Raw genomic sequence first — 72,089 nt, 5'->3', positions numbered from 1 at the left:
TTATAGTAAGGATGACATGAAATGATCTTAACATGACCTCAAACCCAAAGTTTATAATATGACCTAAAACTGCTTTACAATGACCCTCTGTGTTTTTGTTTAATTATTGACCATTGGATTGTCAAATCTCATGGTCAGGATTTGGTCTGGATTTTGTATTGAGATCAAGTTTTGTATTGATCATTTTCCTATATATATACATATATATATATATATATATATATATATATATATATATATATATATGGTTTTGATCTATGCAAAACTAGATTTAAATACAGAAACGCAGAACAATATCATATGTAGGGCATTTTTAGGTCATGCTAACACAGCATGACCTAAAATGATCTTAGCATGACATTAAACCCAAATATTATAATATGACCTAAAATTGCTTAATTATGACCTTCCGTGTTTTTGGTTAATTATTGACCATTAGATCATCTAAGCCAAGATTTGAGATGCATTTCTGGATTTAAATGCATTTTTATTTTGATCTAGGCATGCACAAGGGTCGTAAACCGCCGGTTCCGGGCCCGAACCGGCGGTTCAAGGGTCGAGAAATTGCCGAACCTGAACCGGCCCGCCTAGCTCCCGGCGGTTCCGGTTCCGGTTCAAAAAACCGGCGGGTTACGCGGCGGTTCAAAACCGCCGGTTCCGGGCCGGTTCGGAGGTTCGACGATTTTTTTTTTTTTTTTTTTTTTGCATTTTTCAACTTTTCAATTTTGCATAGTAACCTCAAGCAACCCACTTTGCATAGTAACCTCAAAACTTTTGTCATCAAAAACATTAAAGGGCATATGCTTCATAGCCGCCCATCTAGTCATTGTATCATCAAAATTCTTTTTATCATATTTAAATAGAGGCGCACCTGACGAACCCGAGCCGGCGGGTTGGAAGTTTAGTTGGCTTTGGGTAGAGGCAGTGCCGCATTCTACCGGATGCTTTGCCACTAAATGGCGACGGAGGGTGCCATATCCACCACCGGCGAACCATTTGTACACTTTATCGCAATAGTTGCAGTAAACATGAAAGTCCGAAGTGTCTTCTTGAGAGTTCGGATCCTGAGAACTTGGAATCACCACTACCACCTTCTTGTAGTGTTTGATAAAAATGTCCGATTTCAAAGCTTTTGCCGTGTTAGTGGGTGCAGGGGGAGGCATCTCCTCATTTCCGCCGGTGCTAGAAGGAATACGAGAATGCGATCTATCCTCGTTGTTGTCCGAGTCCGACGATATAGTAACGTCGAACTCCTCATCTTGTTGGGAACGACCTCCCCTACCCCCACCTTGTTGCATTTCAGCAAGTAGCATGGCGGTCCTATGATCTTCTTCCATCTACAAATATTATGTACGTAGAAGTTAAAAGTATGAACGCAAAAAAAAAATTAATGAAATTTTGTGCATGTGAATTGGAAAACAAATTTTTCATTACTTACTTGCATGCGTTCGGCTGCCAATCGGGAAACCTCTTCCATAACATCTCGACGACTAGGTCGTCGAGATTTTGAGGGACGCGTAGTGCTTTGATCTTGGGCTATTCCCTTGCCCCGATCACCACGTCCCGATCCACCACGAGAAGAAGACATATTGAATATATTGATAAATGAAAAGTAATACTGACTTGGAATGAAATATGTATAAAGTATAAAAGAAGTGGTAAATTATGAGCACAACAAATATAGTAGTGAGCAGAAAGTGTAGAATTAAACTTGCGCAATTAGAGAGAATGAGGAGAGAATAGAGAAATGGAGATTGAGAATGAAATCCTTGTTAACACAAGAATGTGGTAAGGAAATATAAAGGAGAAGTGGGGTATTTATAGGAGTAAAATTTGAAGAAATAAAAAAAAAATTCAAATTTCAAATTTTTAAATTTTCGGCCGAACCGCCGGTTTACCGCCTGAACCGGCGGTTCAACCACAAAACCGGCGGTTTTTCCACAAAACCGGCGGGTTGGTCCACGGTTTTCCGACACAAACCGCCGGTTTCTGACCTCACCTAGCCCCTACGCCTGAAAAGCTTCCGGAACCGGCGGAAACCGGTCGGAACCGCCGGTTCAAACCGGCGGTTTTCGTCCAAAACCGGCGGTTTTCGCCCAAAACCGGCGAACCGCCGGTTCATACCAATCCCTACTTTGAACCCCTACGAACCCTATGCCGTTCGACCCTTTGAACCGGCGGTTCGAACCGCCGAACCGCCGGTTCACGGTTCAAGATCTTGCCGAACCTGAACCGGCCCTTATGACCCTGCGACCCTTCTGCCGGTTCAACCCGCCGGTTCCGGGCCCGGTTCCGGTTCATGAACCGCCGGTTAACCGCCGGGCCGGGTCGGTTTGTGCATGCCTATTTTGATCATCTCCCTATATATATACTATTTTCTCTCTCCACTTAATACACAAAATAATATATCCTAAAATCTCATGTCATTTATCAAGTGCACCACCTATTATGCAAAGAGGGAGTATGACAAATTGCCCGCACGGGCTTAACTCAGTTGGTTCCTGGGTGGTAGATTGTCCCTAAGCAGACAGGATCGAATGCTGGCAGCCGCAGTGTGGGAGTTTCACCACTGTGGTGGCTCCTTGTGTGCTGGTTACCAGTGTAAGTTCCTCCCACCTAATGGGCCGCTGAGGTACCGTGTTTGAACCCCTCCATAGCGATGTCGGGCCGGGTTATGGGGGCGCCTGGGGTGAGCGAATCACCTTTTTTGTCCCTAAGGGAGTATGACAAATCATTTATTTCATGTGATTTAATCATAATTTGGCCACTTTCCTAAATTAAGGGTAAGTCCAGTTGTGACAAAACTCCACAACCAATAGACTTTTGCTTTCCCCTTGAAGTTGGTGGGTCACTCTCATGCTCAGAATAGTAGGTGTACACTCATTAATGACTCTCCAAATCAAATCATTTCACTCCTCACCATTTTCACACTCTCACCAAAATATCCTCTCAATCCTGATCCACAAAATGCCCAAACCTCAGCTGTGCGCCCTTCTCTTCCTGCATTTCCTAATCTGCGGAGGGGTCTCACTTTCCGATCTAAATTCCGGCGAATTAGCTGGGAATATCAGCGATTGCGCGGCCGAGGAGGAGCTGGTGGATTCGGAGAGCGATCGGAGGGCGCTGCTGATGCGGCGGAGATACATCAGCTACGACACGCTGAGAAGAGACTTGGTGCCGTGCGATCGCCCCGGAGCTTCGTATTACAACTGCAAGGCCGCCGGCGTCGCCAATTCCTATAGCAGAGGTTGCGAGATGATCACGAGATGCGCCAGGGGAGACTGATGGAACTGTGCCTATGGTAATTTTTTGACCTTCAATTTTTTATTTTATTTTTATATATTGGTGACTCTTTGTATATTTGTTGTAATGCATAATCTTGCTCATTTATGATGGATTTAGTTGTTGAATATCCCCATATGAAATGTAATTTGACGTCATTATTTTGTCCAATGCAAAAATGAGGATTTTGCAATTGTGTCACACTTTTTCCAACTCTGGCGGTTTGGAAGAATCCTTGGATATGTAGAAATTAGAATTGAAGGTGAGGGTAATAATTTTCTAGTTAGATTTCGGGCTGTTGTTTAGAATGATCGTAGAATTTGAAAGAATTCTGGAGAAAATTTGGGGAGATAAGATCAGAGACGATGAGATGCGGGAAATGAAGTGAGAAAGTTGGACAGTTATTTACTAATGAGGAAACATCATTTTTGGTCCACGAACTTTGCCAAAGTATTATTTTAGGTCCGTGAACTTTGAAAATATCATTTTAGGTCCGTGAACTTTGAGTTAGTATCATTTGAAGTACTTTTTACTATTTTCAAGTTTTTTTGGATGAAAATACCCTCAATACCTTATATTGTATATATTTTTAATAAATTTATCATATATTCATATTTTTTTATAAATATCTTTACAATATATTTTTGACAAATTTTCTAAATATAATTTGACCTTAAATATTATCACTTAATTTTGTGACATGCAAGTAAAATTGCTTCTTCAATTTTTTATATTATTTTTTTTAAAAATTGAATAATGAACTTTCTTTAATAATAAAAAATTGAATAAAGATCTTTTTATAAACATCTTTACAATATATTTTTGACAAACTTTCTAAATATAATTTGACCTTCAATATTATCATTTAATTTTGTGACATGCAAGAAAATATCTTTATTCAATTTTTTATTATTAAAGAAAAGTTTTTTATTCAATTTTAAAAAAATTAATATAAAAAATTGAAGAAGCAATTTTACTTGCATGTCACAAAATTAAGTGATAATGTTTAAGGTCAAATTATATTTAGAAAATTTGTCAAAAATATATTGTAAAGATATTTATAAAAAATTATGAGTATATGATAAATTTATTAAAAATATATACACTCTAAGGTATTGAGGGTATTTTCGTCCAAAAAACTTGGAAATAGTAAAAAGTACATCAAATGATACTAACTCAAAGTTCATGGACCTAAAATGATATTCTCAAAGTTCGTGGACCTAAAATGATACTTTGGCAAAGTTCGTGGACCAAAAATGATGTTCTCTCTTTACTAAAAGATACTCCATTTGGCCTCTCATTCGAGAGTCCTGGTAATTCGACATTAATTTTAAGAAATACTCCATCCGTCGTCTACCATTTAACAATCATTTTGACACGACACGAGTTTTAATAAATTGTTTAACTTTGTGAAGAAAAGTAAAGTGAGAAATGAAGTGGAATGTAGAATCTATTTTTTATATTAGTTTTATAATGATCTGAGTGTAAAAAATTGTATACCAAAAGTGGAAAAAAGCAAATTGCTCTTTAAATCGTGGACAACCGAAAATGGCAAAATACTCCAGAGGGAGTACTAAAAAGAAAAATAGGTAAAAAAAATAGTGGAATATGAGTTTTATTTTTACTTCCTATGTCCATTAAATTTTGGCACATTTTGATCGGGCACGGGTTTTAGGAAGTGTAATGGAAAGTGGTTGAAAAAGTTAATGGAATATGAGTCATAATTTTAAATATTAGTTATATAATAAAATGAGAGTAAGAATGAATTAGTAGAATGTATGGTCCACTATCAAATACTCCCTCCGTCCCGCTTTAGGAGTCCCAATTACTTTTGAGCATTTGTTTTGTAAAAATAATAATAAATAGTTAAAGTGGAGAAATGGTAAAGTAAGAGAGAATAATGTAGATAAGACTGACGTGGTGTGTCAATTTATATTGGGGTGGAAAGATAATTCCTGGAGCAGTTATTTCATATGATCCTCCTTTCTCAAAAGGATACATTATGTTGGATGAAAGTGTTTCTTACGATAAGCTGGTGGGTACAATTTGTGAAAGGATGGGTATAAGCATATTTGAACACAAAGTTCAAATAATATGGAAACGTACTATATCCGTTGGATCCAGAGTCACGTTTATAGGTACTCTACTAGAAGAAGTATGCATGCCACTAATGTTCAGTGAGAGTATGACTACATAAGGTCAAATTGAATTATTTCTTGAGTATTCGGTGATTACTCAACAAAATAGTCATCAAGTCATAAGTTATGATGTTGGTACGTCTACGAGAGCCCAAGAACCAAGTTTAGCTGGAACATATAGACGTGCAACACAAGAGTTTGATGTTGGAGCCGTGCGTTTAGGGGACAATGACAATTGTCACGTGGTTGATGACATTATAGACCCTGATAAAGCCGACTTTCTTGATCCACAATCACCTTATGATTCAGAAGATGTAAACATTGTTAGTATAACTGAGATGGTGATCCGTCTGATGATGAACAATTTGTTGATTCAAGGTCATCCATTCCAGTTGAGAAATAACAGTTGAAGAAACAGTGATTGGAGAAACAACAGTCGGAGGAAGAGCAGTTGGAGGAGTTGGAGGAAGAGTAGTTCCACACTTCCCACAGCGTGGGATAACCTATTTTCGCACCTTACCAGGTACATATGATAGTTTCGATTCAAAGAACTTTGAGGCTGCTGATCCTAGTGTGCATTATTGGACTGAAAAAGATCCTAGCAATGTCAGATTGCATACTAAATTTAGAACGAAGTTGGAATTGAATACGACCGTGACTTTTTGACATTTGGAAAAAATCCGACAATATACGGTTGCTGAAAGTAAAGGAAATAGATGGCATGCGGTTTGTAAGTGGCCACAAGGAAATATGAAGAATACTTCAGCACCGAAGTGTTTGTGGGAGTGTCGAGCAACATTTGAGAAAACATGATGAACATTGACAATATACGAATAATATTGTTATCAATGACATGTCTTATTCTACATGGTTTGGCACAACATAATATTTTGCATACATAAAAAGTTACAAAATCCCAAATCAAAGAATAAAATGAAAAATTCCACATGATGGGATCATCAGTGAATCAATATACTACTATGTATCTAAATTTGAGAAACAAGAAATTTAGTTATTGCTCATATTATTGCTCAAAATGTAATCATATCCCATAAATCCCAATATTAGATCAAAATCTTACAAAAAAAACTAATAAAAATAAAAGCAGCGGCATGTATTTAACTGTACAACTCTCCTTCATGTATGATGTAGCAAAGGAGAAATGGTGAGTGTGTTTATTAAAATTTTGGAAAATAACCGTATTAACTTCTTCCACATTAAAAGCCCCCTGTAGAAAATAGTAATACTAAGCTCATAAATTTAGAAATTTAGCCATCTAAGATGAAATATTGACTTATTCCATATATTTGTTAAGAATGCAACCTAAAGTATATATTCCTTAAAAAAAGCAAGCAATGGACAAAATTCTAACAAATGCAGTGGATTTAATACTTGGCTTCCTACACAAAAGCGGCCAAGTTACATATTAAGATTAACATAGTTGTCTAAATAGAGAGGGATGAGCGCAAGATTATTTTGGAGTGGATCAATGGCTGAAAAGAATTGTTTACTGACTGTTCAGTGTTCGTCTTCTTCTTCAAGAAAAAAACATTGAAAAATGTAGAGCTTTGATGTGTACCTCGATCAGTTTAAAAGCATGACCAGCATTGAATGTAGGAGAACTCCACTGGAGTGTGTATGAGATTTTGACTTCGACTTCGCGCAGCTGGAGAAGATTCAGTCTCTTCTCGGATTCGCGCAGGAGAAACGGAGGTAGGGTTCGCGAAATGAATGTTTCCGATTTGAGGTTCGCGAATAGGGGAAAATACTCTGCTGATTCTGTGAAGAGGGAAAAACGCCAAACATATTAGCGTGTATTATAATTTTTTAAAAATAATTAATAGAAAACGCCATTAGTTTTGGCGTTTTGGCTAATTTTTCATAAATTAAAATAGTAAACGCCTATAACATTGGCGTTTTTAATATAAACGCGCCAACAATGTTGACGTTTTTGTCTCGAATATGTTTTTAAAAAATAATTTAGAAACACCAAGTTGAATTGTGTTTTTACTTAAAAAAAGCCAACGAGGTTGACGTTTTTCCCATTGATGAAAGAAATAACAAAGTGAGTACATTTTTATTATTATAGTAGTAAAGTATCCCACGCATCCGATTTTCTCACTCCTATGAGTAGGTCTGTTTGCCTTGGGCACAACAGAACATTCAATTATTTGCAAAATAATTAAAAATGTTAAGAACATGTATTATTAGCATCAGACCCAACTATTTTAAAATCTTGGAACAGCAAGAGTTTAACTACTTAAAAGACAAATAAAGAAATCATGGTAAACACAATGTAACTAGATAACCATCTGTTAAGGATCCGAATCCTCAACGTGGATTCCTCGCACACGATCAAGAAACGGGTGACGTCAAGGTCAAGCGCCCAACGCTTGGTTCGGCGACGTAGACGTCAAAAGGGCGGCTGAGCGCGAGAAGTCTCTCGTCGGCAGCCTGAAGGGATTGTTTCTTGTTGTAAAAGCAATTGAGCCAAAGTATATTATTTCATAGATGATCGACCAATTACATAAGGGCTCTATTTATACTACTAAAAACCTAACTTACCAAGCAAGAAAATAATATATGGAAAGATATTCAAATATATGGAAAGATATTCAAATCCCTAATATATCTAACTAGATGAAGGCTCGTATCAACTCCGCCACGGTTAAAATTCACCTTGTCCTCAAGGTGGGAACCACGAAGCAACAAGAGTCGAACGCAGAAGCTTTGGCGAGGTATCTCCTCCTGGATCAAACGGACACGATCGTTGTTTCAATCTCCAATAACCTACTATTGCATATTCGATGTAAACATCCTTAGCGAATTTCCTCATGATCGCAACATGAAATGGTTTGTTATCACGTTCCCCCATCGTCTTTACACCCATACGAGAGTATATTGATAACCCATTAACCGTATCTTCGCGATCATCATGTAGCTCATCTTTATACCGATTATGGAGCTTCTCTGGTATTGAAGGAGACACGAGGGACCACGTATCTGCATTCATTCCCTTCACAGATGTCTTTGGGAGACAACCATCGAAATTAAATGCTACAATTTTACTTGAATCATGAAGATCATCATCCTCATCAACTTTATCCACCTCGATAGCTCGTACGTCTTCATCTACTAATTTGTTCTCATTGAGCCGCAAGTCAACTTGATTCAACACTTTTGAATCACCCTCATCAAGAAAACTACACACACCATTCAAGGAATTATTTTTTTCCATTTTGTGATGAGCATCCAGTTCTTGATCAAGACTTGAAGAATGGTGGATGAGAATCAATTCGGTTTCATAACACAATTCTTCATCCACCCTCTTCTCTTCGCCACAACAATCCTTATCCTCAACAATTGTTCCACTCAACGGATGTTGGCACGAGGACGGACGTTGGAACAGATGCTGCTGCTCATCATCGGGTTGTTCAAGGCGGGCAACAGCTTGACGGAGCTGAGTCGTCGGATGGCAGCAAGATGTTGATCGTGGCAGCAATGGACAGTCCTTATGCCAAGGGTGTCCATTTGAGTGTGTGGTACGCCGATGATTATAAAGGTTCGAACTTTGCGTCTGCACGTAAGAATCCCGGGTAAAATAGGGCGGGCGTTGTGGCATCATCGAATGCAGCTGGTGGTAGGGCTCTCTCGAATAGCCAACATCGTAGTCCTCATCATATCCAATAGAGTCAGATGCGCTCTCTTCATAGTCATCAGTCGGGTGGCGGTACCCCCAAAAACTCGTGTCGGCATCCCCCAGATATCGGTTCCGCGGGCTGTCCCAGCACGTGCGGTGCAGAGGCTCGGGGCGATCACGGTACGGCGCCCGATGAATGTTCTGCTGCGGAAGACGGTCGTCGAGCCTATGTAATGCACGGGCAGCGCCCCGTCGACGACGGATATCCCCACCACGATCAAGTTGACCGTGGATGAAAGGCCGGTGGACATCGTCGTCTAGCGCCCAAGCGTCGTGCGGGGAGCGATACCCCTCGGCATCCAGTTCGTCCGAGAAATAGGGGGGATCAGGTTAGGGAACGCGCGGCGATGCCAACTTCTCCAGCCTGCGTTCTATTCTGTCAAATCGCGCCAAGATCTTCTCAAGCCCTACGGAGGAAATATCGCCCGCCCCCGTGATGTTGCGCGCAGAATTGCTCGATTCCTGTGGCCTCGAGCCCCTTAGCGGGGGCATCACTTCACCGTTGGAGTGGCGACCGCGGCGGCTCTCATTCGGTGAACGCCCCTCGGGGTCACTCATACGATAGGGAAGTCCTGGATCGAGTGGGCGTAACTCCCTGAATTGTCGTTGCCATCGTGCTCGCTCCGATTGCACCAGCGGGGGTTCGCGAGTGTAGATGTTAGGCAATCTCGACATTATATCAATTGAGGCAGAATCTATTGATCAATGATAAAATCCCTTTACAGTGAATGATCACCTTTTCTGCTTAAATTCCTTTCACACGCCTTATGTCCAATGTATGACGTGATGTGGGTGATTTATTTGGGAATTATGGATGAAGAAGACGGAGGATGCTGAGCTCTGGATGAAAGCACCAGTTGTCAAGGATCCGAATCCTCAACGTGGATTCCTCGCACACGATGAAGAAACGGGTGACGTCAAAGTCGAGCGCCCAACGCTTGGGTCGGCGACGTAGACGTCAAAAGGGCGGCTGAGCGCGAGAAGTCTCTCGTCGGCAGCCTGAAGGGATTGTTTCTTGTTGTAAAAGCAATTGAGCCAAAGTATATTATTTCATAGATGATCGACCAATTACATAAGGGCTCTATTTATACTACTAAAAACCTAACTTACCAAGCAAGAAAATAATATATGGAAAGATATTCAAATATATGGAAAGATATTCAAATCCCTAATATATCTAACTAGATGAAGGCTCGTATTACCATCACAAAGAATTTTTTGGATATTTGTCTTCCTTTAATCATTGCCTTGCTTGATCGATCCTAGAGCTCTCAGATTGTGTAAAGTATGCTATGTATATGAAAATCTGATAAAGGATGTGTAGGAACCGAACCCTAGGTTTCTATTTAGAATGGGGAAAGATCGAGCTTCAAAACGTAAGAAATCTAAAAAGATTCGTGTTTCCCAAATAAAATCAGTGGACTATTGGGTTAGTAGGTATCACGCCAGCCCTTTCCAAGGATAAAAAGAACGGTTTATCGCGACGGAAGATGGAGATAAGAAGCGGGTAAGAAAGGGGAATTGAAGCAATATCACACTTGGATAGAAATAGACCGAACAACAATTTATTTAATCATCCAAAAGATGTATCAGAGTAATAAAGTTTGAAGTATCTTGGCGCAAAGCGCATTATTCAAAAGATAAATGAAGACACGACTCATTCTGTACAAATAACTAGTAGACTTCAGAGGTTCCACACAACACCCACCACGACTTGTCATAGCTCAACCTGCACATAGGGAAAGCATATGCAGGGCTGAGTACTTGAAAAGATACTCAGTGGACAGTTGCCGAAAATATTTGCATAAAAATAATTATCAAGCCACCGTGAGTGCTCTAGGTTATTTTCATACTTTTCAAAAGTCAGAGACACCAAAATATTGGCATTTTCATCAAAATCGTCTGCAGACATTTTCCGTTGTCCATACACTATCTGAAATATCCTCGTGAACCGGGAATGTGGCCACATTACACGACGGTCACTGAGCCGGCCAAATGCGCAACAAATGGCTCACGATCCCCACATGGTGTACACTAGTCTAAGCGGGGTTTGCGACCCACACTTAAACTGAATTTAATTTAACATCTGGCAGAGCCAGGCAACCGGCAAAAAGCCAGGATAGATAGGTATTCCACAAAATTTAAAACACGGCATGGCAATCATTCATTTCACGTCAAAGTATTTATCATCATTGGAAACAAAGCCCAAAATATTTCATGAACGGTACTTAAAAGAAAACCCACCTCGTTCGCTTAACAGATATCTGTCACGACCACATTTTGCTAAGGATAGCGAAAGCGGGTAATCCGTGACTAATAAGAGGGATTAACAAAACGGGGAAAGAAAAGAGGGTAGAACTCAAGAAACTTGCCGAAAAGGCCAAATCGATTAATACCATAAGATAGAAGCCAAGTATTCAATTACATGGTCTCAAAATAGAATAATCATTTCATCAACTAAATTAGAGTTCGAATGTGAGACTTGAAATTCTCACTTAACAAAATACAATGGAATGAGTCCTTACTAAACGGTTTTGTGTATGAAGACACGAATCGTCGAGAAATCCACTTGAATACTTAATAACATCGACTCCGATCAATATTCCGGATCGCCTAGCGCACCGCCTAGCATGAATTTTTTTTTTCGAAACACTATATATACGCGGCTTGCACGTCATTTTCATTCGCACCACTTGTTTTAACGAGTACTCTCTCTATCTAAATTTCTGTACAAGATCAACACCTAGAAATGAGTAACGCCGGTGGTAGTAGTGGTGAGGATGCGGAGGAGTACGAGCGTATAATGAACGAAGCGCTAGAGGCCTATACGAACCGTGAGATTGATCAATGGATGCAGAGGGCCCTGCAGCCGGCGGTACCTCGACCTCGCCCAGTGGTACACCGCCGAGCGGTGATTGATCGTGATCACGTAGCTGCACATCAGCGCCTGTACGAAGACTACTTCGCACAGGAGCCGCAGTTCAACGCCAAACTTTTCAGGCGCCGTTTTAGGATGAGCAGGTCCCTGTTTATGAGTATTGTTAATGCGTTGGAGCAACGATATCTGTATTTCCGCTTCAGGCACGATGCGTCTGGCAGACCCGGCCACACACCTATTCAAAAGTGCACTGCGGCAATCCGGCAGTTTGCCTACGGAGGCGCGGCAGACATGTGGGACGAGTACCTCCACATCGGTGAGACGACTGCCCTGGAATGTATGAAGTATTTCTGTCAGGGCGTGATTGAAATATTCAGTGATCAGTACCTTCGAAGCCCTACCCCCGAAGACTGCCGGGATCTTTTGCGGATGCACGGGGAACAGCATGGGTTCCCGGGGATGTTAGGCAGCATAGATTGTATGCATTGTGAGTGGAAGAACTATCCCGCTTCCTGGAAGGGGTTCTGCACTACCGGCTACAAGGGAAAGAATCCCACGATGATCCTCGAGGCCGTAGCTGATTATCGGCTGTGGATTTGGCATGGGAATTTTGGGATAGCCGGTTTGAACAACGACCTCAACGTCCTCAACTCGTCGCCACTTTTCAACGAGCAGTGTCAGGGTGTCGGTCCGGCCATCAGTTTTGTCGCCAACGGCAACCGGCATGATATGGGCTACTACTTGGCGGATGGGATATACCCTAGGTGGCCCGTCTTTGTGAAGACGATCCGATGCGCATCTGATGAGAGGAAGGCCTACTTTGCGGCACGGCAGGAGTCGGCGCGCAAGGACGTGGAGCGCGCATTTGGTGTGCTCCAGTCTCGATGGGCGGCAGTTAAGGGGCCAACGCGTTTGTGGCATGTCGACTGCATTGCTGATATAATGTACGCCTGTATTATCATGCACAACATGATTGTCGAAGATGAAGGTCTACAACTGACTGATTGGGCCAACGATGATAATGAAGTCGGTCCAAGCCACGGCGTGGCCGCCCCCAACGTACGGAGTGGGGTACCTCACGATGAAGACGGCCGCCTCCAAGCACATGCCGACATGCGCCAAACGGAGGCTCATATTCGACTCCAAAAGGATTTAATTGAAGAGTTATGGGCGCGGAGGACTGCACGACATTAGTTTTTTTTGTTAATTATGTAATTTTTTTTAATTAATGTACTTTTAAAATTTTAATAATATTATTGAATTTTCTCGTATATGTCTCGTAAATTAAATTGCGTATTTTGTGTGATTATTAATTATTTGTTTTATATAATTTTGAGTGATGTGGCTATTGATGTGGCTGGGCTATTTATGATGTGGCTAGGCTATGGCTGAGCTATTTATGATGTGAGAGAATGATTTTTAGTGTTGATGATGTGGCAGGAGGAGTTTATGGTTAGGCTATGGCTGGGCTATTGCTGGGTTATTGCTATTGTGGATGACCTAATTATTTTCTTTGCCCACCTTATTTCTCCAATTTTATTTGATGAGTCCAACCCCAAATAAAATAGGTGGCCCAAATTAATTAAAAGAGGGAGCCCAAAACTTATACTCCCAAATGAGGAAAACCCCCAAATTGCAGAAACCCCCAATTCGTCGCCTTCTCAAAATCACTTCACGTCGCCGGCCATTCCGACACCACCGCTGTCGGCTCCTTATCATATGCACACCGGTCACCGTCTTCACCTCCTTCGGACACCACCGTTGCTGTCCTTCGGGAGAAATCGGCGTTCAACCGCTGCTGCCGTCGCCGCCTCTGTTCGCCCCTCCGTCGCACGCTGCTGTACCATCGGCGGTAGCGCCGATTCGCCGCCGTGGAGTCACCGCAGCCGAACAGCAGCGCCGAGTCAGGCGCCTGCTGTCGCTGCTCCGTATTGTCGCTGTCCAGTTCGAGGAGCAGTCGACCGTCCATACCCATGCCCGTCGTGTCCGGTTGCTGTCAGGCAGAGACTCGATTCACCCCGCTACAGCCCAGAAGCACCCCGAAACCAACCCGAACAGCCCCGATTAACACCGAAAAGATAAGTTCTCTACTCCAAGTTATGTGTTTTCGTATTTTCAATTTAGTTACAGCGGGGTTCAGTTCGTGATTGTTCAATTGATGGTGTTCGATTTATGTTGATTGTTTGATTGTTGAATTTCTTGTGGGGAGATTGGGGTGTGATACTATGTTGTGATGACAAGATGATAAAACTCATAACTTGTGATTGAAAGGAAGGTCTATACCTTCTGTCGGAATTGAAATGTTGTGATCACTGTGGGAGGACAAAGAGATCCTGATGATTTCTGTCAAAAGAATTTGTAGTATGCTTGAAAATTCGAAAGAAATGGTGGAGATATCTGTATGAGTTTTGAATGGAAACAAATTACCGAATGTTGGATTTGAGATTGGTCGTGCTCCTCTGTTTCTCTTCCCTTGCATTTGCAATTGGTATGACAAATTTTTGGTAGAGAAAAAAAAGTGGTATGAACTGTGGCGTTGCCGATTGTGGAATGGAGAGTGTTTGTGAGATTGTGGGGAAAGATGAGAAACCGTGTAGTGCAATGAGGATGTAGTGAATTGATGGTGCGACATTAATCTCCATTAAGTGGATCATAATTTGGTTTAACGGCTAATAAATGCGATTAAAGTGTGAGATTAAATCGTAATTATTCCCAATTAATTTGGGATTTAATTACTGATTTAATCCTTGCATGTAACGGTTAAGGAGCTGAAGAGATTTCTTGAGGAAAGACAATTCACGTTGGAAACAGATTTGTAGAATCTGCCATGAAGAAAGAAAAGGATTGGGCTCAAGAGATCTCCCATTTATTTAATTGTTTGGACTAATTTAATTGTGAAGCCCAAGTTATGTAATTTGTTTCTTTGTTGGACTCTTTTATTCCCCATGGCCCAAAGCCAATTTGTGTACCAACATTGGACTCTAATTAATCATTTGAGAAGCCCAAGAGGTATTATTTTGTTTACATTGCATTCTTGTTCATTAATTAAAGTTCACACAAAACTTTAATTAATTTCGTCGTCCCATTCCCAACAAAGATTTAAAATTACCCAACGGAACAATTAATATTTGTGTTGTTCCAAATATAAATTCCTCCACCGATCCTTGATTTAAACACGCCTAGTACTACGTTTAGTACTTCAAATAAATTCCACGAAGATTGAAGATATTCCTCTCCACCAAAAAAAAAATCCACACTCTGCAAGTATGAATATTAAATCACAGTATGCACTCCCCTTCGCGCAATCCAACAAAATTAAATAGTCCCTTGGTGTTATGCCAAGTACTATAGTAATTCCTCGATATCCATTTGATTAATAAATCAAGATTTCGTATTTTACAAAGTTCACAAAGAACTAAAAGAATTCACCGCTTCAAAGAATATTATTTTTTTAGAAATTCCATTTTAATCACCATATCGCATTCAATAGGGAAAATTTTATTATCCGAAAATCGCGGGTGTTACATTAAGATACGAAAGATAGATCCATTATATTGCTTCCTTTTTTGTTCAATTTGCTCGGGTTATTCGAAGAAATTGATGTAATTGCACTAGAAGGAGCAATTTTGTTGTTTTTGCATGCAATCATGCTCTACAAGAGATGAGTGAAAAAAGCGTGTAAAAACAAGAAGTTTTGAAGGGAAAATGTGATTGTGTTGTTTGGCCACTCATTGGTCCTGTAGTCGAGTTAGTCTCCTGCCTAAGCCGCCTCTACGTTGGGATGTGAAAGAGGCGGATATGCCAAATCCAAGCCAGCTTCCCATATAAATAAATAAACATGCTCGTATTGTTACTAGTTGCGCTACCACTCTAATTATCTCACATACCAAAGCCTGCTTCCAGATCCAGTCATCAGCCCTATCGGAAGATCCGAATTTTACCACATCCAAATATTCTGTTGTCATACTTGTATTTTGTATCATCGAAGTTATGGTTCCCTCAAACAATTTACATTTAGTGTTTTAATATTCATTTTGAAGTGTTCTCTTTGTCCCTCAATATGTGTCTCACTTTGGCCGACACGGGTTATAAGAGATATAAAGGAAAATGAGTTAGAAAAGTTAGGGAAAGGTGGGTCCTACCTTTATATATTAGTCATATAATTAAATAATAGTAAAAATAGTAAAAATGAAGTGAGATAATTAATAACAGATAGAACAAAATGGGAAACTGAGACACATAATAGGGGATGAAGGGAGTACTGTATTTTGTTAGCAACTCTAGTTCCACCTTGAATCTCCTGTAGTTTCATACTCCATCCGTTCCGCGGTAGTTGGGTCATTTCATTTTCTGATGCATTATTTTAGAAAAATGATTATAAATAGTTAGAGTAAAGAAAGAGTGCAAAAAATGAAATGACCCAACTATCGTGGAACGGAGGGAGTATAATCTTATTCTATTTATTTGCTTGTGGTATTTCATTTACAATGATAAAATTTTACTAAAAGCTAGGAGAAACTAGCCACTCATGGTGCAACAATAATAATATCGATACCAGTGAATACCATGGTGTAACAATAATAATACCGATAGCAGTGAATACCATGGTGGACAATTCCTCGTTAGATGAAACTTCAATCTCTCTCCTAAGTATCAGCTCTTAATCTCTTATGTTTTTGCTGTCTAGTGTTGTAGTCCCCTCTTCTATAGGTGAAAGAGTAGGTTTATGCAGGGTCCTGAAATCAACTGATCGGGGGAAAGCCCAGACCTAGTCGTGTCGCTGGCACGGGGATCTAAAACCTGCTATCAAAAACTCAACCCACTGCTACTAGCGTATAATGGACTAAAGGATCGGTTTGAGATGAGTGCGTAATACTAAAGAGATGGATGGGTGCGTAATACGATTGAGATGACATTTTGGAGGGTTGGTTTGCTACCTCATATCGGAATGAAGTGGTGTACGTGAAATGTGGGATTAAACTGCTTGAGTGCATGTGAAAAGTGAAAAGTTACTAAAAATGGACAAACAACGACTGAACTGAATATCCGACCGAACTGGCTGACGAACTGCCAGATCTGCAGAAAAGCTGGTAAAAGCAGAAGGACAGAAGGCAAAGTTGGCTGATAGTGTAAAAGTGGTCCCCAAATCAGATCTAGATGTTATCTTCCCCAACAAGTATGCAGAAATTGCAGATAAACACAAACTCCATGAAGAACATCTTAATTTAACACTTTCTACAAGTAAGATATGAAATTAAAAATCTAAATCGAGATGATTGAAGGTGGTAATCCTAGATCATGCAAACTGACTAACATGCAAAGTGACAGAAACTACGTAATTACAGATTTCATGCACTGCCATTTAAATAAAAATTAAGAGATTACTCGTTGTAAAAAAGATTTATTTGTTTTGTGGAATTAACCATTTACTTTCTTTTGGAAAGAAATTATGTTCAAACAAGCAAATAGCCCTAGAGCCCTATAAAAAAAATGAATAAAATTCATATTTTCATTTGAAATAAAAAATTGTATAATTTTGATTTCTTCAATCTTGTTCGTTGCTTGTAACTGACCGGTTGGTTCATCGAAACCAAAGCCGACAATCAAGGGGTTAAGCCAGTGATACTCCTTTCCTTTGGTATACCTTACCAATACCCGGCGAAGCAGACCAAAACAAAAAAGGGGGGTGGTCCTCTTTTTCTGTATTCAATCAAGAGAAAACCCCACCCAGATCTAATAAACGGAATATACCCAAGATGAATCTTCCTCTCCAGGACTTCGAAAAGGCATTCTTTATTGTTACTGTGGGGTCCTGAAGCACAAGGAGATTTTACTCGTTGGTGTCAATTAGGTGGTCTGTGGACTTTTGTTGCTCTGCATCTTCTTCAAATTAAACGATCAAACACTTGGAATTTTACTCGGTAGAACCAGATCTAAACTATTCAAATGAGTCCATGCTCAAAACAGTTGGAATTTAACGCTAAACTACATAGCGATCAGGTCCCTTCGGGGACATCCGATAAAATTAGAACGATATAGAGAATATAAGCATGGCCCATGCGCAAGGATGATACGCATAAATCGAGAAATAACTTCATAGCGATCAGATCCAAAACATAACATACCAAATCCAAGTATCAGATGACGATCAACAAAAGAGGTTCAAATAACACAAGTAATACTAGAGTAAAAACTACGGAAAGCAATAAAGATTGTTTGGCCCAGCGGGCGATGAAATAGCTAAATTTCTCCGACTACAACGACAGTGAACTCCCTCCGGCAGAGTACCGAAGTCATCAAGTGATTATGGACTAAAGGCGAGGAACGGAAGTGTCGGAGCTAGCTTCCGCGATTGGAACTTGGTATTTCCGAGAGTCTCTTGTTTCTTCATGTAATCTTCTATTTATAGGGTGACTTGCCCTAATTTTTAGGGCTGCTTCTTCATGTGATATGTCGCTTTTTCCCTATTTAATAGTTGGTATTTCCTAGCAATTCTTCCTTCTCCATCTCGAGCCTTGTGGCATGCATCTTGACCAGTATTGCACCCATCTGGCGTCCTTTCCACTTGAATCCTCTGATGCATCTCCTCCTGACTTGTATCTTTTTTCCTGCACACTTTAGCAACTTTCTTGCAAAGAATACACGTTAAGCTCATCATACTGACCAGTAACCGAGACCTAGACTGTGACTTATCAATAGGTTTTTGGTCCAATTTATACTTTGGAGGATGAAGTATAGCACATTAAATAAAATGGATTCGATTTTCGAGACGATGTGATTTCACTCGGCTAGGTAGTCAACTCTGGTACATTATGCATGACAATAACTGACCGGCGTGACTACGTGGCACAACTTCTACCCGGCTGGGTATAAGTTCATATCCTTCTCCAGCAATATCACCTGACCGGGTAGCATTATGACACCGATTTCTTCTAGTCAAATCTTGCTCCTAGGAATGCACATGATATCACTCGCTGATACGCTCAGATTTTACATTGTTTTAAGGCCATTATTTGGTTCATTTTAAGTGTCAAAGTTGCATTACATGTCCATTATTTGTATATTTTATCCATTTTGGTATTTTGACGTGTTTGTGAGAAATGTGCAAAATAGAGCAGAAAAAGGGCATAAAAACTTCAAATTCTGGAAGCTGGAACTAAAACGCAACCTAGCGGCACGCTGGACCCAATGCAGCAGTCGTTGGGATCATTCCTGAGAGTTCTGGAGCTATCCAGCGGCCCGCTAGGCCTTGTCACGCATGATAACCTATTTTTAAACTCAATTTACCGGTGATTCTGAAGTCCAATCAGTGAGTTCTACATGTCATTCTCTATTTCTTTTAAAGAGCTTCACGTTGGTACTAAGATCATCTCAATCGGAGTTCTGTGGAGAAAGTTATGATCTTTCTATGAAAGTCGTGCAAAGTTGTCAAGTGAAGAATTTAGACGGAAATTCAAAGAAGGAAATAAGACATTACCTTGTGAAGCCAAATCTTTTCCTTAACCTATGGGGCACAAAATTTCCAACTTTGAGGACACTTTTTTACCAAGTTTAAATCTTTTTCAAACCTATATATACCCCATAACCTGATTCATAACATTCACCCAACCATAGCCCCCCAAAAGGGGAACCTCCAAGGCTACACCCTCATTACTCCATAACCTAATTCTTTCGTCATTTTTGGAGACTGAAGCAAGGAAAGAGGAGCATGAAGACTTCAAGATTCAACCTTGGGTTTTGTTTGTTTATTTCATGTCTCGTACTTTAATTATTGTTTTAGTTCATCTGTCTATGGGTTACTAAACAATAGAATTTTGAGGTTTGATAGTAATTAATTTTTATGTAGTTCTTTTTATGTTTAATGTTCAGAACTCGTTCCACTTGATTTTTCTTTAACTTTTGTTCGACTAATTGGCCGTTACCTTGATTATTGTCAATCTTTGATCGGTGATAGCTTTGATTGGTTTATCTTATATGTTCATACAATAATTGTGACATGAGTATTGATGCATGATAGGGAGAAATCATGGTAAAACTTGAGTCGGATGAACGTAGAACTAATTAGAATAACTAAAGAGTTAGTGAAATCATTATCCTTGAAATTCCTCTATTTGCCTAATTCTATCTTATTTGCTTTGTTTCTTATGTTTTATTTATTTTTGTTTAGTTTAAAACCCAAAACTTTATTTCTCTAGATAGCATATGAAGCTTAGTATATGATAGCCAGTTGCAATTATATTCTCTGAGTTCGATATCCCGGTCTTAGTATATGATAGCCAGTTGCAATTATATTCCCTGAGTTCGATATCCCGGTACTGACCTTTAGCTATACTATTTCTGCCTTGTATACTTGCAAGCTTAGTAATTCTGTCAAGTATAATAGTTCTTTTGATTTTGGTAATCATCCTCATTTTTCATGTTACAATTCTAACAATGCTTTGCAACCATGTCTAGGATTTCCAGGTGAACACCAGAACTTAAGCCCAAAAAGCAAATCACTAATGACCTATTGGCATCTTTTATGGAGAACACCAAACAGATCAGCAGATTGGAGGCCACAGTTGCTACCATGAGCTCCATTGTCATGTCCATGAACACCTAACTTTCCAACATGGAAAGCATGCAGTTTCAACAAAAGGGAGAACCCACAACCTTAAGTGTTGAACAAAATAAAGAAGAGTGCATGAAAGCTACCCTAATCTTGGCTCCTCTTCAACCACAAATTCCATTATTTTCACAGAAAAAGTCAAAGTTGAATAAGTGGTTTAAAAAATCATTTGATGTGTTTTGCAGGTCACAGAGTAATTCCCAGTTTTTAGCAACTCTGCAATATGTTCCCAGTTATGCCAACATGCTGAAGGAGAAGGTTGGTAAGAAAAGAAACTTGAATGATCTTAAAGAAATCCAGTTGTCAGCTAATAGTGGGGACATCATTTTACACCATCGGGCAGTCAAGCAAAAGAATAAAGAGCAATTCGTCATATGATGTACACTAAAATAAGGCTTTGTGTGATTTACGTGAGAACGTTAATTTAATGTCTTTGTCTGTTTTGTGTAGTTTAACATAGGGAATCTTAAACCATCAACAATCAAGCTGAAAATGGGGGATGAAACAATTACACATGCTGTTGGTATATTTGAAGATGTCTTGGTAAAAATTGACAATTATATTTTTCCTATAGATTTTTTGGTGGTTAACATGCAGGCAGACAAGAGTGTTCCACTTATCCTTGGGAAACCCTGGTTAGACATGTGCAAAGAAGTAATTGATAGAGTGCAAGAAGAGATTCCAATAAGTGAGAAAGAGGAAAAGTACATTTGCCGCATTCAAAAGGTTATGATAGAACATGAAAAGATGCAAGAAGAAGAAAGGATCTGGAAAGAGGATCAGAGACTGCGGCAGCCAAGGATTAAATTCAGAGATTCTCAGACACAAAAAGAGAGGAAAACTGCCTAATTTAGTTTCAAATTGGTTTCTGGAGCGGGTTTTTGGGAAAATTCAGAGATTCTCAGACACAAAAAGAGAGGAAAATAGAGAAAGGGAGGAGGAAGAAGGGAAGGAAGAAATTCCAGCGACCCGTCTGCAAATATCAATTCCACTCAACGAGAGCATGCTTCTTATGGTTTTCATTATGATTTTTACCATGTGCCCAACAAGTTGTGATTTAGGCTTGTTTGAATGTATCTATACCTTTGAATTCACGTTTTGACATCGTTGATGTGTTTAATGTTAGATTCTATCACTTTAGAGGCCTCTATTGTTATAGATGTTTAATCCTTGTTTATCGTCTCTTTAACATAGACTTGGATGGATTAATCAATTGATGTGTTGTTGAATTGAATTGTTCAAAGGATAATTTGACAATGGATTAGGTAAGTTTATATAGTAGATGATCTTTTATTTCCGCGTTTCCGCATAAATTTAATATCATTGAAAATTAGTTCATGGAACAAGTGTTCAGCTGACTGTGAACTATACGTCGCAAACATGTTCAGTGCACGCGATTAGGTGTGATTAATTAATCCCAAAATATGTGCTTTTGATGTAGGTGTAGAATGATTCAAGTCTAACGATCAACTTGAAGTGACATGTGTTTTTCGTTGTGAAATCCTTCTGTTTTTATTCGTTTGTTTTAATTTTGTCAACATCTTTCAAAACCAAAAATCAAACCTTCGTTATGTTTTTATGTTTAAGTAAGTTTAAACAATCTTTACCTCCATGTGGATTGACACTCTTTTACTACAACTACATTTGTACTCTTGCAGAAAGGTTGTAATTTTGGAGTTAATTTATAGACTTGTGTGTGTAGGGATCAGACTATCCGGTTCACTATTTATCGACCTCTTTGGTCTTGTTTACAAGATGGCTCAGTCAAACCATCGACCAAGCGACTGAATTAGAGATCACTAGCTATTACAATTTGCAATACAGTAAGTAGCTAAGGTAACAACCAGAGCCTTCCTGAACTGGAAGCTCCAAGAATCACCAAGAACCCTGCACACTAAGAAACTTGTTAGTATGAAACGAAAGATCCTTTCGGATCTACACAAAACTTGCAGTAATAAGAGAGATAACAAAGGAATCGCATAGATCTACAAGTTATGGCTAAGCCACCCGCTAATAGTACAGATCTATTCACCAAACCAACAATCCAAGGGAGCACCGTTGAATCCAACTGTGAAATACTTCACACACCACGAATACAACTCCAATCCACTCCACACTACCGGATCTGACCTCTCTCACACCTTACACTCACAAGAAACCTCTCATCAAAAAACCCTAACCTTCTCTGGAACCCTAGCAACCGAATCAGTTGCTGATCTCAACCCACTCACACGATTACACACTCAAACACCTGAGATAAACCATCGTGTAACACTTAGAGAATCATCAGAGAAGAAGAACTCCAGGAAATCAAAAGACTCGAGAGAGAAGAGAGAGAACACACAGTGAGAATGAGAGAATAATAAAACGGCGGATGGAGTGAGGAGAGTATATCTCAAGTGGTGTGGGCTAGGGCAACACATAGCCCCAAACTGTCTGGGCCGAAATAAACCAAGGCCCAAGATAAATAATAGTCCACCCATTAACCAGCCCAATAATCAACAGTGTGTTATTAAGTTTAACTGTGTGAACTGAATTTGAAACTCGAAAATTACACATCAGTGGAGAATGAGTCCCACCTCATTAGAGAGAAAAGACTTTCCAAAATTAGAAAGTGCATACTCTTGTAGGACGGACTAAAAATGAAAGAGTGCATATTCTTGTGGGACGGAGGGAGTACTAAACAACACAAATTTAAAAAAACACCTTGAAAGCTCGAATTAAGCGATTCTCTCGAGTTTTACGTCTCAGCTAAGCGCACAGATAAAAGCAATAAGGTTCACGTAACTTGACCAAGAAACAATAGTCAACTATCAAGTAAGCTACTAACTCGTCGTTGGGTGCGCAAACTGAGAAACTCGAGCTTTCAAGACCTTAACCCACAATACTATGAATTAGTAAAGGGAAGTAAGGGTCGAATCCCACAGAGACAGAGGCATGTTGAGTTGTGTTCGGGATATTTGGGGAATTTGGCTATTGCCACGCTTTAACAGTGGGTTAAGTTTACTCTACTAGTCTGAACTGATCAAGTCACAAATTCTAACGGATCAACTAAACTAGACATGCATGAAACAAAGGTATATTAAACTGATCAACTGGACTGACAGACTAAAGTACTTCTGCAAAAAGTAGGCGGGACCACCGAAAATAACGACGCACTACAACAAAGCTGAACAATGAAAAAGGTGACAGAGACGGTTATGCTAACGAACTACGACCTTCACACACCTCACATAAACATTTTAATTCCACGACATATCTGAACAGTAAAAGGAAAACAGGGAACAAAACAAATCGGAACTAGATCTATGCAATTCAAGCAAAAGGAAAACAAATCATTAGAAATTGCTCATGCAAACGGGCACGCCGAACTCATATCAACATCTAACCAACTAAAATCAGACAGATCTAAACATCAAACCCAGATCGGATCGCTATCTCCTAAAATCTAAACAATCAGCAAAAATAAAACAGAACCAAACTCAAACAAAACAAGCTCCAACTCAGAAAACATCAGATCCAAACCAACTTCCATCGAAAACTCCATTTCATAAACAAACTTCAACAACTATTGCTCAATTCCAACAATCCAACTCCATATTCAAAGATCGAATGACAAAAACAACTTGCAGCAAGAGTTAACTAAGAGGAAAACTTAAAACAACGGTAGATTCAGAAATTATCTGAGAACGAAAACTAAAATAAGGTAAACAAAGTAGCGACCCTTCGTGATTTAAGAAAAACACAAACGAATAAAAGTTTCTTCTAAGATTCGGCTCCCTTCTTCCTAGACAAGGAAGAAGAGAGGGATGTGGTGGTAAAACTTCGATTCCAGTTGCTGCTATTCTCCTTGCTCCATGCTAACTTGCGGTGTAAGTTTGAGAGAGTGTGGAATGAATGTTGATAGAATGATGATTTCTTCTTCATTTCCCCCTCTATTTATAAGATGGCTTGGGCACCAATCCCTAGGGCAAGATCCTCCTGATTTGACATTAATTCCCTTGCAAAAGGGTGTCCCTTCTTTCTCTCTCATCTAACTCATCCTCTCATATCTTCATGTTTTTTACTTCTCTTGATCAACTCGCACAGCAGCCAGGTTCAATTGCTCCGTCTGCTTTCGTATGATCAGTTTGCTCTAATTCTGAGCAATTTTTCCGTTTCTTTCCCAAATTGATCAAGTTGCCGCAACACTTAGCAGCTTTATTGCTTCTCAGCTCCTGCACACTTAAATGTCCACTTTTTCCAACATTAATGCCCCGATTAGCATAACAATCACTATTAAACCATACTTAAAACGAGCCCTATCACACCTACATTACTTAATTATACATTATACTTAATTTTTTTTTAAAACTATGATACTAAATTTTAAAAAAAAAAACTAAACTAGTCATCTCGATCTAACTTCTTGCTTAAATTCTTGATCATCTTCTCAAGCCTCCGGCGGGCGGCCGGGTCGGTGGTATTATGAAGTCTGTTGGTCGTGTCGAGTATAAATCTATAGTCGTAATTCTTGCGAAAACCACCGAACTCCTTGATCGCCTGAGGCCACGAGCTGAGAAGAAGGAGCAGATGGGGGAGCCGATCCAGATACGGTCGCCTTCACTTCGGCCTGGGCTATAGCAGTCTTGTTGCCAACGGGACACCTAAAAGTAGATGTAGGCGTGCCCGAACACCCATCCTGCTAAGCGTTGAGATCCATAGGCGACGGGCCGCCGCTGCTCGTGTAACTGCCACTGGCGGTGTTCTTCGTCCGCTTTGGCGATGGAACGCGACCTGTATCCTTTTGTCGAACTCTGGCTTGTCCTTCAAGATCAGCCAAATGTTGGAGAACTTGAACTGCCCGTACTTCGACTGGTACTCGACCATTGCCTTCTAGATGACATCTTCCATGCTCTCACCACTGACCATTCCGTCCCTCAACTTTGTGTAGATAGCCCTGAAGTTGTTGGCGTGGGGCTTGATCCGATCCCAACACTTGCTGAGCTGCTTCTTGTTCCGCTTGAACGCCCAACTCGGCTTCATCTCGTTGTATCTGGCCTCAATGCGATCCCACACCGTGGCCAAAGTCTGGTTGTTGGCGTATATCGAATACTCTGATATATCGTCCCAAAACTCAACCACCTTCATGTACTTGTCCACGACTTACTCGTTGTTGGGATTGTTAGATGGGAGTGGGACGGCTGGCGCATTTTCCTTCCGCGCCATCCTCTTCTTCCTCCTCGTCGCCTCAAGAGCGGAAGGTTGCCCGCAACTCGGCTCCATCTCCTCAACCCGGTAAGCGTCGGTGTTGAAAAACAGATCGAACTCAAACTCAGAAACGAAAGTGGACCCTACAGATCCAGGAGTCTCGACCCGGTAGTCTTCGTGGCCGGGCCAACGGGTGCCGCCACCACCACCGCCACGGCCAAACATCGGCATATCGTCGTCGACACTTTTCAGGTTTGGGAAATTGCTGGGATACATATTTGATAGAGAAAAGAGAATAGAAGAGAGTAGAGGAGTAAATTGTGTGAGTAAAAAAGTGAATGAGGGAGGGAGTATATATAGAAGTTTGGAAAAAAATAAATAAATAAACAATTCAGCAAAACGCGTCGAGACCGTCCTCGTCCGCAATCCTGCAATGGACAGACGATCGGGCAGACTAGGGTAGGGCGAGGCATCGACCGTGACCGAAATTTTGGTCCCCCGACTCGTACGTCCGATTGTCCTTCCCTCTACAATGAACGGACAATAGTCGGAAAAGAAAGAAAATCGGGTACTTCAACGAGCACAACCACGAACATGAACCGATTATACCTACACTAAATTAAATGAATAAGTAAACAAATACTCAAATAATTAAATTAATAAACAAATTTTAAAAAAGGGGGCGGATCCTGAGAGAATAAGTGCCATTAGCAGCATTTAATGCTTCATTAATGAATGGCAGAAGGAAGATCATCCTATCCTTAGACACAATCCTCTGACACAGAATATTTTGAAAGATACACGCCTCCACTTGCCATCTTTTTATGTATATGTACGCATATACAAATCATTCACACACCTCACATAAACATTTTAATTCCACGACATTCTACCAACAAAGCCGAAGCAGGAGAAGGAAGCAATCCATCAGGACCTTTTCCATATCACAATGGAGACAGATTCAACAAGTCCTTTTCACAATCACACAAAGGTGAGTACCCACACCTCACTTTTTCCACATGTTGAAACATTACACATAGGCAAACGTATTCTCTGCCCAAACCACAATATCCAATATGTTGCATATAGGCAATTTAGCTAATCAAGAACAGAGTTGCTTGCTATAGCATCTGAACATAAAAATGGCAGATTCCCAAAGGATAATACGAACTTATCTTGAAACAATATATTAACCTGTCGGAGAGACTTCCGCAGCGAGCTCGGCACTCTATCACCGACGGTGACAGTCCCACACCCCAAATTCATCAGCCTTTACGAATCTACAAAGTTAAAACACAAAACTTGTAAGAGATATAACTCCTAGGAAAATAAACAAAGCAAAACTCACTTTACCTGTCGGAAAGCTACACACGGCGGGGGAGGGGTCTCGGCTGCGGCGGTGCGAGGCGCGGAGGAGGCCGAAGCCCGCCTGTGCATGCACAGTGGCGGCGGCAGAGAAGAGGGAGAGAAGAGGGAAGATAGAGAGAGTGAGAGAAGGGAGAAGGAGAGATGAGGAGGAGGAGGAAGGGACCACCGCCGGAGGTGGTGGTGGTGTGACGGCGGCACCGGTGGCGGAGGCGGCGCCGGTGGGGTGGCTGATCGACGGAAATTCTAATCTGGGGAGAGAGATTTTTCCCTATTTTGTGCAATTTGGGGAAGGAAATTTAATAGTGTTTGATAGAGAGAGAAACCGACGGTGGGTGGACTGTGGAGTATATGGGTTAATTAAAATTTGAATTGGGGGCTGCTCTTTTGTTGATTATTTATTGGCCTCTAATTTAATTTGAGTTGGGTAATTTTTTATTTTGGCCCAAAGATTATAGGCTAGTTTGTGGATTTTACGGTTAGGCAAGAATAATTAATTATTGGGTCAAGATTTATCAAAAAAAAAGAGCAAGAAGAGCCATTGGACCAAATGTGATTAATTTCTAAGGGATTTTGGACTGAAGAATAAAATGGTTAAGAAAGATAAAATAATTAGTTGCGATCCGAATTGTTATAATTTTGCGTAAAATTTGTAGTAGTGTATGGAATGTCACTTAGTCGGAGCCCGAAATAGCAAACGAAGTAGTAATAGATAATGTAAGTTCTAGAAATTTCTTAATGAATAATAATAATAATAATACTAATAATAGTAATAATATAATAATAGTAATAGGGTTTGAGCTTGAAATTTTTCTTTCTATTAGATTAGTTTGTGAAACTAAAATTAGTACTTTCCTATTGTGATATTTTCGAAAGGGTACCTTCGCAAGTAGAGTCGGAACGAAAGATTAAAGTTAAGGAAACTAAACGATCAAGGTGAACTTTCTTATACTAAAAATACAAATCGTATTTTATGAAAATACGAACACATGTTCGTGATTTTTTTAAAGATGTTGTCTTGCCATAAATGTTTTTGTATGATGCCTATCTGCTGGCTAAGGCCAAGTGAATTATGAATGATGATATATGTGAATCGAATTCGGGTCCTACTAAGGGTGGTGTCCCTACTTGGACTAGTGTGCACAAGAAACCTCTAACCGTGAACGGCAGAGAAGGTGACCGTAGAAGGTGGCCACCTTCCCGGCACAAGGAAACCTCTGACATGATGGGCAGAGAAGGTGACCGTATGAGAACACCATCTCGACGGCACAATGTGATCAGATACGGCTAAGTACAGGAAAAGGGGTTGCAGCCCAATGAGAATATTTACAGTAAGCTCGGGTCTTTTCAATAAAACCCCCGAGTATTACTGTGATGATGGCTTGACAATATTTTCAAATGTATATTGTATATTTCGGCAATGTGTTCACTGAGTACTTTTGTACTCAGCCCTGCATATATTTCTAAATGTGCAGGTTGACTCGTGCAAGGGGGAACAAGTGATGTGGAGAGCAGGCTATTAGCTAATTAAGAATAAAACTATTGGAGGTTCATGTCTCCACACATGGACCGCGTTCTTTTGCTTCCGCTGTGCTGGTTAAGAGGCAGTGCCTATTTTACTTTTGACTCTGATAATCAGAACTTGTATGAACAGTCGCTCGATTTTGCATGATCAAGTGTATTTTGTTATAAGTATTTTCCTATCGACTTTATTTTGTGTGTCTCGTTCTGCCTCGACTTTAATTTCCCTTAAATTCTATCCCTGCTTCTTATAATCCCTCCTTAATCACGATTTCCCCGAGTTATGCTATCCTTAGCTAACTACGGTTGTGACATGTAGCCTCAGTTATGAGTATAGTTGTTGACTAAGCAAATTTGGTTTCGAGTAGAGACTTAATTTAACGATGTAAAGTTACTTTACATGTTCGCACTCGTTTTTAATTTTCCATCTTGGAGTCGTTTGGGTGTGCTAATTAATCAGCAAAGTACCATGACAACATAACTCATATTTTCTCTTAATAGTTTTCTCATGAAACAAAATTTTGCTCCACAAATGATCTAATGATAAAAGGTCTTTAAGGGAAATCTATTTCTAAACAAAAAGAGTAACTGAATAATCTGTTTCGAACAAAAGCTGCTTTTGTAAAACCACAAGGATCCCCAAATGAGAGTGGCCAAGGACACATGCGGCTATCTGTCTTGACCTTTACAAGAGAAGATTCAGTAAGAAGAATGTACTCCTTCCGTCCTAGTATATATGACTTCTTTCTCTTTCGCACATGTTTTTCGGAAAATGATAATAAACAGTTAAATAAAGTGAAGAGAAAGTAAAGTAATAAAGAGAATAATATAAAGGAGAATATCTTCTACATTATTCCTTCTCCTACTTTAATTTCTCTCCACTCTAACTATTCATTTATCATTTTTCCAAAACAAGTGCGAAAAATGAAATGGACCATCTTAAGTGGGACAGATGAAGTATAACGCATGGTGGTACTCATCAGTGGTAGAAAATAAATGGAAGAAGTCATGGCTACCTGAGAAGCAAGTTATAACTCAGCATCATCACTGAGTTGTGCTTTTGTAGCTGCTTGAAGTGTTTCTTCTAGAGCAAATCTTTTGAGTAACTCAACATTCCTAGTTCCTGTGACATTCAATTTCGCAAAGGTTAATCTAGTGCAAGCTATGATACTGCAGACTCCTGATCACATTCGAAAAATAGTCCCACATCCTCGGCGAGAATATGGACTGTTGATATATTTTGATTGTATCGGTCTGAATTATCACATATGGACAACGAAACTTCAGAAGAGTCACAAATGGACGGAGAAATCATATAGTACTCCAAATAAACACCAATGAACCTTATTATATCTGTCTGTCTAATCTTTGCATCAACAGTGAAGGAAAGCATCACTATAGAAAGTAAAATTGATAGAGAAGACAAGGGGATGCCAGGGTAATCCATTAACATATACTCACTCTGCCATTACAAACGAAATGTTTTCCTTTTTGAATTGTCCCATTAAAAATGATACATTTCTTAAAATGAAAACAACTCTATCTCTACTTTTTCACCTCTCTTACTTTACTCTCTCTTCATTATCTCACAAAACAACACTACATAAGAACCCATGCCAATTCCCAAATGTTTCATATTTAATGGACAGAGAGAGTATTAGTAATGTTCATGCTCTGCAAGTACAAGGCTTTTTAATACTTTAAATACCAGAAATAAAATTATAGAACTTTAGATACACATTGGAGGTACTTTTCAAACTCTTCCCCCGCAGGGTAGGGGTGTAGAGAAGAGAGAGAGAGAGCCTTGTTTGTCATATTGGATCACCTAGGTAATTCTTTAGCATCACAAATTCACAATATTTCACAAAGATTCATCAATAAGAACAAGACATTGTCCAACTAAGTTCCTTGCTCGATTTTCTTATTGTTATACAAGCATGTCCTGTCAAGCTAAAATTTCATAAAAGAGCATAAAAACCATTCACAAAAGTAAGTGACTAACAATGTCTCAGTACTTAATCTTTACTCAGCTGCTTGGAAGGGATCTAAAAATGTCATCCATGCGTCACCATCACCATCTAAGCTCTTGCCGTAAGTCTTCTTACGCAACCCCATATTAGTTTTAACTTTTAAGTGGTGTGACCATCTAACCTTAACTAAACCCATCAATATCAGGAAAGCTCTACCATTTTAACTTCTGTTCTTAATTTTAATTTAGCATCACTTCCAGCACTACATATATTAAACTGAAATTACAGACTTGAGATTTTAATTCCTTTGAAGTTACAGGTTAATCTATATCTGATTCTTAAAAGTTAAGAACATGATCAAGATCAGAATCGAAATAGATGCGTACTAGGGATTTTAACATTGACAGTTTAGGCTTAGGGGTGGAACAAATAAGATTTTCCTCTGTACTATTCCATTACCCAGTTAGATCTCCTGCCTCTTTTTACAACATTAGGTGAGCTTCTGTTAACTAGTTTTGAGGTTCTGTCTCTTTTTTACAATATCAGGTAAGAATCCAAGGAACAACATGTCGACAACTTACTGGCCGTTCCAAATCAATAAGTTAACTGACTTTTGCATCAAAGACCAGTTAACAAAGCCACAGGATGATGAAATGTTAAGTATGACTCGCATAAAAATAATAGCAACAAAGTAAAGGCTAAGCCAATATGGTTAAGAGGAAAGATTAAAAGAATCGAGCTTTGACTTCTCATAAAAAGTATAGTCTCACCCTGGTATTTCGCAACTTCTTCTCCATTATAAAACAACTTGAAAGTGGGATATGAATGAATATCCACCTTAGAACACACTGGTTTATCTGTGCCACAGTCAACCTCTCCGATCTCAATTTCATCTTCACCTTCCATCTCCTTCCCCAAATCCTCCCATAGTGTCCCCAAGTTCTTGCTGGAAACAACTTTAGAATATCACTAAGCTAACAATGATTTGTGTTCGAGTTCGCACAGGATGCTTGGATAAGAAAGAAACAGAAGGCCAACAAGGCAATAACAACTAAAGTTTACCAGTGCTTGCACCAAGGGACACAGAACTTGACGAACCATGCAGTATCTTTCTCCTGCATCTGAACAAACCATATACGGACTCAAAATCTTGAATAAAACACAACAAAACCAAGACTACTCAGATCACCATTTCTTTGCTCATAAAAAAATCACATAATTTCTTGCAAGGATGTCTACCACGCGAAGTTATCTGCTGTAATTTACTACGCTGTATGTATAATATATGTAGAAGAGAACTTATGCAAGAGCCTGCTCCAATGAAACAAAAATACAACTATGATTTGCTAATTGCTAATACCTAATCATCAGAAGCAGATTTCATACTAATATATTAGAAATTAGAAATTAAACACGCAATACAACCCTAGAGCTACAAATGATTAGGTACAGGAAGAGAGTGAGTGTGTATCTAAAATTCCCGATAATATCATATCTAAGTTGATTTAGCAGAAACAGGCTGAAATCAGTACTTTAAACTAGAAAACATAGCGACAAACAACCGCGGGAGTGATCTAAGAGAGAATCAGAAAACGGATCCATTGCTGGAGGTGAAGTGCAATAATAAAACTTACCTTGTCATTAAAAATTTCGGAATTAAGGGTTATGACTTCAGCATTTACAGACGGATTGCTGATCGAGCTGAAGATGAAAATGGAGGAACAAAATAATAATAATATAAGAGAAATTGAGAGATTGGGCAACCGACGCCGCATCGCGATCGAAGTCTGATCGCGGGAGTGGATAAAGTCGCCGGTGAGAACACTGATGATGACTCGGAGAGCTCGAGAAGAAGGAGCCCTAAATTCCTAGATTGAAATGCCCAATTAATAATGTGAAGTCAGATGTATGTTTTTCAAGTTCATTTTCGACACCTCACTTTTATCACATAAACTAAACCTCATCACCCATTCCAAAATCATGTTAATATTAAATATGTAATCTACTAAGAATTTTATTTGATTTCGGCATAAATTTTAAGAAATAAAAAAAAGTGTGATGAATAAGTTTGTTTAATATAAATTTAACTCACATAGAAGTATTAGTTTTATAATAAAATGCTATTGAAACATAGAAGTATTAGTTTTATAATAAAATGCTATTGAAATATAGAAGTATTAGTTTTATAATAAAATGCTAATGAAATAAGTTGATAGAATATGTGATCTACTTAGTAAAATAAGACCCTTAATAAAAACGACATAAATGATAAAATATGATTCTTAATAGATGACTGAGGGAGTATTTGTCGATAGAATAAAACTAAATGTATATAAATGTATACGTACAATTTAAGGGTGGCGGAACGGGTTACCCCGCCGGTACTCGCATTCGATTTCATCCAAATTTGTTGTCCCAATACCGTCCTACAACATATCAGATTACTGGATACGCGTATCGGATATCCCATACCCGATCTGAAACAGGTGCTTCTTTATGTGATAATGTGAAATTTCCAAGTTTGAGTATGATGAGTTTGACCCTTCAATTGAAATTGCTTCAAACCAAAAGTTAGCTTCATAAACCATTAAGATTGTTGAAGTTTTACTTTTCACATGTCATTTTCCCGACTCTTGACTATTATTATTAAGATTTGATTATTGTGAGAGCAAAAAAACAATATACCATCATACATAAAAAAACATTGAAAATTTTCCTCTTCCAATAATAAAAGCCAACTATTTTCTCCAATTTACAGTATTAATTTTGGTGGCTTATTTTTTATTCGCCACATACACTTGTTCTCAATGAGTATCTCAACAACAATTTAACATATTTGAAAGATGAGTATATGACTAATACTAATAATATCAGATATTATCATGGTTAACAGATATCCCTATCGCTACTCGCAAAACTCTAAAACACACTATCTGATCCCGTCACGTTTCCTATTATCGTCACCCGATACGTTTCCTATTATCGTCACCCGATACTTGGCGGGTATCGAATCGGAGTGGGAATTACCGATTACCTACTTCATCTTTTCCCATAAGCCATGCAATTGTGATCGTATCAGTACCTCTCCCATAAGCTTCCTTGTCCTCAAGGAAGGAAGGAAACAAGTTATTGACGGCAAGAATAGAGTGAAATATAAGCATCCTAAATGGAAGGTACGAACAAGGAAGCTCTGAAGTCATGGTCCCGTCTTCGTCCAGAATCTGATACAGACCAAAATCCACAAGGGCTTGGGCTCAAAATCATAACAAAATAGGTGATCAATTTTAACAAATAGTGTCTCCAATTTCTCCACTTTGTTCTAGTCCTCCATCAATATAAAACTTCCCTTGACACACATTGTGATTGCACAATGACGCCAATTGCTCCAACTGTTTTACACTTTCATCAATACAGGAGCATCTATCACATGAAATATCTCCAAGTAATGGATCTTCCTTTCTTCTACCACCATATTTCTTGCCTAGTAAGATCCCAGTTTCTAAGATTAAAATATCGCTATTATCTTTTTTATCTTGCTTTGGCACCTGCACATCCTTAGCTGTAAAAGTTCTTTCAAAGCCATAGGCCAATGAACTAACATCCTTTGTGGCAATCCTTTGAGAATCATTTAAATATGCAAGTACTTCAGCTACTGCTCTAGTGATCTTGACACTCAAAAACTTTGATGCATCATCCGCAAGCTTTATTCCCTCTCCAAACTCTTGTGTAGAGGTAGCAATTAGAATTCCTAATTCCACCTCCTTTATTTTCCTCTTCACCTTAGGCTTAATGAACCATTTCCGCACCAACCAACCAATGTCACTAAGCCGATTGGCTTTCACACTACCAACCAGTGGCACTAACCCACTTCGTAAGCACAGATGCAGCAGCCTTCTGCTCCCTATTCCTCTCCCCTGTAACAACGAATCCCCTTCTTCCCATCCCTTTCTTTCCATATGTCTTTCCAGATTCTGGTTCACCATGCCTCATCTCTTTCAACTCTCCACTCTCCTCTTCACAGATTTTATCAACTCCAAATGCATCATAATATCCATTAAATAACCAACCTAACTCCTCCAATACAAGCACATGAATTCGGTTCTCCCCTGCCTTAGCCGATGCCCATTGTACATTTCCCTCACCACTCATCTCTTCATCATATTGAGCCGTGACCTTCATCTTCACCAAGGGTTTAGGAAATCGAACTGGCCGCCTCGTCAAATTCCTCACCACATTCAAAGTGACAGCAATCTCCCTCACTGTGGCAATTTGTCGAACACTTGGCAGACCTGCTTCCTTGAGATTATTTTCTTGAGAAAAAGGTGTAATACTCTGAAAATTCAGCAACATGCTGCCCTAATTTAGTTACCTTAATCTTGTCATCATTTAACATCTCCCCAGCCTTCACATCAACATAACAATGCAAGAAAAAATTCAAAGAATTGCCAAAATCGACAAGGCCATCACCACCCTCATCCGAAGCACTTGAAAACCTTTCGGAAACTTCCTTATCAGTCTCCATCGTATCTGCAAACTCACTGGGCTCATCAAACTCATAATTAAGTCCATCGACCTTGGCATTCATATCCAACTTTTCATTTCTCCGAAAATTATTCTCCTCACGGTCACACCAAATACACAAATTAATGTAAGCTCTTGACGCTTAGATAGGGCATAAGCCTCATTTAATTTTTTTGGTTTAAACAAACAAACCGGTACCCGTATTTCATCTACAACCCCGACAAAAATAGACTAAATGCTTGATCCTCTTGTATACTAGCCTTGGAGTTTAACGTAGTAAATGCTTCAATATAACTTTGAACATGTGATACCTGTTTTAGACTTTGCAACTGAATGATCGGATCATCTGCAGCGTCCGCCATTGCAGTTAATCCACCTCTTTCCTGGATTCGATCTTTAATAGCCATGATTGCCTGCAACATCTTCTCCTATCGAGCGTCGAACTTATCATACCATTGGCCCAGCTCGTTCAACTTTTCCCCTATTCGCCTCTCAGCCTCCTCGATCAACCTTTCCCCAATTTGCCTCTCCGCCTCCATCACCTCCGTATCTCACTTCACCGTACTGTCCGAGGATGAACAGCTTTGAATACCACTTGTTGCGTTCCAGCCCAATCCAGCTAAGATCGCAACATAACAACCAATCGACACAACAACCAACTACAATTAACACAACAAACAATTGAATGCAGCAATGGAACGAGATAATCACCAAATGTAGATTGATAATTGTTAACCTAGCCACTCTCAAGAGTATTAAAGATGAAGATATGACTCGTGAGATACCACACATGGATACAATTGCTGACCAGTGTAAGAATTGTGAACACGAGAAGACTAGCGATGTGGCATCTCGTTCAGCTAAGATGACTTGGAAAGATATTCAGCTGGGACCACCTCCAAGGAAGCAGGACAAAGGAGAGAAAGAGACAAAGCGTGGCTAGTGGTCCTCAGATTCAATCAACGTGTTGCATTGCTATTGAGTGAAGATAATAGTTTGTTACAGATGCTAGCATCTAGATCCTTCTTATTGAAATATATATAGCATGATAAAACTTTGTCCATGATGATGCAGTACAAGATGCAGCTTCAATCAGTGAAGAAAGATACTCTGTCCATGATGGATTATCTGGGTAATATTAAGTATTATTGTGACCTTCTTGCAGCTGTAGGATGCAGGATTTCAGAAGATGATCAAATCCTTCACGCTCTCAATGGACTTGGTGCAGAATATGATTCAGTAATGGTGGCCATTTCAGCTAGAGTAGACGGTTGGACAATGCAGGAGGTTACTTCTTTTCTTCTCAATTTTGAGTCCAGGCTTGAAGTTTCTAAGCCTAGCAAAGTTAATATGGAAGGATCTATGCCATCCTTACATTTAGCTCAAGCTGCAGGCTACAACAAAGAAGGAATGAGTCAGTCAAATTACAGAGGTAATCACCACTTATCAGGGAGATCTGATGGCAGAGGAAGAGGAAATGGCTATAGAGGGGGCAGATCTGGCGGAAGAGGCAGATCTGGAAATCGGCTAATCTGTCAATTATGTGAAAAGCCTGGCCACACTTCAAGCCGATGCTGGTATCGTTTTGAACACTCTTTCATGCCGCAACCAACCTTGGGAAGCACGCCTTCACATCCACACCAGCAGGGGCATCAATATGCTTCACATCAGACAACCCCATCTGCCAACATTGCTCAAGCAAGAGCACCTTATGTTCTTGCTACTCAATCTGATTTCTCTACTGATGCATCTTTCACTAGTTCTTGGTATCCAGATTTAGGGGCAACACATCATGTGTCCAATGACCTCTCCAACCTGAACAATGTCTCAGAATATCATGGAGGTACATCTCTTCATCTTGGTGATAATTATGGTATAAACATTGCTCATGTTGGTGATTCTATTGTTTGTGGTGCTAATTCTGATTCCTCTAGAAGCTTTCTTCTCAGTAATCTCTTACATGTTCCTAAAGGGTCAAAAAATCTCTTGAGCGTGCCTCTTTGCTAGAGATAATAACGTTTTCATTGAATTCAATTCTGAGTTTTGTCTTGTAAAAGATCAGGTTTCCAAGGAAGTCATTCTCAAGGGCATCCTTGATAACGGTCTATACAAATTTCTCTTCAACAAAGTTCAGTCTACTTCAGCTGCACCCCCCTCAAGTTCATCAATCAAGATCAAGCCTGTTCCTGTCAATGCTTGTTCATCAGCCTTAACTGTTGCTTTCTCTTGTAATCAGTCTGATAGCTTAGAACTTTGGCACAAACGGCTTGGACATTGTGCAATGCCTATTGTTGCAGTATCTCTAAAAGCCATCGTTTGCCCTATTGTCCTTCCTCCACTGAACATAATCATCCTCTAGAATTAACACACTCTGATCTTTGGGGACCAGCTCCGGTCATTTCTAAGAATGGATTTCGATACTATGTGAATTTCATTGATCACCACAGTCGCTACACTTGGATATATTTACTCAAAACAAAAGATGAACTTCTTCCAGTTTTTAAACATTTCAAACACCTTGTTGAAACTCAATTTGGCACCAAACTTAAAGCTCTTCAAAGTGATTGGGGAGGTGAGTATAGGGGTCTTACTGATTTTTTGCAGTCAGAAGGTGTTCATCATAGGATATCATGCCCTTATACACCTCAACAAAATGGCCTAGCTTAAAGAAAGCATAGACATATTGTTGAAACTGGGCTCACTCTCTCGTCTCAATCTGGTCTGCCTCCGTCATTTTGGGATGATTCCTTCACTACTTCTGTCCATCTTATTAACAGAATCCCTTCTCAAACATTATCCTACATTTCACCCTATGAAATTCTCTATAAAACCAAACCTGATTACCTCACTCTCAAACCTTTTGGATGTTTGTGTTATCCTCATATCAGGCCCCTCACCAAATCTAAGTTAGATTTCAGATCAGAGGCTGCCACTTTTTTGGGGTATAGTCTCTCTCACAAGGGCTACAAGCCAATGTTGAACTCAGGGAAAGTAATCATTACAAGAGACATCATCTTTCATGAAACCACCTTTCCTCACAAAGTCCTGCCTCCCTCTGCATCAAATTCTCATTCTGATCTCTCTTCACTCCCTACTGCACATTCTCCTTTTTCTTTTCCATTATCACATTTCAATGATCTGACATATTTACCTCCCTCCCCTCACTTCTCTTCTCCTGCCTTTCCCTCTAGTCCCACCCGGTCCAACTCCATTCCCTCTCAGTCATCTACTGATTCTCCTCATTCTGAATCCACTAATACTCAAAATTCTTTTTCCGCTCCATCTCTTCTATCCACTCCATCCACTGATCCACATCCCACTCATGTTCCCTTTGACTCCATTTCTGCTTCCTCTCATTCTACCTCTCCTCCTGCTCATGTCTCTAATCCCATTCCTGAAAATCATCATCCCATGGTTACTCAAGCTAAACGTGGCATCTTTAAACCCAAAACTCTTGCAGCTACCACTTCTTCATCAGATAAAATTGAGGTGCATCTTCTCATCCCATGCTCTGCCAAGTTTGCACTTGTCATTCCTGTTTGGCGATGTGCAATGACCGAGGAATTTCTTGCACTTTTAAAGAATAAAACTTGGATTCTTACTTATCTTCCTCCTGGAAAGAACTTGATTGGATGCACTTGGGTTTTTCATTTAAAGAAGCATGCTGATGGTTCTATTGCTCGACACAAAGCAAGCTTAGTCGCTCAAGGATTTTCTCAAGAAGCAGGTCTAGACTTCCTTGAGACATTCAGTCCCGTAGTCAAGCCGAACACCATTCGTTTGATTCTAAGCATTGCAGTGACTTCAGGCTGGTCTATCAAGCATCTAGATGTGAATAATGCTTTTCTTAATGGTGATCTTAGGGAGGAAATTTATATGCGACAGTATAACACCCCGACTTTTTCTACCATTTTTACTGTGTTCTTGAAAGGACCGTCGTTAGTGCACTTGAAAACTTTTCGACCTTGTTTCTTTTATCGAGAGAAGAATTTTACTTTTTGAGCCAAACAATTATTCTTTCCTAGCCCAATTTGAAACCCAATCGTTATGAACCCAAAATACATTTTATTCCTTTCTTTTAAGTCCAATTTTGGAGAAGCCCAATCAAGATTTTAAAAAAACATGAGATTTTCTTCCACTCAAATCTGATACAAAGAAATCTGCCACGATCTGCATCGCTGAAAAATAGGAACAAATATCTCCCTATGATTCCACGTTTCTATATCATGCACAACTATAATAATGGAGAGAAAAGAGGGGAAGAAAGGAGTTGCTCTGCAAATCAAATACTATTATATATGTATAAAAATCAGTCCGCATTCCTTTTCCGATCAGCGATGGAGTCTCGCGGCGGCGTGATTTCGGGTGGAGCAAGGCAGCGGCGTGAGTGGATACCGGCACCGGCACTGAAGCCACTGTGATTTCGACGGAGACAGAAGGAGGAGATGAGGGGGACGACGGTGTAGGCATCGGGTGCGAACTGCAGCGCTGCACCGAGCAGCAGCGGCGATGCGATGTCGAATGCACCGTGACAGCAGCGGCGCTGCATTTTGATCGAGGGAAGTGCAGCCTTACCTTCGACCGAGAGAGATAAAGAGACGAGCGTGGAGGAAGCAATGACGGAGAGACCAGGCGGGTGGTGGCGCAGTGGAGAAGAGAGCAGCAGCAGCAACAACGGGCAGCAAGGGCTGATCGTGACGACGATGGAATCACGGCTGTAATGCGATGACTGGGAGCGACCCTAGCAGCGGCGCCGCGAAGTGAAGGCGGCGGCGAGTTAGAGAGGAAAGTGACGAATTTGAGAAGGAGGTGCCGGCAGCGACCGCTGTTGGTCGGAGACAGCGATGGCGCTGTGAAACACTGAAAAAGGGAAGCGAGAGAGAAGAAGGAATACGGGTTGTGTCAATTTTGGAGGAGGAAGGAAAAATGTCAGTAAGGGGATTTCATTGAGGAATTGATGGAGCGTTTGAAATTCTCATTTGGTGTTGATTTTCACGGAGAAGGAACAGAGGCGGAGGTTTCACCGATTTGGGTGTTTAGTCACTGAAATTTGGGGAATGAAGAAGAGGGGGTTGGACTTTGCTGTTATGGAATTTCTAATGAGAAGAAGGAGAAGAATTTGGGAACTTCAAATCCCATCTTTGGATTTCACGTGAGTAAAGGAGATGGATTGGAGTACATTAAATCAATGGACGTTTTCACGTACGCTTTTCAGGAACGGAATGTAATACAAGTTAAGGCTTTAAACGAACGAGGTGGGTTTTCTTTTTAAATAAGGGTTATGCCCTAAGTATATTTTTATGTGTAAATGATATGAATATTTGTCATGCCGTGTTTTGTTTTATCTATGGAACCTATCTGATGTGGCTTTTGCCATCAATGGATAATCGAATTCGGGTCTGTCTAGGGAGTGAGTCCCTATTCAGGCTAGTGTACACCTATGGTGATCGTGCGCTATCTCTTCGAGTTGGTCGGTCTAGTGACTTGGAATGTGGCCACGTTCCTTATCATCAATGGATTAGATATGGTAGACATCTATGGGAAATGACTGCAGTCACGAGTTTTACGGTGGAAATGATTTTACTGTCTTAGGCGATTTCTAAAGTTAAAACCCCGAGGTCACTCAATGGTGGCATGATAAATACTTTTTATAAAATATTTTCGGCATGAGTCCACTGAGTGCATCAAGTACTCAGCCCTGCATTTCTTTTTAAAAATGTGCAGGTTGAGCGATGACGAGCGCGGTGGGTGTTGAGCATAAAAGTGAAGAATGTCTATCAAATGTCTAGAATATGTTGTGTCTTCATACATAGCATTATTCTACTCTCGAAATGCTTCCACTAAATATTGTTTCTTTTGAGTTGTTGATTGTTGAGATACTCTGATTTTATTCGAGCTATTCCCATTTGTTTCGGGCTATGGTTGAGTTGTGTTGTTTTCCCCTTTCTTCCCCGCTTCTTTAATCCTCCCCTAGTCGCGATCAACCGTGTTTTCTATCCTTAGAAAATGCGGGCGTGACAGACAGCCTCCCGGTTTTGAACAAGGTGCGCCAGGTATGGTTAGCAAATAACAAGGTTTTGTATGGTCTTAAGCAAGCATCTCGTTCTTGGTATCTTACTATGCGATCAACGCTTTTTGATCTCGGCTTCAACCAATCCAAGGCAGATCATTCTTTCTTTTTTCTGAAGACCAAGTCTGTTACCATCTATCTTCTTGTTTATGTGGATGACATGCTAATAACTGGAAATTCTTCTTCTGCTATATCTCAGATTATTGCTCAGCTTAATGAAAAGTTTTCCTTGAAAGATTTAGGGGAAGTCAAGCACTTTCTTGGCATTGAAGTCTCTAAAACCTCTCTTGGTCTCCATCTTTCTCAAGGGGCTTACATTACTCAGTTGTTGGATAAGGTGAAAATGGCAGATGTTAAACCTCATCCCACACCCATGGTTTCAGATCTCAAATTGAGCAAGTTCGAAGGAGAACCAACTGTAGATGGTAAGCTTTATAGAAGTGTTGTTGGTGCATTACAATATGTAACCATCACAAGGCCTGAACTTAGCTTCTCGGTTAACAAAGTTAGTCAATACATGCCATGTCCTCTTGATAGTCATTGGAAGGCAGTGAAGAGAATTTTGAGATATCTTAGTGGCTCAACAGATTATGGACTTCACATCACGCCCTCAAACTTCCACATTTCTGGGTTTTCTGATTCGGATTGGGCATCTGATATAGACGATAGAAGATCAACTATGGGTTATTGTGTTTACTTTGGAGATAATCTGATATCTTGGTGTGCAAAGAAACAAAAAGTTGTCTCCGGCTCTAGCACTGAAGCTGAGTATAGGAGTTTGGCTCACCTTGTATCAGAAATCACATGGATAACATCTTTGCTGACTGAGATTGATATACCGATTAAAACATCCCGTGTTGTTTGGGTAGATAATTTGAGCACAATTGCCTTGGCCTCCAATTCGGTGCTGCATTCCAGAACGAAGCACAATGAACTCGACATTCATTTTGTTCGAGATAAGGTCTCTGCTAAAGAGATTGATTTGCGCCATGTTCCTTCTCTTGATCAAGTGGCTGACATATTCACGAAACCACTCAGTCTGCAATTCTGCACGAGGCTCAGAAACAAGCTAGGAGTGTTTCCTCTTGCCTCATTCGAATTGAGGGGAAGTGTTAACCTAGCCACTCTCAAGAGTATTAAAGATGAAGATATGACTCATTAGATACCACACATGGATACAATTGCTGACCAGTGCAAGAATTGTGAACACGAGAAGACTAGCGATGTTGCATCTCGTTAAGCTAAGATGACTTGGAAAGATATTCTGCTGGGACCACCTCCAAGGAAGTAGGACAAAGGAGAGAAAGAGACAAAGCGTGGCTAGTGGTCCTCAGATTCAATCAATGTGTTGCATTGGTATTGAGTGAAGATAATAGTTTGTTACAGATGCTAGCATCTAGATCCTTCTTATTGAAATATATATAGCCATGATAAAACTCTGTAAACTTCACTCGTTCATTAATCAAAATCGTTCACTCTTTGGCTTTCTATTCTTGTTACGGTCTTTAGAAGCTTTCGTCAATGTCTTCCGCTCTTAAGCTTTTAATAATGAGATCAGAGAAACAATGCGATAAGTAAATGATAACGAAAGCAACACGATAAAGAGAACTGAAAAAATGCTTCGGATCCTAGATCCTCAGCCCAAGCGCTCAGCGCACACACAACACACAATTTTCATGATTCCCTCAGAGAAGAGAGTCTCTGCATTTATACTCAATCTGTTTTCCTTTTCTCATTTTCATTTAGACCCCTCAATTTTCCTTCTCTCTCATTTCTGTTTGAGCTGACGTGGCCCTCCAGCTGGCATATCAATTGAGCTGACAGAATCATGGTGAACGAGGGATGGCATAACGTGGGCTACCTTATCTCAGCTCGCTTCCCTCCACCGGGAGCTAGGACAGACCACTTGCCGGCCATCGCCACCCTCTTCGGGGAATTGAGGTCCTTTCCTAAACCCTTCAAAATTTTCAATTTTTGGCTAACACATGCAGGTTTCGAGCCACTCTTGAGAGATCATTGAAGGATACCTATCCAAGGATGCAATCAATTTGTTCTCATGGAAAGGGGAAATGAATTCAAGAAGATCTTCAAGTCTTTCAATTTCAAGGATTCTCAGAGAGTAAAGGACTACACCAAGGAATTGGAAGACCTTCAGTTGGAAGCAGACAGAGATACAGGGAATCAGGACCGTATCAAGGATATCAGACTGAAAGTCCTTTTCTACAGTACGTCAGAGAAGGCTTTCTATGGACAGAAATCACGCCTGAAACACCTTCTGCATAGCGACATGAATACAACTCTCTTCCACTATCTTGTCAAGAGGAACAATTCGAAGGACATGATCACCCTCTTCTGCAGAGAAGATGATTATGTGTCAAAGGATCAGGGAAAAATCATCGACATCTTTGTACAATACTACAAGGGACTCCTGGGAACCGAAGGAGTTGTTTAGCCACTAAGGGCATAGGTGTTTGACAAAGGAATCAAACTTGATGATGAAGACAATGAAGGCCTCATCAGAGAGGTGACCACAAAGGAGATCAAGGAAGCTCTCTTCAACATCAGCATTGACAAGTCGCCGGGATCGGACGGGTACACATCAGCATTCTTCAGGAGGCATTGGGAGTTCATTGGGGGAGACTTAGTCAGTGCGGTTAAGGAGTTTTTCACCACAGGAAAGCTTCTAAAAAGCCTCAATACGACATCCATCTCTCTCATCCTGAAGACCTCCATGAACCCAAAGTTAGCGACTTCAGACCGATTGCCTGCTGTAATGTGGTCTACAAGGTGATCACGAAAATTATCTCGAAGCCGCTTGAGTTTTCCTACCCAAGATTGTAAGCCCAGCTCAGTCGGCTTTCTTCTTGGGGTGGAGTATCATGGACAATATTTACCTTGCTGAGGAGATCATGAGAGGCTACACAGTCAAGAGAGGTCCACTGCGGTGCACTGTCAAGATTGATCTCCGAAAAGCTTATGACACAGTCGACTGGAGTTTCTTGAGGGGCATGCTCCAAGGCCTCAACTTCCACCCGTCTTTCATCCACCTGATCATGGAGTGTGTCACTTCACCATCATACACTATCACAGTGAATGGTAGCCACCATGGCTACTTTAGAGGTAAAAGGGGTCTTAGGCAGGGAGGCCCAATGTCTCCTTCTTTGTTCATTTTATGCATAGAATATATGTTTCGGTTGCTCCTTACTCGCATTTCTCGGGATTTCTTTTTCCATAATAAATGCGGGTGAGCGAGCATTACTCACCTTGCTTTTGCAAATGAACTCCTTCTGTTCGGTAGGAGAGACTTGATTTCTTTGCAGATTTTGCAGACACCATGGAGGAGTTTTCAGCATGCTCAGGACTTGGGATCAATCAAGGCAAGTCTAACCTGTTTATTGCAGGCACCGTCAAAGTTCCCAATGAGACTTTGCTGCAGGTGTTCGGCTTCCCAGAAGGCACCCTCCCAATCAAGTATCTGGGTATTCCACTCGCATCGAAGAGACTTGCTACATCGGACTATGGCCAACTGGTTGACAAGCTAACAGACAAAATCAAAAAATGGCCAAGTAAGACTCCATATTTTGCAGGACGTTTGGAACTGATTACCTCTGTCTTGCAGGGCGTGGAAGCATACTGGCTCCAAGCCTTTCCGATTCCTGGGACAGTTATTGAGAAGCTCATTGGGATTGCCCGTACTTTCCTTTGGGGAAAGAAGTATGGTCAAGTTGCGCGGGATGATGTTTGCAAGTCGAAGAAGGAAGGGGGTTTGGGAGTCAGAAACCTCAAGGCTTGGAACACGACACTCCATGCCAAGATTCTCTGGAACATCCACTCGAAGAAGGACTCTCTCTGGATTCGTTGGATTCACGCATAATGTATCAGGAATTGTTCTATCCGGGAGTGGACGGCACACAAGAAGAACGACTCTATGCTCATTAAAAACTCTTATCCATCTGGGATGAAATGTTGGACAGATGCACTAGAGATGAGGTCATAGCACTCTGGAGTTCTTGTTTCGCGGGAAAAGGAGTACATGAGGCATATGAGTGGTTTAGACCGAGAGGTGAGAGACGATTTTGGGCTAAGTACGTTTGGAAGGACTTTGTCCCTCCTAAGTACTCGTTCATTACTTGGCTCGCACTTCAAGGAAGCCTTTCCACACGGGACCGCCTCCACTACTTTGAGAACTTGGACCCTACGTGTCAGCTTTGTCGTTGGGAGGAGAAATCAACAGACCATCTCTTCTTCAAATGCTCGAAGACTTGGGCAGTTTGGGGTAAGATCATGCTTTGGCTTGGCATAGCGAGGAGATCGACGACGATCCGGAGTGTTGTCAAATGGGCAGGACGGTAGATCAGGGGATCACAGATTGTTCAGATGGCGAAGAAGATTGCTCTCATGGCTTCAGTGGCGATCATTTGAATAACACAGAACAAGGTTATCTTCGATGGGAAAACATGGGACGCAACTAGGGTCATCTTTGAGATCAAAGAAGCCACCTACAATATCTTGTATTCACAACGATCAGATTGTTCTTCACCTACCACAGATGATGGGGTTCACAGCTTTTGGTTGTTTTGGTTTTCGACACTTTTTGAGTCACTTATCAGGGTACTCTTTTCCCCTTGGGGAGTTTTATCCATTGGGGTTTTATCCCAAGGGATTTTAATGAGGCCCGCCCACTCTGGGTTTCGATGGGTGATTTGAACTGTGTTCAATCTTGTTGGAGCCATGCCCGTTCCTTTTTGCTTCTTGGTTTTTACCATGTTACTTTGTACTAGCCGACTTGTGGCTTTTCACTTGTTCTTTCCTTGGGTATGCCCGAATGTATGATGTTAACGTTTGATTTGGTTTGGTTTTATTTAATTCATTTATTCATCAAATAAAAAAATTGAGCTGAGATTCTTCTCCTTTCTATAATTTGAATTTGAGACCGTAACAATAACTAATTCGAATTCCGTATCCTTCAAAAATCCAGTCAACTAAAATCAGAAATTCCCCAATTCTTGCCTTTAAATGGACGGAGGAGCTTCTGGCGGCGGCGGCGGTCCGGCGCCTTTCCTGCTTAAGACGTATGAGATGGTGGACGACTCGTCGACCGATGCGATCGTATCATGGAGCGGGAGCAGGAAGAGCTTCGTCGTCTGGAATCCACCGGAATTCGCCCGCCTCCTCCTCCCTTCTTACTTCAAGCACAACAATTTCTCCAGCTTCATTCGCCAGCTCAACACATACGTATGTGTCGTCTCCCTCAATTTAACTCTTATGTCATCCGTTTTCCGCTGAATTGTTGAATTAGGGTTCTGTATTGAACGCTTACTGTTTTACCCGAATTCAAACCTATTTCAATTTCAATGATCATGATTGTGCCGTGTTTGATTCTAGTTGTTGACATCGTTTTCCTAGTGGTTTCATAGGGAATTTGTGCATTGTTGCTAAAAACTTGTTTGCTTCTCTGTTATATTTCCCCCTTTTGGATGTAGGAAATTCGTGAAATCAACTGGACTCTTGATTTTCCAGATAATTGGACTTTGTAGAAACTAATGAACCAGAGATAGAACATGAAATTTAGAGGAATTGGATCTTTATTGATCACACAAAAATTGTGTTTACAAAGTGAAGAAGTCGAGCTATTTATAGACTAAGCTAACTAACTTCTTAACCAACTATCAACTAACATTTAACTAACATATTGCTGACATTTAACTAACTCACTGCTGATTAAACGATGAGTGGACGCCAGTGTTGTTAGGGTCGCGGGGCGCCCCGGGGCGATGAGGGGGGACCCCGGGTCGCGGGGCGACGAGGCGAGAGACCCACGAATCGGGGCGCCAGAATAGCCGAATGATGATTATATTTGTGTCTCTTTTATAAGTTTGTTGCTTGAATGTTTATCACATCAAATAAATCTACATACATCATTACTCCATATTAAAAAAAGAAGATTAGACGAAAAATATAAATTTTTAAACAACATAACATAACAAGGGCCTTTGTTGGATCAGGGTTGAAGTACATATCAAGGGCGCCTTTTGTCCGAGGCCTTTTCTGTTTGGTCGAGCTACTGCCAATAATGTTGTCTTCTTCGTCTTCCCCGTAACCCAAATCTTCAAACTCTTGCCTGCTTTGTGATGCTGCCGCTGTAAAAACTTGTTGTATTTTAGCATCTTTTTTCTTCATATAGTTGGTCATCTCCTCTCTCACATGTAGTGGGCATTTAGTACATTTCGTGACGTTTTTAAATCCGCCAACGAAATGTTCTTTGAGCCTTCGAACTCCCGATGCAATCACTTTGTCGCAAAAGTTGCATGTAAGTTTATATCTGGTATCCGGATCAGCTCTTGCATATTTCCTAGCTGGGTCTTCAGACATTTTGTATAAAAATGATCTGTAGAAAGAAACAATCATTTATAATTAATGATAATTCACAATGTCTAAAATTGCTATTGATGTGTCATGGCTATTCTAAGCATACCGAAAAACATATTTATATGAATTATGCACCGCATGAAATTTATTTGACACCATGTCGTCGGTGGTTATAAGAAAATTAATTATTGATGCTCGTACCTGTAAATAAACCTTGAGAATCTGGACGTCGAAGGAGTGGTGGCTGAAGAATAAAGTGATTTTTGCTTTTGCTGAAGAAGACCCGCGTCGAAGGAGTGGTGGCTGATGAAGAAGAAAGGAGAAGAAAAAAGAAGAAGAAAGAGGAGAGGAGAAGGCGGCTGAGAGAAAGGTAGGTGTAGGTATTCCAAAAATAAGAGTATGGAAAGTTGGTAAGTTACCATTTTTTGATTTATTCGAGGAAGAACCTAAATCGGCTCGCTCCACGGCGACCCAGACGACCCAGGTGCGCCCCACCGTCGCTCCACGGATCTCGCACGACCCCGCCGCATCGGGGCGATTACAGTCTCGCTTTGATCTCCCCGCGCCCCGAGTGCGATTTTCACAACACTGGTGGACTCCACCTGTATTCCAGCTGGATGCGGATATTATTCCATGCATGTGCGAACTCAGCTTCACTTCCATGTACACGAGCTTTCCTTCATTCTCCTACATATGCGAGCCTTTCTTCATCACAAGAGTCTTTCTATCTTCAACACGGCCTGTCAAGATGGACTATACAAGCTATTGAAGTTCGTCTTGTCTAGTATAGATTGGAAGATCGTTTCTCCCAACGGTTTAGTGAAAATGTCTGCAATTTGAAGATTGTTCCTGACATGTAACGGCTTAACAATGCCTTGCATGAACTTTTCTCTAACCGTGTGACTATCAATCTCTATATGCTTTGTTCTTTCATGAAAAACTGGATTAGAGCATATATAGATAGCCGATTGATTATCACAGTAAAGAGGCACTGCTCTCTCAGTATTTACTCCAAATTCTTCAAGCAAAGTTCTAGCCCACATAACTTCACAAGTTGCTTGTGCCATGGCTCGATATTCTGCTACAGCCGATGATCTAGAAATTGTATTTTGCTTCTTGGCTTTCCACGAAACCAGAGAATTACCAAGGAATAAACAATATCCAGTCATAGACTTCCTTGTATCTGGGCATGCTGCCCAATCCGCATCTGCAAATATACTCAACATGGGCTTGTTGCTGCGGGAAAAGAACAGTCCATGGCCTGGAGTTCTTTTCAGATATTTCAGAATTTTCTCAGCTGCATGCCAGTGTTCTATGCATGGTTTTGACACATTGTCTCAATTTGTGCACAGAATAAGTAATATCCGGCCTAGTGATGCACAGATATAAAAGCATTCCAATCAATCTTCTATACTTGGATGGATCTTCCAGTAGAGGGCCAGACTCTAACTGCAACATCTTCATTGGATCCATAGGTATTGTTGAGGGTTTGCAGCCTAGAAGTCCTGCATCATTGATCAAATCCATAGCATATTTCCTCTCTGATATCTGAATTCCCTTTTTATTCCCTGCAATCTCAATGCCAAGAAAGTATTTTGGCACTCCCAAATCCTTGAATTTGAAGTGATTTGACAGAAATTCCTTGAAATTCTCAGTCATTTGTGGATCTGAGGTTGCCAGCAAAATGTTATCCACATAGACTACTATACCAAAGAAGCCTGCTGCATCATTTTTGTAGAAGAATGAATGATCAGAGGTTGATTGTTGTAATCCAAACTCTTTTAGAACCTCTGAGAGCTTGAGATACCACTGCCTAGAGGCTTGCTTGAGTCCATATAAAGACTTCTTTAATCTACAGACTAATGTTGAGTTAGGAGTGGCCCCCTCAACAGCAAGTCTGTCAAACTCAAGGCCCGGTGGTATAGTCATGTAAATCTCTTCTTCTAGATCACCATATAGGAAAGCATTGTTGACATCTAAGTGGCTAAGAGACCAGCCATAAATAGCAGCTAAAGCCAGCATCATTTTCACAGTGGTGAGTTTAGCCACTGGTGAAAAGGTGTCTAGAAAATCAATGCCTTCATATTGGGTGAAGCCCTTGGCTACAAGCCTAGCTTTGTATCTCTCCACAGTGGCATCAGCATGATATTTAACTTTGTAAATCCACTTGCAATCAATAGGGATTTTCCCTGGTGGCAGCACAGTGATGTACCAAGTATTGTTTCTGATCAATGTTGATAACTCTTCTTGCATTGCCAACTGCCACTCTTTTAATTCAGAGGCTTGTGTATATGTGTGAGGCTCATATATAGCAGACATGATGATGATATATTTGAGATATTCAGGAGAAAGTTTGGACAAATTGAAGTGAGCTGAGATGGGGTAGATGGAGGAAGAAGTAACAGAATTACAGATGTAATCTGTTAAGTGAGATGGAGATTTTGTTTGTCTGCCAGATTTTGTGACAAGAGGAGTAGAGTGATAGGTGAGTGAGTGATAGGGTCTGGAGAGGAGGATGAGGATGGAGATATGTCAGTAGTAATGGAAGGAGGGGAGGGACTGATAGGTTTCCGAGGGGGGTCAGGAAAGTGTAAAGATAGAAGACGAGCCAGAGGGAAAATATTTTCATGGAAGACTACATGCCTTGTAATAATCTCTTGCATAGTGTCTAGATTTAGAAGCTTATATCCCCTAAAACCAGTTGGATAACCAAGGAAGGCACATTTAGTTGCTTGGGAAGAAAACTTGTCTCTGCCTCTATGCAATGTAGAAGCATAGCAGAGGCAACCAATCACTCTCAAATGAGTGTATGAGGGGGGTTTCTCAAAGAGCATCTGGAATGGTGTGAGATGATTAGGAAGGACTGAAGGAGTTCTGTTTATCAAGTAGGATGCACTTAAAATACAATCCCCCCAGAATTGGATGGGCAAGTGTGATTGAAACAGTAAGCTTCTAGCTAGCTACATTGAGAAGATGTTTATGTTTCCTTTCAACCCTGACATTTTGTTGAGGGGTTTCAGCACAAGAGTGTTGAGTAACAGTCCCAAAAGAAGTGTATAGGGAGGGTATGTTGAATTCTGGAGCATTATCAAATCGGATGGCTTTAATTTTTCTAGAGAATTGTGTAAGGACAGTATTAAAGAACTGTGTGAGAATGGGTTGGACATCAGATTTATTTTGCATCAGAAATGTCTAAACAAATCTGGAATGATCATCAACAATTGTGAGGAAGTATTTGTATCCTTGATGTGTATTTGGAGAGAAAGAGCCCCAAACATCACAATGAATGAGATCAAATGAACATTTAGCAACATTGTCAGATATTTGAAAAGGTAAATGTTCCTGCTTAGCAAGAGGACATATATCACACAGAGAATGATCTTTATTTGATAATGAGAGAGTTTTTGACATAGCTTTCAGTTTGCTAAAGGACAAATGTCCAAGCCTCTTAGGGCATCAGCAGTGGGGCACCCTAATGCGCGCCCTATGGCGCGCCACGTCATCAGTTTTATCCTCCTTCCCCCCACCTGCAGTGGGGCACCCTAAGGCGCGCCCTATGGCGCGCCACATCATAATTTTATTGTTTTGTTTAATTAATTTAAATGTTTCAAATAACAAGTAACGAGTAAATAAAAAACGTCTAAATAACAAATGTCGACGCATTAATAAAAAAAAGTTACACCATTCAACTTACAAAAAAAAAAACTAAGTAGGTGTAATTCCCAACTTCCGACGCAGCTCATTGATTAACGCTCGGAGATATTCGGCTTCGTTGGGGTCGGTACACTTCTTGAGGGCCTTGTGCGTCTGCAATAACGTCCTCGCCATCGACTCTGTTGCTAACGACTCAAACGCGGTGGCCGTCTGGGTCGGGAGCGTTTCCGGGAACGGAGATGGGTTTACAGCGGTCGAGGATGAGGTCGCGGCCGCCTTCCCCTTGGCCTTCGCAGCCTTGACGCCGGGAGGACGCCGGGAGGACACCGGTGTGCTGGAACTCCCTTCATCCACGTACGTCCGGTTGAGGTCAACCGGGTGATTGTCGCTGCCGCTGCTCGTATAATCACCAGCTTCGGTGGTCTTCGTCCTCTTCGGCGCACCAGTGTGCAGAATTCCACCTTGGAACTTCTGCTTGTCCCTCAAGAGCGCCCAGATGGCCTCCTACTTGAAGTCGCCGTACATTGACCGGTATGACAACAACGCTTTAGCGCGCACGTCGCTCAAGCTCTCGCCGCTCCCCTGTGCCCGCGTGAACTTCTCGAACTCCGCCGCGTACAAGTTCACTTGCTTCTTCACTTGATCCCAGTGCTTGCGGAGTTGCTCACGTTTGCGCTTGTACGCGGTCGGCGGCTTGGCCTCATTGTAGAGGCCGGCGATGCGCTCCCAGTACGCGACCTGCCTCTGGTTGTTCGCGAAAATCGGGTCTTCCGATATATCTACCCAACACCGGGCCAAAATGAGGGTTTCGTCGTTGGTGTAGTTCGTACGGCCGGGGGCGTACTCATCGCAATTTCCGGGAAGCGGCAACTTCTGCGCCCGCTGCCGGTTCCGCTTCTCTTTGGCTGGGGGCGGAAGCGGTCACGGCGGGTTCGGGATCGGCCGCTGCGGCGTCACGACGGGAGGGAGCGCTTCGTCAGTTTGGAGACGGCTCCATGTCAGACAACCCGTACGATTCCGTACTGAAATCGGGATCGTACTGGGTGTCGGCGTCAAACGAACGATATTCGCCGGGTTCTGTACCCGGCCAACGCGCCTCTCCGCTAAACATAGCACTATTGGGACTTGAATCTATTTCGTAGTAATTATGTAAATGTAATAAGTTTCGAAAGTAAAATCGTGAAATGAAATTACAAATTAACTCTATTTATAAAAAAACGAAACCGCGTGCCATCGTCCGCGTCGATCGTCCGCGTAGCCCACAGTGGGCCGGACGATGGCGCGGACGATGGCCTATCGTCCGCGCCCATCGTCCGCGTAGGCCGCAATGGGGCGGACGATGGCGCGAACGATGGGCATCGTCCGCGCTATAATCCGCGCCCTTAGTATAGGGCGCGACGATCGTCCGCGGCTTATGTCACGCACCCGCAATGGGGCGGACGATGGCGGGCGCGGACGATGCGCGCCATCGGGCGTGCCATCGTCCGCGCCCGCCATGGTCCGCCCCATTGCGGATGGCCTTATGCCAAACATCAATGTTTACAACAGAATTTACATATGGTGAATAAGAAGCAGGGAAACAGGCAAAGGAGTAGTATGGCTGGGAATCTGAGCAGAAGAAGCTTGAGATATATCTTGGTCAGAAATCACATCTAGTGTGTATAGGTTTCCCAATCTTCTACCCTTCCCAATCACAATGGCCTAAGAAGCTCCCTGGATTTTAATGGAATTGTGAGTAAAAATCACATTGCAAGACAAAGAACTTGTCAAAGAGCTGACAGAGATGAGGTTGAATGAGAATGATGGAACAAACAAAACAGAATGAAGTGTGATAGTAGGTGTCAGGCAGATAGTTCCTATGTGAGTTATGGGAACAGTGGATCCATTTGGAAGCTTAACTGAAGCATTTTGAACAGGTGAAGAGGAATTAAACAGAGACAAGTTGCAACAAACATGATGTGTTGCTCATGTATCCAAAAGCCAAATAGAGGATGGCACAGATATATTAGCTACAAGATGATTGTATAGAGTGGTACCTGTGAATGGTGGAGATGGAGAATGTATGGGAGATGAATTTTGTTGTGCGGCTGATGTAGGAATGGAAGGAGATCCAGTGGCAAGCTGACTTTGCAATAGAGTTATCAGCTGCTGGCATTGATCAAAAGTAGGCATGAGTGATGGAGTTGAAACCTTATCATTTGAATCAGGAAGGCCATCATCAACAAAATTGACAGATTTAGGAGAAGCATAGTCTCTTGAGTTATAATTTGGCTTGAACTTTCCTTTCCCAAAACTTGGTGGATAACTGTGTAGAGAGAAACACTTATCAACGGTGTGGTTTGTCTTTCCACAGTGAGAGCATACTCTTCCTCGATTGTAGTAGGATGAAGCAGCATTGGCTGAATAAGGCTGCTCACTTGGAGATGGTGGCAGCACATGAGTGTATTTTGTAGGATCAATTCCTCCTATGGTGCGTTGCCTCTCTTCTTGTAAAATCAATGAGAAAGTCTTAGATAGAGTAGGTAGAGGCACCATTGAGAGTATGTGAGATCGAATCTGAGAGTAAGAGGAATTTAATCCAATCAGAATTTGCATAACACATTCTGCCTCCTGATGGTTATACTCATCATTACCTTGAGTAAGAGACATGATTCTCTGTTTGAGTTGATAAATGCGAGCAGAATCGCATTGTGAGAAGCGATCGCGTAGATCTAACCAAATTTCCTTTGCATCATCGAGATACATAATGCTAGAACATATTTGAGGTGATAAGGAGTTCTTGATCCATGAAACAACCACACTATTGCAACGAATCCAAGCATGATATAGTAGATCATCATCTTGCGGTTTCAGCAATGTACCATTGATAAACAACAATTTGTTCTTTGCTAAGAGTGCAGTAGACATAGATCGGCTCCAATTGATGTAATTTGAGCCGTCAAGTACCTGAGACACCAGTTGAAGTCCAGGATTATTGATTGGATGTAGATAGTAGGGACTTGAGAAGTCCTCTGCCGGCTGGATCTGATTGACAGCACCACCGCCGCCTCGCCGAGTCATCGGAGAAGATCAGAGATGAAGCAGAAAATATTATTCTTCTGATACCATGTAGAAACTAATGAACCAGAGATAGAACATGAAATTTAGAGGAATTGGATCTTTATTGATCACACAAAAATTGTGTTTACAAAGTGAAGAAGCCGAGCTATTTATAGACTAAGCTAACTAACTTCTTAACCAACTATCAACTAACATTTAACTACCATATTGCTGACTCACTGCTGACTAAGCTATGAGTGGACGCCAGTTGTATTCCAGCTGGATGCGGATATTATTCCATGCATGCGCGAACTCAGCTTCACTTCCATGTACACGAGCTTTCCTCCATTCTCCTACATATGCGAGCCTTTCTTCATCACAAGAGTCTTGCTATCTTCAACAGACTTAGCCACGGTTGCTAATTTTTTAATTGTAGGGATTCAGGAAGATTGATCCGGAGAGATGGGAGTTTGCTAACGATGAATTCGTCAAGGATCAGAAGCATCTTCTTAAGAATATACATCGTCGAAAGCCTATCCACAGCCATAGTCAGCCTCAAGGTTCAGTTGATCCTGAAAGAGCGACATACGAGGAAGAAATTGATAAGTTGTCGCGCGAGAAGGCTGCTCTCGAAGGAAACTTGTTGGGATTCAAGGAGCAGCACTCTGCAGCTAAGGTGCAGTTGGATGACTTAACGCAGCGTATAGGTAGCATGGAGCAGAGACAGGAAAAGCTACTTAGCTACCTGAATAAGTCACTTCGAAATCCTGAGTTTGTTGAACGCCTTGCTCAGAAGCTTGAATCGATGGATTTTTCAGCGTATAATAAGAAGAGGAGGCTCCCCCAGTCAGATGATGTGCAATCGATCCAGGAGACTGTTTCAGTGGACAACGAAAGCAGCTGCAGGCCCGAGTTCGATTGTACAGAACAAGACCGAGACTTCTGCAATATGCTTAGGCTGGAGTTATCGACAGCTGTTTCTGATGTCAACCTGCTTTCACATAGCACACAGAGCTCAAATGAAGATGGGATCAAGGGAGAATCGAGGGATGGCCAGCTTACGAGAACAGAGGGTTTCGTATGCCCCCCTGAAACGTTGGAGCTATCAGATACCGGGGCTTCTTTGGATCTACACATGGATTCATCTTTGTCGTGCAAAGTGGGAACCAAAAGCCCGAAACTGCACTCCTTGCATAATAGCTCGACTTTGAACGATGAGGGTGATGCTCACCTGTCCTGCCTGTTGAACCTCTCTCTTGCTTCGTCTCCTCTGGAGCTCAATAAGAGCCAGAACTCCACCGTGATGCCCCAATCAAGTTCGGATATGTGTACCTCCTCACGGCCAAACAGCGATACTATTGATGTTGGCCATCAGACTTCTACAGCTGATCGAACATGTCGGGATGAGGCTCAGGCGTTGTCTTCCTCACCCAATGCCGAAAAGCAAGAGCCAGCAACGGAGCAGAAACGTGTGAATGATGTGTTCTGGGAACAGTTCTTGACCGAAAGACCTGGCTGCTCGGATACTGAAGAGGCCAGTTCTTCTTTTAGGGCTAACCCTTACGACGAACAAGAAGAGAAGAGATCGGTCAGAGGCGTGGCAAAGAACACCAAAGGTATGGAACATATTACACTCTAGAAATAACTTCATTGCTTTGCTTGGATCTGTTGTTATTCATGGAAATTCATATGCTAGTTTTTTTGTATGAGGCTAGTGGTTATTATAAGAAAGAATTCACCATTTAATCATGTGATTATGATTGTGAATAAGCTTATGAACAACTGGGTTGACTTCAAGATTTTGTCTTTAATTTCAGCTGTTCTCAGTCAATGCTTGCTTTTTGTTGAAAAGATTACAAGTTAGAACTGATTGGAGTGAAACGAGAGTGTGAGCATGTATAGAACTTATTGATACATTGCAACATAATTTGAAATTTTGAATTGAGAAATTATGATTTTGTGGCCATGATAAGCCAAGGCTGTAATGCAAGGCTTTCAATCCTTTTCTACTGGGTGTTATTTGTTTGTATGTTTTATCTTTCTTGGGTCTTTTGATTGTTTTCTCTTTCTTTGGTCTTTTGATTATCGAATGTTGGAAACTATAAGACTAATGTCGTGTGTATTTCAATGTAACGTAACACATCCCACTTATTTAAGATGTGATATATATGCATTTAGTCACTCAAACATAAAATAATCACAAGCTTCTAATTAACGATTACGTAAAATCAAGAAAAGGGAATTTAGATTAACTTAAAAAATTCAAAGCAATAAGCTTTTTATCCAGCAACATATCGATGCAGTAATGGTATCGACAATTGAGCAGGGCATATAAGTAGTGGTTTTCATCGTTGAGGATAGTAGCAGTACTGAGATTGATGAAAGCTTGGGAGATAAGAGGCCGCACTTAACCTAACCGGGAGTAATACTTATATTGGAAAAATACGGCGCACAATTTCCTACAATTATTTTGCTACTATTGTTTTTCACTAGTACTCCAGTTGCCACTTTATCACGGATTTTAACTATACAGGGTGATCGGATTGCAAGATTGTATCCAATATTAAATTTGTTGTGTGTTAGGTTCATGAGATTCAATCTCACGACTCAATCCTAGATGGATAATCACGGGATAATTAGTCATAGCTAATCCCCAATGACTAAAATAATCTCACAACTCAATCCTAGATTATACCTTTATATTATTTTATCTTGACAAGTAAATGGTGAATAAAGTAAGAGAGTATAAAGTAACAAAGATGAAGAGAGAATAAAATAACAGAGATGATTATTTTTTGCCAAAAATAGAAATGACTTTATTCTCTTGGAACTTTTTAAAATAGAAAAATGACCTAATTATCATGGAGCAAAGGGAGTAGCAAAATTTTTAAATTTAACAATTTATCTTTTTAATTTTGAAAAATATAGAATATATCAGAATTTGACTATTCTTAGTCACAATGTCCTATTAGCTCTTAGACCATCTCTAAAGGTATACTAAAACATAAAATGAGATAGGTAATTAGCTCTAATGGTACTTAAAAACTAATCTCATTTTTTATTTTTGAGTAAAGAATACTTATTTTTAGATTTACACTAAACCAAAATCATTTTTTTTTAATTTATGAGTTAAAAAGACATAATATAAAGAATACTATTTAAGTTCGAGTTTAATGTAAATGGTTGAAGAAAAATCATATTTGATTAACCATTCACACTAAAATGAGTTTGAATTTAGTGTAAATGGTTGGAGATGCTCTTATAGAAGAATGTTTATGTGACTTTTTTGTTATGATTCTGGATAAAAAAAAATATTTTCAAAAATAATGTGTATATTTTAGAGAAAAAGAGTTAAAAAATTGAGGCATTTTGTGGTTTATCATAGAATTGAGTACAGAAAAAAAAAATCAACAAAACACGTGCTTAAAAAATTAACAAATGAGCGCTTGAATTTATTTGTCGACCAGCAAATTTGACAATTGAGTGGGTGTGTGGATAGCTCCTTGGCCAATAACATTACAAGAACGTTATCAAGATTCAAGACATCGTTGTGGTTTTAATTTTTTTAGTTATATATTATCCTTTCATTTTTTAAAAATAGATTTTTTTTCCTTTTTGTTCCGTCTCATATAAATAGAAATTTTTCTTTTTAACAATTTTATTTCTATCTAACGAGGTGAGACTCATTTTTCACTAACACACTTTTCATTATATATGTCTCTTAATTTACCAATTTTGCATTATAACTCGTGCTGTTTTAAAAGTTTCTATTTCTAAGAGGCAGGAGGAAGTATTATTGCATTATAGTTATCTTGGAGCACATTATAATAGTTGGACTCAGCCACTTTTGCAATGTTATATGCGTCGTGTGTGACTGGCATAAGATATGTCATATGTGCTAGGCAATCCGGCTCCAACCTCGATATAGGTTGGTCAAGGATCGCCTGACCGAAAAAAGGAGGTTTGAATTGGGCCACTTACTTGAAGCGGAATTACCAACGGACTGGGTCACGATTATCAACTAAATGTTTCATTCTCCTTCGAAACATTATTTGCGGACTAGTTTGTTGGCATTTCTTACATTATTGGTGAACTAGTATGTCTGACATTTCAGCTGGTAATGCCGACAATGATATTGATCACTAAACAATGGCATATCAAGAATTTCTAGTTTAAGTATGCGATAAATAATTACGTAGAATAATTGTTAATTTAAATAAACTGTTGGTTTCTAGGGATTACAAGAGATAAAAGCCGGGCGTAATACAACCCAAAAGAAGGAATACAAAAGAGGAAACTGAACTAGAAAGAGATTACAAATGTAAAAACGAAACAGTAACCGTGAATAAAGTTTGAGCCGAGTCGAGGAGGCCTCTTCCCGCAAGACGAGATACGCCCCGGTAGTGCTCTTCGGTTTGGCGTGTCGTCCCCAAAGGTAAAACGGCTACGTCACTATTGATGCAGCACCGCAATCAGTAGAGCTCCGGCGAACTGGATGTAGGAGAGGGCAGAGCTTCGACAGAAAGACAATGCAGAGAGGGAGAGAGCTTATGCTGTAATGCTTGTGAATGATGTAGTGTAATGCATGGAGTGGCTAGCCTATTTATAGGCTCAGTCCACTGCTGTGGGTCAACAGCCATGAAGGCTCATCATGGCAGATTTGTAACCGCCGACGGTTATGAGCGTGTGGCAGGAGTGTGCCATCCGTGTGTGGAGCGTGTGGATTTCTCACGTGGCAGCTGTGACTGTGCCTCGCTTGACGACGTGTCAAGCCACTTGGATTGCTGACTCGGCTGTGGGCCAAAAAGAATAGTTTGGGCCAAGCCCCAAGCCCAAAGACCACCCAAAGACCAATTGCCAAGATCCAAGTCCAAGTCCAAGTCCAAGTCCAAGATCAAGATCAAGATCGAGATCGAGATCGAGATCGGGATCGGGCCCGGGCCCGCGGCCGCGAGCGCGAGCACGGGCTCGGGCTCGGGCGGGCGGCGGCGGCGGCGCGCGCGTGTGGGCTCTTTCACCCATCTTGGTCCACTATAATTATTAAGTAACATAAAGTCACTTAATTTGTACACATTAAAAGATGTGTTAATCCTCCAATGTGGGATAATTAACACTAGTTAATTATTCCCTAAGCTCCAACTCCAAGCTTTAATAAAAGCTAATTATGCCCAACTTTAATCCACTATTTCTCACTCACCGGAAATCGGATTTGAGAAAGTGAATATACTACATTTATCTACGTAAAATGTAGATCGACGCTATGTCATTTAATTTCACAAAATTAAATGTCTCGTCACATTTATTATTTGGTCAAAATCCATTGACCGGGCATATTTAATACCATGATTTCTACAATCCCCCACATGAGTGGAAATAGCCGAATGCATATGCATGCAGACACAAGCTCAACCCTTGAGAGGTATATAAGCATAAGGATAGGTAGTTGTTGACTTTGAACCCTCCATAGTCGACACCATCGGATACACAGGCGGCTTAGTAGCGCGATGCTTTGAACTAATCCCCCACGGCGTGCACCGAGACAATGGTGTTAACGCTTAAACACCTCAACCTCATCCGTTCTCACGTTTTGTGTCCATTGCGGTCTTGGACACCACTTTGGATTCATAAGTGCGTTTTTTTTTTATGAAGCGACCACACTTCGCACTTACATAGGTGATTCTTAGTCAAGTACCTTGCCATACTTGGTCTCTTTGAGAATTCCATCTCTTTGAGATCCTTAAGAACCATTAAAAGTCATAGACTTAGCCTTTACCACTAGGCAAGCTCTCCAACACTCTATTGCTCTCTAGGGAATAGATATAGTTGAGTGTTTCTCATGAACTCTCATAGCTTAGTTGTCCCTTTGAACCAAGTTCTTGGGATCTCCAGTCATCATGGTTGGGTTACCACTATGATAATTCTTTAGTTTGTGGATTTCAAACCCATTCCCTCTAGCAACTTATTCATTTGATCACGGTTTAACCCTTTGGTTAGCGGATCCGCTAGATTATCTATTGACTTCACATAGTCAATTATAATCACCCCTGTTGTGATCAAATGTCTCACGGTGTTATGTCGTCGACGTATATGTCGAGACTTACCGTTATAGAAGCCATTGTTTGCCCTTCCAATATTTGCTTGGCTATCGCAGTGGATCAACACTGGTGGCACTGGCTTAGACCAACATGGAATGTCTTCAAGGAAGTTCTTAAGCCACTCGGCTTCCTCACCAGCATTATCCAAGGCAATGAACTCCGATTCCATTGTTGATCGGGCTATACAGGTCTGTTTTGTGGATTTCCACGATACAACACCACCCCCAATAGTAAAAACATATCCACTTGTTGAAAGTGAGTTTCTATTATCGGATATCCAATTGGCATCACAGTACCCTTCAAGTACCGGGGGGTATCTCGAGAAGTGTAGCCCAAGATTTTGAGTGTGTTTTAAATATCTCAAAACCCTCACAAGAGCTCTCCAATGCTCTTTGCTTGGATTGCTCGTGTAACGACTCAACTTGTTCACGGCACAAGCAATGTCAGGTCGAGTGCAATTAGTCAAGTACATAATGCACCCGATGACCCGTGCATACTCTTCTTGTGCAACGGGCTCGCCTTTGTTTTTGCTCAAGTGAACGTCGAGTTCAATTGGAGTCTTAACCGGCGCGCCATCATAGGCTTTGAATTTATTCAATATCTTCTCAACATAATGTGATTGTGTTAAGATGATTCCATCATTCGTTCTTAGAATCTTCATTCCAAGAATTACATCGGTTAGACCCATGTCTTTCATGTCAAAGTTTCTCTTTAACATGGCATTTGTATCGTTAATTACTTGAGTGTTGCTACCCAAGATTAACATATCATCAACGTAGAGACACACTATAACATGACCGTTATTAGTGCTCTTGATGTAGACACATTTGTCGCACTCGTTGATTTTAAACCCATTTGATAACATCACATTATCAAACTTCAAGTGCCATTGCAATGGCGCTTGTTTCAATCCATATAGGGACTTTACGAGCTTGCATACCTTTTTCTCTTGTCCAGGTACTACAAACCCTTCGGGTTGTTCCATATAGATTTCATCTTCTAGTTCACCATTTAGAAACACGGTCTTTACATCCATTTGATGAATCTCAAGATTGTGCAATGCAGCAATAGCGAGAAGCACTCGTATAGATGTAATCCTTGTTACAGATGAATAGGTATCGAAGAAGTCATGTCCTTCCTTTTGTTTAAAACCCTTTACTACTAATCGGGCTTTATACTTATCAACTGTTCCATCGGCCTTAAACTTTCTTTTAAGAACCCATTTGCATCCTAAAGGTTTAGCACCTTCGGGCAAATCAACCAACACCCATGTGTGGTTTAGCAAAATTGAATTAATTTTGCTTTGAACAGCTTCTCTCCAATGCAGCCCGTCTGGGCCAGCAAAGGCTACTTTTATCGATGTTGGTTCTTCATCCACACATGAAAGCAATGTAGTCAGGACCAAAAGTTTTCGGTGTTCTGACTCTATTACCACGTCTTAGTACTGTATCTTTTGGATCGGGCCTTGCACGCTTGAGCGATTCAGGTTCCGCATCTGCTGATTTAGAACTAGTGGCTTCTTCTTCCACTTGTTTAGAACTAGTGGCTTCTTCAATTCTTGTCTCAGAATTGGTTGAGACTTTTTCCTTGTCTTTGCAAGGAAATGTATTTTCGAGAAATACAGCATTCCTCGACTCAATTGTTGTTCCTACTGTGATAGTCGATATTTCAGACTTGTGAACAACAAATCGATATGCACTACTGTTAAGTGCATACCCAATGAAGATGCAATCAACCGTCTTAGGTCCGATTGTAACTTCTTTGGGCGGAGGAACCATCACCTTTGCCAAACACCTCCACACTTTGAGGTATTTGTAGGATGGCTTCCTTCCCTTCCACAACTCATAAGGAGTGACATCTTTTCCTTTGAGAGGGATCTTATTCAAGATATAGTTGGCTGTCAAAACAGCTTCCCCCCACATGTTATGTGGTAATCCTGAAGTTAGAAGCAGTGCATTCATCATCTCTTTTAGAGTTCGATTTTTGCGTTCTGCAACACCATTAGATTGTGGTGAATATGGAGCAGTTGTTTGATGAATTATACCACTTCCGTTGCATAACTCCTCAAACGGGGCTACATATTCGCCTCCTCTATCGCTTCGAATCATTTTGATTTTACAACCAAGTTGATTCTCAACCTCGTTCTTATAATTTTTGAACGCTTCTATTGCTTCATCTTTACTTCTTAAAAGATAAATGTAGCAATACCTTGTGCAATCATCTATGAAAGTGATAAAGTACTTTTTACCACCTCTTGTTTGCACCATCTTTAAATCACATACATCCGTGTGAATTAATTCAAGGGGTTTTGTGCTTCGTTCAACCGAGTGAAACGGCAACTTAGTCATTTTTGCTTCAAGACAAATTTCACATTTATCTTGGATATCCAATTCATTAGCCTTTAGTAAGTCTAAATTTACTAATCTTTTAATGGCTTTTGAATCTACATGTCCCAATCTACAATGCCACAAATTTGAAGACTCGGTCAAATAAGAGGAAGTAGATGCTTTATTATTATTAGCCAATGGCTTTGCAACACTGCGAGTTGCTACACTAAGCTTGAAAAGCCCATCGGTTACATAACCTTTTCCGAGGGATTTTCCAAACTTATACAAGACAAACCTATCAGACTCAAATACAAGTTTAAACCCCTTATTAACTAGTATTGATCCTGACACTAGGTTCTTGCGGATGTCCGGGACATGCAGCACATCCTTCAAAGTGATTGTGACGCCAGACGTCATCATGAGAATCACGTTGCCAACGCCGAGGATTTCAGACGATGCTTGATTCCCCATGTTGATTTTCCTTCCTTCAACAGCCGTGTAGGAGGCAAACTTGCTCCTGTCGGAGCAAACATGAGCAGTAGCGCCGGTGTCGATGTACCAGCCTCCCTTGTTATCAACAAGGTTAACCTCTTCAGTGACCACTGCAATGAGGTCGTTCTCATCCCAGTCCTTGAACTCCTTCTCAACGACGTGGGCTGCCGGCTTCTTCTTCTTGCTGCGGCAGTCTTTGGCAAAGTGGCCCGGTTTGCCACATTTGTAGCAGTCGCCTTCAAACTTCTTTGAAGGCTGCTTTCCCTTCCCTTTGTCGTTTGGACGGTTTGGGCGAGGGCGTTTGTTGGAGGGACCGCCCCGCTCCAACAGGTTGGCTTTGGCTTCATTTGGGGTGAAGCCCTTAGCCTTTTGATCACTTTTGCGCACGTCGGCCTCAATGCGCAACTTCACGATCAAGTCTTCAAGGGTCATCTGCTTTCGCTTGTGCTTGAGATAACTCTTGAAGTCCTTCCAACTTGGAGGGAGCTTGTCAATGATCGTGCACCTTAGGAACTTATCGGGCAAGGTCATCCCTTCAGCCACTAAGGAGTGGATGATCATTTGGAGCTCTTGGACTTGCTCCATGATGGGTCGAGAGTCGACCATCTTGTAGTCCATAAACTTGGATGCTACAACCTGTTCAGTCCCTGCAGCATTGTCTATGCTATATTTATTCTCTAGGCTTTCCCACATTTGTTTAGATGTGGTTACATTGGAGTATACATTATAGAGGCTATCATCTAATGCACTTAAAATAAAGTTTTTACATAGATAATCCCCTTTTCTCCAAGCCTCATAGTCCGCCATGACTTCGAGCCTAGTCTCTTGGTCGCTTGGCGCGGGCAGCTCGTTCTCCGTGAGGAAGTTGGCGACGCCCAATGTTGTCAAGTAGAACAACATCTTTTGGTACCACCTCTTGAAGTCTGATCCTCCAAACTTGGGTGGTTTCTCGGCCGGTGGCATCATTCTTGGTGCCAAAGGTGCCGCAGTTGGTCCTTGGAAGGAACCAATTCCGTTGCCCCCGAAGGAGCCAACAACGTGGTTGGGCATAGAGCCCCCACCATTCACGTTAGGCATAGAGCCCGCCATGAACGTACTATCCCCGAAGGGACTAGCACTCGCATGAGACCCGAAGGCCCCAGCATTCGTGTGAGGCCCGAAAGCCCCAACACTCGATCCATTACAGGATCCGAAGGAACCACTAAAAGTGGAACCAACCGATCCACTCGAGGTGGATCCACCAGTGAGCCCAAGGGGGTTAACGAACTCCCAAGGGGTTGTTGATGAAGAGGGATAGCGCCCGGGAGTGGGCATCATCGTCGGAATTGACGACGTATTGACCGGTCCAGTGGTCGCCATGGTGGAGGGAATGGCGGCGGTGGTGGCGGCAGCAGTGGTGTTAGATTCAATCGACATCTCCAGCAAAGGTTTTAATTGTTTCGAAAGTTTTAGTTCAGTTTAGGAGGTCCAAATCCCTTGAAAGGCAAGTAATCTCGTCTTGCGATTGTTGGTTTCTAGGGATTACAAGAGATAAAAGCCGGGCATAATACAACCCAAAAGAAGGAATACAAAAGAGGAAACTGAACTAGAAAGAGATTACAAATGTAAAAACGAAACAGTAACCGTGAATAAAGTTTGAGCCGAGTCGAGGAGGCCTCTTCCCGCAAGACGAGATACGCCCCGGTAGTGCTCTTCGGTTTGGCGTGTCGTCCCCAAAGGTAAAACGGCTACGTCACTATTGATGCAGCACCGCAATCAGTAGAGCTCCGGCGAACTGGATGTAGGAGATGGCAGAGCTTCGACAGAAAGACAATGCAGAGAGGGAGAGAGCTTATGCTGTAATGCTTGTGAATGATGTAGTGTAATGCATGGAGTGGCTAGCCTATTTATAGGCTCAGTCCACTGCTGTGGGTCAACAGCCATGAAGGCTCATCATGGCAGATTTGTAACCGCCGACGGTTACGAGCGTGTGGCAGGAGTGTGCCATCCGTGTGTGGAGCGTGTGGATTTCTCACGTGGCAGCCGTGACTGTGCCTCGCTTGACGACGTGTCAAGCCACTTGGATTGCTGACTCGGCTGTGGGCCAAAAAGAATAGTTTGGGCCAAGCCCCAAGCCCAAAGACCAATTGCCAAGATCCAAGTCCAAGATCAAGATCGGGATCGGGCCCGGGCCCGCGGCCGCGGCCGCGAGCGCGAGCACGTGCACGAGCACGGGCACGGGCTCGGGCGGGCGGCGGCGGCGGCGCGCGCGTGTGGGCTCTTTCACCCATCTTGGTCCACTATAATTATTAAGTAACATAAAGTCACTTAATTTGTACACATTAAAAGATGTGTTAATCCTCCAATGTGGGATAATTAACACTAGTTAATTATTCCCTAAGCTCCAACTCCAAGCTTTAATAAAAGCTAATTATGCTCAACTTTAATCCACTATTTCTCACTCACCGGAAATCGGATTTGAGAAAGTGAATATACTACATTTATCTACGTAAAATGTAGATCGACGCTATGTCATTTAATTTCACAAAATTAAATGTCTCGTCACATTTATTATTTGGTCAAAATCCATTGACCGGGCATATTTAATACCATGATTTCTACATAAACACCATAATCTTTGATTATTATTCCCTCCGACCCCCAATATGTGTCCCACTTTGACCCGTCACGGGTTTTGAAAAATGTAAAGGAAAGTAAGTTGAAAATGTTAGTGGTGTGTGGATCCTACTTTTATATATTAGTTTTATAATATAATGTGAGGAGAAATGAGTTATTGGAATGTGGGGTCCATTACCAAAAGTAGTGAAAGTGATGTGGGACAATTGATAAGGGACATACCGAAATGGAAAACTGAGACACATAATAGGGAACAGAGGGAGTATAATAGATCATTAAAATAGCTAAGAATCGGATCATGCTCATGTAAATATACATCGCAGACTGATCATGTAGACCGACTAAACCTATCCATGATCGTGTATGTGTATGATAATTACATGAACTGATCAAGCAGACTCACTCTAGACCTATCCACATGTCGTTAGGCACAAATTCGATGCAATATTTTAAAACCTTAACCCACAAAACTATAGACTAGCACATGGAAGTAATGATCGAATTTCACATTGATTGAGGGCTATAGGGTGTGTGTGAGGACATTCTGGGAGGAAAGGGGGTTGGCTGTTGCCATGCTACTTTGAGTGGGTTAAGAATTAACTACTTGACTGAAATGTAAAATAGAAAATTATATCAAAACTGATCAACTAGAATGAAAAGACATGAAGGCGAAAATAAGTTAACTGGACATATTATCTACTTGACTGGAAAGATGAGCAGACTCTCAGTTGGAATGTAAAGGTACGTGAGCATGAATAAAGAGACTAAGCCTGAACCGATACGTAAAATATACAAACATTTAAATTTGACCTAAGTCAACAATTGAGCACCTACAACCAACCGATAAAGGTAAAACTTTCTAAAATAGATAACCAAGGTAAAAAGTAAATTGGGACCATATTACCCTAACCGGCTAAACAGACTTAAAAGTAAAAAAAGCATGCAAGGACAAAAGCAAAATGCACATCTTTGATCTGATTTCCTATGATTGTCTACTGCATCTTCCTCCCCCAACTACGCAAAACAAAGCATTACAATCACCATGGATGAACAAACCTTAAGAAAACTGAGCATGCTTTAAACAAAACATAAATACGAAATTTAATCTGGAAACGACTAGATCTACACTAACTGATCAACTAGAAAGCGAATAAAACAGAACTAAAGCTATCCATGCATTTTCATTGCACGCTAAATAAACTTGATTTGTGAAATTAAACTAGATCTATGAAATTAAACAACTAACAATTCCGAAAGCATCCAATAAAACATAAATAAAGCTTAACATCACAAGATACAACAAAAATTTCCATAATACGAAAGGTAAAATAATATCCAACGGTTAAAAAGCAAGGTTCAACTTAAAACAACGATTAACTAGGAGTTCCGAAACTAAACACTTCAAACATTTAAGAAATTTAACTAAAACGATGCAAAATATGAAAGTAAATGATTGTATCTTCACTCCGAAGAGTGGTGGAACAAAATCTAAGATTAAACGGCCGAAACTAGGCAGGAATTAAAGCACTTGTTAGGATTGGTATACTGAAAAACATATTTCGAGCATGTTGCAGTTCTAACCCAGGCGAGAAGAAGTAATTTTATTGTATTGGTGTTTGCTTATGCATTTATAAGATATTTTCAATAATTTAAATGTATAAGAAGTAAACAAGAAGCAAACAATTCTAATTCTTTTGCATAGTAGATTGGTCGTGAACGATATTCACAGAAGGTGACGCAATCGGTTCTTTGTAGAAGAGAAATAGAATTTCACAACCTAGATAGGATTTGACTACCTATCGTGAATGGTTGAAGTGTCAGTCCGCATGTTTCCTTACCTTAGGAAATAAACGACACTGGTGTTGTGTTGTATAGCACTGAAAGATCTAACAGTTGAGATAAGTCTTTATTGCTATTTAGATAAGGTCTTGGTGATTGTTTTTCCTTAATCATCGTTGATATAACATTAAACTTACGATATTGATTATGCACTACTCTGATTTATCAAATGGTGCGGATTTTTCGTAATCCAAGAATCCTGATATCTTAGGTAGTTGTGATCAATGTCTAGAAATGCTAGTATTGTTATTGCAATGAATCGTGTGCTGAGTGAATCCAATTTGATAATATCCTTAAGTGGTGTTCGAAAAGGGTTTTATTATTCAGAAACCTTGTTCCAGAATAATAAATAAAGATTTTGAACTAGACAACTCTTGGAAAAAAATATTAATTAATAATAGACTTAAATTAATTAATAAATATTTATATCTTAAACACGTGAAATAATAAATTAAAGAGGTAAAGCCCAGATTACTCGTAATTTGGGATTGGACGGGCATTCAATATTATTTTACTTTAGTGGCTGATAATAAATATTATGTTGGACAAGTCCACCCTTTATGGATCCCTAATCTGACCAATAATAACTCTATTTAGACTGAAGACAAATTTAATTAAATAAAATCATTAATTCGTTCCTATCTCTCTGAGATTGAACGATATTTCTCAGTTCTCGCATAACTGAAGTTTTGTCTTCTTTCTAATCAAGAATTTTCGATTCTCACAAGTTTTGCCCACCCAAAGGTCATTATCTGAGTTCGGGATATATATTAGAAGATTCCTGGTCTAGTACGAAGATCTTCATGTGGAGAAGGCGCAAACAATCGTCAATTCATCGGAGAATCTGTTTGGTAATCCTAAATGGTAGAATATCACGAATTATGGTTTTAATTCCTTAAGCATGATTTATGTGTGTTCTTGTATGCAATTGATTGTTTAACATGTGGTTAATTAATCTCATAATCTATCAAATAGATCTGTAGATCTGATTTATTTGTTTATGCATGACTTCCGCTGTGCAAGAGAACAAATATGGAGTGTGGAGTGAGGTGCGATGTGTTCTTTCGGCTTTCTCCATGGGGGTCTCTGGAGGAGGGGGCACACCTTCTTCTTTACTAAGTTTCCCTATTTATATGACGACTCCTAGCTCCAATCTTTAGGGCACCTTTCCTCTGATTAGTCATTTGTACCACTGTAGCAAAGGGTATCTTCTGATTCTCTCTATTTCTTCTTGCACTCCTTGCAATGCTAGCACCTTATGGTAACTCCTGTTGACCCCTTGGGCGGCTTCACTACATTTTCACTCTAATTTTCTTTGTTCGCATCTGCTTGGCCAGTTTGCACTATCTAAATGATCCAACAACCATCCTGCACACTTAAAAACTCACGAATCGTGTAGTATCTCCCTAGGAAACCTGCTAAATCATCGAAAAGCTAATGCATGAAATAAATCTTATCAGCGTGTGTCAATTGTTATATTTGATACAAAAAGCATGCTTCTAACTGCCCGTGCCCTTATTTCCCAACTATACAAGAATAAATTTTTTTTATAGTATTATTTTGTTCTTTAATTAAATTAAATAAACTAGTCAAGAAAACAATATACCAACCGAGTAGATACGATGAATGCCTAAACCATCTAGCTTTAGCTTTCAGTGTATTTGAGGCAAGTATGGATAAACAAACTTTTAGGTCTAAACCATTCCAAAAATGGTTAAAGTCATGGAAGAAGAAACTGAATCGTTAAAAATAAACAAATATTGATATTAGTACCCTGACCTAAGAATGTCTTCATGGTTATTGTTGATGGCCTTAAAAGAGGAAATATAGGGTTCAAGATATAAAGTCATGTTAGTGTCTAAAGGATTACTCAACAAGATGTGGTGAAATACTAATACAAATCCCAATATGGCTTCGACTATAGATTCTGCCGATGATCTATCACAATAGTAAAGGTGTGGTTGGGAATGGAGATGAGAATATAAATAAGGAAGGTTGAACAATCTATCGCAATAGTAAAGGTGTGGTTTGGAAAGGACATGAGAATATAAATAAGGAAGGTTGAACGACAACCGTTTCAATAATTACCAATTTTACTGCTTTTCATATTTAGTTAATCAATAGTTTATGTTAGGACCTATATAACCCTTATGGTTTGGAAGGGATGGAGGAGACTATAAAGTTATCATTTTCACGTGTTGGAAATAAATCAGGAAATCAATTTAGAAAGGAAAGACTGGGAGAAATCAAGTAAATTAGGCAACATAATATACTCTCTTAATTTAGGAATAAGGGCAAATCTTGCCTTGTTTATAGTTTTCTCTAGCCTATTTAAAGGGCATGTATAAAGTTGAATAATCAAGCAAGTTGAATGACTAATTCCTCGATCTTTCAACATGGTACGAGAGCAAAGGCTCAGAAAAATATCATCATAGCCTAAATACCTTTCCCGACCAAGAAGGCATTTTTTCCAACCTACACGGAAAAATGTTAGACAACGAGGAAGAAAAGCCAAATATTGAAGATGCACGATTCAAGATGAGTAAGAATGTTACTCTAGCCGTTAAACTTAACGGGACGAATTACTCCTTGTGGAAACGGCTAATGAGGGTGGCAATTGTAGGGAGGCGGGCAAATCGATACATCACTGGTATCCCGTCTCCGCCGGAACCTGGAATGCGAGGCTACTCAGATTGGGAGGAAGCCGACATGACTGTATTCTCATGGATAATCGACAATGTTGAAACTGAAATCGTTGTCGATTTCGCACATCATCAAACCGCACAAGCTCTATGGGAGAGCTTACAAACCACGTTTGAGAGCACCGCCGACCCGTATTTACTCTACGATTTGGAAGAGAGGGCTGGAAAGATTGTACAAGGAGAACAGAGCCTCGAAATGTACTGGAGGCAACATCACGACATCTGGATCGAGATCGATCGATGTCAGCACCAGCCTGTGGACTGCTGCGATAAGGGAATCAGCCAACTTCAGACATATGTAGGAACCCGGAGGTTGTTCAAATTCATAACCGGACTGAACTCGAGATATGACGGAATTCGGAGGGACATTCTTAAGGAGATCCCGTTGCCCTCAGCCGAGACCGCGTACGGCCTAGTGAAAAGAGAAGCTACACGGAAAAAAATTATGCCGGCAGCAGACTCCGATCACCAGACCGGCGCAACCAACGACGGCTCATCATCGGGTCAGGTGGGACTAGGGTTCACGGTCAGAAATCTACAACAACAACAACGCCCAAATCTACCGCCGCCGCAATGGACCACCGCTCAACCGCCCAACCGCAAAGGAGGTTTCAAACCCGACAAATAAAAAATGTGGTGCTCACACTGTGGGAAGAACAAACATACCAGAGAGACATGCTTTCTCCTCGTTGGATTTCCGGAGTGGTGGGATGAAAATCAAAAGGCGAAAGCTCGACTAGCGGTGGGAATCGAGGATGGCAGCGGACTGTTTCCGCAAGAGGCAGGCAACCGGGAGGTCGCCGTTGCCCGTGGGAGAACGGGAGAAGCCATCCAGCAGCCGGTCGGAGGTGGCAGAGCCTGCGACGGAGGTGGAATCGGAGAGGCAGCGTTTGCAGAATGGAAAGGAGGCGGTGCCTATTTTGGAGGTCGGGTTAGGATTGAATAATCCCCAATTTGATTTAACTCTTGGTCCCTCAACTATTTGTGATACTAAAATGAGACCCCATGGCATGAATAGTTCTAATTTCAGTCCCCATAATTCTAGGAATGTGCAATTAAGGCCTCAGAATAGGGAAATTCGAAACATGACCCCAAAATAATATGAAAAATCCTTTGAGTCCTAATCGTTTTGCACCCCTAGAACATATTGGAATTGCTTGTGTTGCCCAAAATAAAATTGATCCTAAGGAGAGTGGGTGGATATTTGATTGCGAAGTAACTGATACGATGTCCTATGATAGAAATGATTTTTCTAAATTTGATGAAGCAACCAAAAGCCATATACAAACTTCCGATGGGGAACTAACTGTTGTGGGTGGGAGTGGGACCATTGAAATTTCTCCTACTTTGAAATTCAGAAATTGTCTCTATGTGTCCTAACTGTCCCATAAACTCATGTCTATTAGGCACGTGACGAAAGAATTAAACTGTACATTACTGATGCATCCAAACTTCTGTGTATTACAGGATATCCGAGGAGGATAATTGGGCGTGGCACTGAGCGTCAAGGCCTCTATTATGGGGATGAGATTGCTCAACAAGGTGGCACCGCGATGCTTACTCACGGATCTGCAAACCGGGAAGCTTGGTTGTGGCACCGCAGACTGGGGCATCCATCCTCGGGTTATTTAAAATTGCTTTTTCCGAAATTTTCTCATTTTAAAGATATTACTTGTGAATCCTGCATTTTGGCATAAAGCCACATACAGTCGT

General features: G+C 40.8%; 5 protein-coding genes and 1 non-coding gene across 9 annotated transcripts; 5 read left to right on the top strand and 1 right to left on the bottom strand.

The window, feature by feature from the left end:
• Positions 1–2,967: 2,967 nt before the first annotated feature.
• LOC121776839 (protein RALF-like 24) lies at positions 2,968–3,285 on the top strand. Its single transcript, XM_042174000.1, has one exon. The coding sequence runs from the start codon at positions 2,968–2,970 to the stop codon at positions 3,283–3,285; it is 318 nt and encodes a 105-aa protein (XP_042029934.1).
• Positions 3,286–17,998: 14,713 nt separating this feature from the next.
• Positions 17,999–18,096, top strand: LOC121778015. Its single transcript, XR_006045589.1, has one exon. It is a non-coding gene; the product is annotated as a U6 spliceosomal RNA (small nuclear RNA).
• Positions 18,097–20,489: 2,393 nt separating this feature from the next.
• Positions 20,490–21,455, top strand: LOC121776838. The gene is made up of 2 exons (XM_042173999.1): positions 20,490–20,864; positions 21,204–21,455. Exons 1-2 carry the CDS (start codon positions 20,610–20,612, stop codon positions 21,453–21,455), a joined length of 507 nt encoding a protein of 168 aa, XP_042029933.1. The 5' UTR covers positions 20,490–20,609.
• A 7,697-nt stretch (positions 21,456–29,152) lies between these two features.
• LOC121777568 (protein disulfide-isomerase 5-1-like) lies at positions 29,153–32,565 on the bottom strand. The gene is made up of 5 exons (XM_042174865.1): positions 32,287–32,565; positions 31,715–31,773; positions 31,423–31,598; positions 29,699–29,805; positions 29,153–29,365 (listed from the first exon to the last, which is right to left on the bottom strand). Exons 1-4 carry the CDS (start codon positions 32,425–32,427, stop codon positions 29,711–29,713), a joined length of 471 nt encoding a protein of 156 aa, XP_042030799.1. The 5' UTR covers positions 32,428–32,565; the 3' UTR covers positions 29,153–29,365; positions 29,699–29,710.
• A 3,680-nt stretch (positions 32,566–36,245) lies between these two features.
• LOC121777230 (heat stress transcription factor A-5-like) lies at positions 36,246–56,116 on the top strand. 4 transcript variants are annotated; one of them, XM_042174409.1, is made up of 3 exons: positions 36,246–37,016; positions 44,564–46,478; positions 54,742–56,116. In XM_042174409.1, exons 2-3 carry the CDS (start codon positions 46,260–46,262, stop codon positions 55,942–55,944), a joined length of 1,422 nt encoding a protein of 473 aa, XP_042030343.1. In that variant the 5' UTR covers positions 36,246–37,016; positions 44,564–46,259; the 3' UTR covers positions 55,945–56,116. The 4 variants fall into 4 exon arrangements, 3 of the variants coding, with proteins under 3 accessions (XP_042030343.1, XP_042030344.1, XP_042030345.1); XR_006045441.1 differs by lacking the exons at positions 36,246–37,016; positions 54,742–56,116 and adding an exon at positions 47,249–47,693 and having other exon boundaries at positions 46,343–46,478; XM_042174410.1 differs by lacking the exons at positions 36,246–37,016; positions 44,564–46,478 and adding an exon at positions 54,498–54,634.
• LOC121776837 (uncharacterized mitochondrial protein AtMg00810-like) lies at positions 41,293–42,405 on the top strand. The gene has a single exon (XM_042173997.1). It carries the CDS (start codon positions 41,293–41,295, stop codon positions 42,403–42,405), a length of 1,113 nt encoding a protein of 370 aa, XP_042029931.1.
• Positions 56,117–72,089: the final 15,973 nt, after the last annotated feature.

This window comes from Salvia splendens, chromosome 18 (genome assembly GCF_004379255.2).
Source record: "Salvia splendens isolate huo1 chromosome 18, SspV2, whole genome shotgun sequence".
In the NCBI taxonomy this organism is placed as follows: domain Eukaryota; kingdom Viridiplantae; phylum Streptophyta; class Magnoliopsida; order Lamiales; family Lamiaceae; genus Salvia; species Salvia splendens.
This window is presented reverse-complemented; position numbering and strand designations above follow the sequence as displayed.

Bases quoted from the DNA above. Each gene is read 5' to 3' on its own strand.
- LOC121777230 (XM_042174409.1), top strand. From the start codon at position 46,260: ATGGACGGAGGAGCTTCTGGCGGCGGCGGCGGTCCGGCGCCTTTCCTG. The intron at 46,479-54,741 runs GTATGTGTCGTC...TTTTAATTGTAG, and splicing joins TTCGCCAGCTCAACACATAC to GGATTCAGGAAGATTGATCC.
- LOC121776839 (XM_042174000.1), top strand. From the start codon at position 2,968: ATGCCCAAACCTCAGCTGTGCGCCCTTCTCTTCCTGCATTTCCTAATC.
- LOC121777568 (XM_042174865.1), bottom strand. From the start codon at position 32,427: ATGCGGCGTCGGTTGCCCAATCTCTCAATTTCTCTTATATTATTATTA. The intron at 31,599-31,714 runs GTAAACTTTAGT...AGTTGTTTCCAG, and splicing joins GTCCCTTGGTGCAAGCACTG to CAAGAACTTGGGGACACTAT. The intron at 29,806-31,422 runs GTGAGACTATAC...TGAATGTCACAG, and splicing joins AGAAGTTGCGAAATACCAGG to GAACTAGGAATGTTGAGTTA.
- LOC121776838 (XM_042173999.1), top strand. From the start codon at position 20,610: ATGGAAAGCATGCAGTTTCAACAAAAGGGAGAACCCACAACCTTAAGT. The intron at 20,865-21,203 runs GTTGGTAAGAAA...GTTAACATGCAG, and splicing joins CCAACATGCTGAAGGAGAAG to GCAGACAAGAGTGTTCCACT.
- LOC121776837 (XM_042173997.1), top strand. From the start codon at position 41,293: ATGCGATCAACGCTTTTTGATCTCGGCTTCAACCAATCCAAGGCAGAT.